This window comes from Hemiscyllium ocellatum, chromosome 13, assembly GCF_020745735.1.
Source record: "Hemiscyllium ocellatum isolate sHemOce1 chromosome 13, sHemOce1.pat.X.cur, whole genome shotgun sequence".
In the NCBI taxonomy this organism is placed as follows: domain Eukaryota; kingdom Metazoa; phylum Chordata; class Chondrichthyes; order Orectolobiformes; family Hemiscylliidae; genus Hemiscyllium; species Hemiscyllium ocellatum.
Window position 1 is genome coordinate 21,630,953 of NC_083413.1, and position 72,089 is coordinate 21,703,041.

At 44.5% G+C, this 72,089-nt stretch overlaps 1 protein-coding gene across 3 annotated transcripts; it reads right to left on the minus strand.

Annotated features, from left to right (window-relative positions):
* Positions 1-10,953: 10,953 nt before the first annotated feature.
* LOC132821802 (interleukin-1 receptor accessory protein) lies at positions 10,954-58,281 on the minus strand. Of its 3 annotated transcripts, none has more exons than XM_060834608.1 (12): positions 57,505-58,281; positions 50,803-50,922; positions 42,898-42,980; positions 35,449-35,725; positions 33,510-33,741; positions 28,795-28,963; positions 28,616-28,687; positions 27,973-28,099; positions 21,759-21,907; positions 20,505-20,648; positions 17,066-17,203; positions 10,954-14,103 (listed from the first exon to the last, which is right to left on the minus strand). In XM_060834608.1, exons 3-12 carry the CDS (start codon positions 42,977-42,979, stop codon positions 13,691-13,693), a joined length of 1,803 nt encoding a protein of 600 aa, XP_060690591.1. In that variant the 5' UTR covers position 42,980; positions 50,803-50,922; positions 57,505-58,281; the 3' UTR covers positions 10,954-13,690. The 3 variants fall into 3 exon arrangements, with proteins under 3 accessions (XP_060690591.1, XP_060690589.1, XP_060690592.1); XM_060834606.1 differs by having other exon boundaries at positions 17,060-17,203; XM_060834609.1 differs by lacking the exons at positions 21,759-21,907; positions 27,973-28,099 and having other exon boundaries at positions 17,060-17,203.
* Positions 58,282-72,089: the final 13,808 nt, after the last annotated feature.

Consider the following 72,089-nt stretch of genomic DNA (forward strand, 5'->3'; position numbering starts at 1 on the left):
TTTGGGTGCTGCAAACTCTGAGGTTTTTGCTCAGCTGGTCATTTTGGATAAAGTTCTGGGATTCAAACCACCCACTCACTCCTACTCTGAGACATGGTCACACAGTCATCCCGGTTGGACCTGTCAAACACTGACAGATTTCCTTATTATTTAAATTTAGTATGGTAAACACTGCATGAGCAATGACAACTCACCTTGATAAAGCACCTTTAATATCCCATGATGCTTTGCAGGTGCACCATCAAGCAATGGTGGACTGGAAGCCATGAATGCAGACATTGTAAGCAGTATCTGGTCAAAATGTTCTTTTTTGTGGGGTGGTGGGGGGTTCCTCATAAGAAGAATGAGAATAAGGAAGAGAAGTATTAAAGGATTGGGGGCAGGAAACATATTTCCGCTGATGGGTGAGTGCCGAACCAGAGGACACAGCTTAAAAATACGGGGTAGACCATTTAGGACAGAGATGAGGAAAAACTTCTTCACCCAGAGAGTGGTGGCTGTGTGGAGTGCTCTGCCTCAGAGGGCAGTGGAGGCCTAGTCTCTGGATTCATTTAAGAAAGAGTTGGATAGAACTCTCAAGGATAGTGGAATCAAGGGTTATGGAGATAAGGCAGGAACAGGATACTGATTAAGGATGATCAGCCATGATCATATTGAATGGTGGTGCAGGCTTGAAGGGCAGAATGGCCTACTCCTGCACCTATTGTCTATTGTCTAAGTGGGGATCTGAAAGGGGATTTCAAATCTCATAGACCAGGCAGCTAAAGATGGAATGAAGAAACTTTAAGACATACAGCTCTGCACATGGGCAGAGAATCCAACATGAAGCTGGGGTAGTGTGTGTGTAGTATGTGTGTGGGGGTGGGGGGTGGGGGTGAAGGGAGGCAGGGAGGATTTAAGAGTGGTTTTATGATTGGGGAAGCTAGTAAGGTGACTTTTTCATGACACAGCAAGGGAGAGAATGTTAAAATCAAGCCATTGCTGGTATAGGAGCCAATACAGATCAGCAAATACAGGAATGAGAGGTACATGGTGTGGCACAATAACATAAGCAAAGGGGCCTCACAACACCAGGTACTCGGGTTTGATTCCTGCCTCAGGTGACTGACTGTGTGGAGTTTGCACATTCTCCCAGTGTCTGAGTGGGTTTCCTCCGGGTGCTTCGGATTCCTTCCACAGTCCAAAGATGTGCAGGTCAGGTGAATTGGCCATGCTAAATTGCCCGTAGTTAGGTGTATTAGTCAGGAGTAAATATAGGGTAGGGGAATGGGTCTGGGTGTGTTTCTCTTCAGGGGTTCGATGTGGACTTGATTGTCTGAATGGCCTGTTTCCACACTGTAGGGAATCTAATCTGATCTAAACATTTATCATCCTATTGCCGTGGCTTAAACACATTCAAATACAATCCAATGCCATAATTTGAAATAGAGGTAGGGCTGTATCATTCAACGTGTTTTACTCAAACAGCCCCCTTTGATGATATTCTTCATCAGTCAAAACATGGCTAGTTGTGGAAAACTGCTGACGAACAACACTGGACCTTTCTCCAGAAAAATATGCAGACCTAATCCTGGGAGGGTTTGATTTGCTCAATGGAGAGGGAGCTGAAAATGTGTTGCTGGAAAAGTGCAGCAGGTCAGGCAGCATCCAAAGAGCAGGAGAGTCGACGTTTCGGGTATGAGCCCTTCTTGCCCGAAACGTTGATTCTCCTGCTCTTTGGATGCTGCCTGACCTGCTGCACTTTTCCAGCAACACATTTTCAGCTCTGATCTCCAGCATCTGCAGTCCTCACTTTCTCCTCAATGGAGAGGGAGCTTTGATTTCAGTTTGAAAAGACCAGAGAGAGCTTTACTCTTTATCTGGTCCTGTGCTGTACCTGTCCTGAGAGTGTTGGATGGGGACAGTGTAGAGAGAGCTTTACTCTTCATCCAGTCCTATGCTGTGTCTGTCCTAGGAGTGTTTGATGGGAACAGTTTGGAACCTTTGGCCTGAATTTGGAGTTTGGGCATATAGCCAAAGGCCTGTCACCATCATTTCGGGTGACTGATGCAAGTTAAAGGCCTCATCCCAATGCCACTCTGATTCAAAAGCCAACACATGCCCTGGCAAATTCAATCAGCCCTGTTCTCCAATGCTCACAGAAGGGTTGGAGATGGGGACAAGAGGCGTGGCCTCCATGAAAGACTGCTGTTTGGTTGGTTCCGTTCATGACATTGTCAGAGTCCACTCAGAGTCATGGAGATTTACAGCATGGAAACAGACCCTTTGGTCCAACCCGTCCATGCCGACCAGATATCCCAACCCAATCTAGTCCCACCTGCCTGCACCCGGCCCATATCCCTCTAAACCCTTCCTATTCATATACCCATCCAAATGCCTTTTAAATCTTGCAATTGTACCAGCCTCCACCACTTCCTCTGGCAGCTCATTCCATACACGTACCACCCTCTGTGTAGAAAAAGTTACCCCTTAGGTCTCTTTTATATCTTTTCTCTCTCACCCTAAACCTATGCCCTCTAGTTCTGGACTCCCCCCACCCCAGGGTAAAGACTTTGTCTATTTATCCTAATCATGCCCCTCATGATTTTATAAACCTTTGTAAGATCGCCTCTCAGTCTCGACGCTCCAGGGAAAACAGCCTGTTCAGCCTTTCCCTACAACTCAAATCCTCCCAAACCAGACAACATCTTTGTAAATCTTTTCTGAGCCCTTTCAAGTTTCACAACACCTTTCCGATAGGAAGGAGACCATAACTGCATGCAATATTCCAACAGTGACCTAACCAATGTCCTGTACAGCCACAACACGACCCCCCAACTCCTGTACTTAATACTCTGACTGAAAAAGGAAAGCGTATCAAATGCCTCACCTGAGGTGTGTGGGGGGGGGGGGAAGGAGGGGGTTGTGGGAGGAGAGGTGGTGCTGGTGGTTTCCATGATTCAGTGAAATCTGCAACAAGTGCCCACCTTAAACCCACTGAGACCTTGAAATGTTCCATCTCCTGAGACAGGTGGAGAATTGAAATGACAACTTTGTTCTTAAACAGCCAGTTGCTGAGTCACTCTCTATGGCCTTCCTACAACAACGAGTTGGAGATAATTACATCTCCCAATGCTTTAAGACACCTCATGTTAAACACTCCGCCGGCTCCCTGCAGAGAACTAACCATTCTGTCACTCATTCAATCACAAAATGAGAAGGTATGGAATGAATCCACATCAACTCCTCTTTCAAAATAGAGAAAGTCAGAATAGAAACAGTTTGATTGTTCAAGGTGCATATGATCCTTTATTCATTAGCCAATGAAGTTATTGTGTCTTTGTGTGTGAGAATCAGGGAGTGGAATAACAGACTTATCAGACACTCCTAGCAGAGGGACAGCACAAGGCTAGATACAGAGTAAAGCACCCCTTACTCTTTCAAACTGGAAGTAAAGCTCCCTCTAATCTTTTGAACTGAAGGTAAAGCTTCAGTCCCCATCAAACACTCCTTGGACAGGAACAGCATAGGACTGGATGCAGAGTAAAGCTCTCTCTACACTGTCACATCTAACACTCCCAGGACAGGTAAAGCACAGGACTAGATACAGAGTACAGCTCTCTCTATCTTTTCAAATCGAAAGTAAAGCTCCCTCTGCCTTGTCCTCATCAACTATCCCTAGGACAGGTACAGCTGAAAATGTGTTGCTGGTTAAAGCACAGCAGGTTAGGCAGCATCCAAGGAACAGGAAATTCGACGTTTCGGGCCAGAGCCCTTCATCAGGAATGAGGAGAGTGTGCCAAGCAGGCTAAGATAAAAGGTAGGGAGGAGGGACTTGGGGGAGGGGCGATGGAGATGTGATAGGTGGAAGGAGGTCAAGTTGAGGCTGAAAGGCCGGAGTGGGGTGGGGGCGGAGAGGTCAGGAAGAGGATTGCAGGTTAGGAGGGCGGTGCTGAGTTCAAGGGAATCGACTGAGACAAGGTGGGGGGAGGGGAAATGAGGAAACTGGAGAAATCCGAGTTCATCCCTTGTGGCTGGAGGGTTCCCAGGCGGAAGATGAGGTGCTCCTCCTCCAACCGTCGTGTTGTTATGTTCTGGCGATGGAGGAGTCCAAGGACCTGCATATCTTCGGTGGAGTGGGAGGGAGAGTTAAAGTGTTGAGCCACGGGGTGGTTTGGGTTGGTTGGTTCGGGCGTCCCAGAGGTGTTCCCTGAAGCGTTCTGCAAGTAGGCGGCCTGTCTCCCCAATATAGAGGAGGCCACATCGGGTGCAGCGGATGCAATAGATGATGTGTGTGGAGGTGCAGGTGAATTTGTGGCGGATATGGAAGGATCCCTTGGGGCCTTGGAGAGAAGCAAGGGAGGAGGTGTGGGTGCAAGTTTTGCATTTCCTGCGGTTGCTGGGAAGGTGCTGGGAGTGGAGGTTGGGTTGGTGGGGGGTGTGGACCTGACGAGAGAGTCACGAAAGGAGTGGTCTTTGCGGAACGCTGATAGGGGAGGGGAGGGAAATATATCCCTGGTGGTGGGGTCCGTTTGGAGTTGGCGGAAATGACGGCGGATGATACGCTGTATACGGAGGTTGGTGGGGTGGTAGGTGAGAACCAGTGGGGTTCTGTCTTGGTGGCGATTGGAGGGGCAGGGCTCAAGGGTGGAGGAGCGGGAAGTGGAGGAGATGTGGTGGATGGCATTGTCGATCACGTCTGGGGGGAATCTGCGGTCCTTGAAGAAGGAGGCCATCTGGGCTGTACGGTACTGGAACTGGTCCTCCTGGGAGCAGATGCGGCGGAGACGAAGGAATTGGGAATATGGGATGTAGTTTTTACAGGGGGCAGGGTGGGAGGAGGTGTAGTCCAGGTAGCTATGGGAGTCAGTCGGTTTATCGTAGATGTCTGTGTTGAGTCGGTCGCCCGAGATAGAAATGGAAAGGTCTAGGAAGGGGAGGGAGGAGTCTGAGACAGTCCAGGTGAATTTGAGGTCGGGATGGAAGGTGCTGGTAAAGTGGATGAACTGTTCAACCTCCTCATGGGAGCACGAGGCAGCGCCGATACAGTCATCGATGTAGCGGAGGAAAAGGTGGGGGGTGGTGCCAGTGTAGTTGCGGAAGATGGACTGTTCCACATATCCTACAAAGAGACAGGCATAGCTGAGGCCCATGCGGGTGCCCATGGCAACTCTATATTGGGGAGACAGGCCGCCTACTTGCAGGAGCTGCACCCGATGTGGCCTCCTCTATATTGGGGAGACAGGCCGCCTACTTGCAGAACGCTTCAGGAAACACCTCTGGGACGCCCGAACCAACCAACCCAAACCACCCCGTGGCTCAACACTTTAACTCTCCCTCCCACTCCACCGAAGATATGCAGGTCCTTGGACTCCTCCATCGCCAGAACATAACAACACGACGGTTGGAGGAGGAGCACCTCATCTTCCGCCTGGGAACCCTCCAGCCACAAGGGATGAACTCGGATTTCTCCAGTTTCCTCATTTCCCCTCCCCCCACCTTGTCTCAGTCGATTCCCTCAACTCAGCACCGCCCTCCTAACCTGCAATCCTCTTCCTGACCTCTCCGCCCCCACCCCACTCCGGCCTTTCAGCCTCAACTTGACCTCCTTCCACCTATCACACCTCCATCGCCCCTCCTCCAAGTCCCTCCTCCCTACCTTTTATCCTTGGATGCTGCCTAACCTGCTATGCTTTAACCAGCAACACATTTTCAGCTCTGATCTCCAGCATCTGCAGACCTCACGTTTTACTCTAGGACAGGTACAGCACAGGGGTAGATGCAGAATAAAGCTCCCACTGTTCTTTTCAAACTGAAAGCAAAGCTCCCTCTTCACTGTCCAAATCAAACCTTCCCAGGGCTGGGACAGCACTGGATTAGGTACAAATTGAGACACTCCAGTACTCTTTTAAACTGAAATTAAAGTACCCTCCAGACAGCCACCAACATACAGCCCCTGGAGGGTGACAGCACGGGGTTAGATAAAGACTATTTCACCCTCCACTTTTTTAACCTGAAAGTAAATCTGGATGGGCATACGAATAGGAAGGATTTGGAGGGATATGGGCTGGGTGCTGGCAGGTGGGACTAGATTGGGTTGGGATATCTGGTTGGCATGGATGGGTTGGACCAAAGGGTATGTTTCCGTGCTGTACGTCTCTATGACTCTAAACAAAGTAAAACTACCTCTGCATTGTCCCTATGAAACAGTCTCAGGACAGGTATAGCACAGGGTTAGAAACAGAGTAAAGCTTTCTCTACACCACTTCCTTCGAAGTCTGCCAGGACAGGTAAAGCATGGGGTTAGTTACAAAGTGAAGCTTCCACCATGTAGCCTAAGCTACACCATTGAAAAACGTCCCCTGTGCTGCAACAGGGTTAACAATTTCTCATGCCAGTCTCTCACACGGTCATCATTGCACGTGGCACCAAATATCTCTGAACATTTAATATTAATGACAAATTAGAAGCACCATATGGCAGTGCCAGGTGTTCACAGCAATTTTAAAAAAACCATCAGAAGTTCTTTGTGTTAAAATGGAAATGTTGCTGCTGTAATCATTCCAGTCACCACTAGGTGTCAGGGACAGTACATCTCTGGCTGATATTTCAGAGTTGTGCTTAGAGTTTTTTAAATCTAAGATTGATAGCCAGCGTTTTCTTGTCCTATCCAGAGGATGGCGATCAGAATTGCTTGCAGTAATGAGATTACCTGGACCAGGAACCTTCTTGTACAAGTTTATCATAACTTCACTCCTTTTGAATGCAATCCCCTAACGATAAATCACAGGCTTTTGTTATTAGTTGACCAAACCAGTGCTGCTGCTATAATGGATTTCGTTACATGTATCATTGGATCCTTTGCTCTTTCACCCCACTCAGTTTCTATTTTCTGAGGCACAGGTGGATAATTTTACATACATTTACCTACTAGACAGCATCACCCAGACATTTATCCATGATGAAATTTAAATAAAAACATGCTGGAGATGTTTGGCCAGCACCCAGAGAGGTAGGACGAATAGTGTTGATAGAGTCAGGAAGGCATACAGCATGGGAACTGACCCTTCAATGTGTCCATGCTGACCAGTCTGATCTTGTCCTATTTGCCAGCACTTGGCCCATATCCCTCTAAACATTTCCTGTCAAATACCCATCCAAATGCCTTTTAAATGTTGTCATTGTACCAGCCTTCACTATTTCCTCTGGCAGCTCATTCACCACCCTCTACGTGGAAAAAAAACCCCTCAGGTCTTTTTTTTAAATCTTTCCTTTCTCATGTTAAACCCATGCCATCTACTTTCGGATTCCCCCACCTCAGAAAAAGAGCTTGGCTAACAATGTTCCTCTTTATTGTCTCATCAAAACAGGCCGTGTTGTGTAAGTCACCTGTTTTGTTTCTGTCAGTTCCTCTTCCCCATCTCTCCTCTCAGGCAAGTGCAACAGAATCCCTGGTATGTATCCAAGGTCACTGCTTCACCTTCACATAATATCATCTATTAATTGTCACATTGTTATTTGTAGGAGCTTGCTGTGGACAAATTGACTGCCATATTTCTGACATTGTAACAATATGTGAACTTCAAATTGTGCCCATTGGCTATAGGATATCCTGTGGATGTCACAGGCTTCATATATAGTCAAGTGTTTATTCATTAACCACAGGCAGACCCTCATTCACTGAACATAGAATCCCTACAGTGTGGAAACATTTGGCCTAACAAACCCAAACTTGACCCTCTGAAAAGCACTCCATCCAAAACAACTCCACTACCCTGTAACCCTGCATTCCCCATGGCTAATCCACCCAACCTGCACATCACTAGACACTATGGGCAAATTAGCATGGCTAATCCACTGAGCCTGCACATCTTTGAACCGTGGGAGGAAACTGACACACCCAGAGGAAACCTATGGGGACAATGTGCAAACTCCACAGACACTCGCCTGAGGCTGGAATCAAACCCAGGTCCCTGAAGCGGTGACGCAGCAGTGCTAACTACTGAGGCACCTTACTGCCCCAATTGAGGCCTTTCTCTCTCTCTCTGAAGGAATGCTATGGATAGTGGAGCCTGAACTAGAAGCTGAATTCATGAATGCAGCAATTGCCAATTTCTTCATGGATGACAGAATCGTTCCCATTCTGTGATCACTTCTACAAAGAGTTCATTCTATTTTACTCCCTTTAGTTGTTGCCAAATTTGCTGAATTTCTTTAGGAAGGGTGACTCAATCCTGAACGTTAACTCGGACTTCTCTCCACGGATGCTGCTAGACCTGCTGAGCTTTTTCCAGCAATACCTGTTTGAGTTTCTCTCGCATTTTGTTTTAAGTAAGAACAGTTAAAGGCCATTCACTGAATCAGATAGGATTTTAAGACAATCCTCTGATTGTACAGTTACCAGTAATGGTACTAGCTTTTTATTTCAGATTTTTTAAAATTCAAAATTTCCCAGCTGCAGAGATTTAAATTCAGGTGTGTTTTTCCTTTTTTGTCTGGTGTTCTAGATTACAAGCCCTGTCACATAACCACTATGCTGCTGTAAATCAAACTGCTGTGGGTTGTGAACTGAACTAGATAGATGGAGAAATGAACTGTCAATTAGGCACAAGCTCACTGCATTTTAAACAATGCATTTGAAGCACATCCCAATGAATATTAGTGCAGTGTTGGTGACGTGTGCCAACCTCAAAGGGGATTCACAACAACAAAAACAGAGAACGTTGGGAAAGTCAGCAAATTTTGAGGCATAACCCCTAACCTAAAGGGGAACAGATTTCAGACTGAGTTGAGGAGGAACATCTTCTCCCAAAGGGTTGTGAACCTGTGGAATTCCCTGCCCAGGGAAGCAATTAAGGATATCATAGAATCCCTATAGTATGGAAACAGGTAATTTGGCCCAACAAGTCCACACCAACCCTCCGAAGAGTAACCCACCCAGATCCATTCCTACATTTACTCCACACCTAACCCACACATCTCTGAACTCTATGGGTAATCTAGCATGGCCAAGTCACCTAACCTGCACATCTTTGGATTGTGGGAGGAAATCGGAGGAAACCCACACAGACACTGGGAGAATGTGCTAACTCCACACAGACAGCCACTGGAGTCAGGAATTGAACCCAGGTCCTGAGAGCTGTGAGGCAGCAGTGCTACCCACTGAGTCACCGTGCTACCTCATTGAGTGTTTTTAAGTCAAAGACAGAGTTTTGAACAGGGAAGGAGTTAAGGGTTATGGTGGGAAGGTAGGTAAGTGGTACTGTGTCCACCAAAAGATCAGCCATGATCTTATTGAATGGCGCAGCAGGCTGGAGTGGCCAGGTGGCCTACTCCTGCTCCTAGTTCTTACGTTTTTGAATTTGGCAGCATCTGTGGATAGAGGATCAGCGTTCACCTTTCGAATCTGGTTCTTCAGGAGAGAAGAGAAAACGTCTTAAGAAGGGGTGCTTGAATAGGAAGGGATTAGAGGAACATTAGCCAAATGCTGGCCAATGGGACAGGATCAGTTTAGGAAACCTGGATGGTGTGGATGAGTTGGACCCAAGTGTCTGTTTCCATTCTGTACAACTCTATGACTCTTATAGGAGAAACATTAACTGTTTCTCTCTCCACGTATACTGCCAGACCCACCGAGGTTCCCCCAATGTTTTCTATGTTTTTAAGACATAATGAAAATACAGCCAGGGAGGGAGGGTTATTGGGGGTCCTCTAATCAAAATGGAGGGCAGTGTTCAGGCTCTCAAGTTGTTCAGTCCTGGAGGCCGTAAAGTACTAATGTTGAAAACGTGTTGTTGATCCTCCAGCCCACATTGTGCTTTTTTTGGAACACTGCAGCAGGCTCAGGACAGAAATGTTAGCATGAGAACAAGATGGTTTACTGAACTGGCAAGTAGCTGGAAGGGCAGGAATCACTCTTACCGGTGGAGCACAGATATTCTGAAAGTGGCCACCCAGTCTGCGCTTGATCTTCCCCGGTGTAAAGGTGACTATATTGTAAGCAATGATTGCAATAGATTAGATCGAAAGAAGCACAAGCGAAATGCTGCTTCCCCCGGAAGGTGCGATAGGGCCTTGGACAATGAGGGAGGAAGGAGGAGAACGGACAAGTGTTACACCTTCTGCAGTTGCACGGGAAGGTGCGTGGGGAAATGAAGAGCTGGTCAGAATGATGGAGGAGTGGAACAAGATTGTTTGGAGGAAATGGTCCCTGTGGAATGCAGTGGGGAGGGAAAGATGTGTTTGGTCACGGCATCCCTCAGGAGCTGCAGAAATAGCGGAGGATGATCCTTTGAATGTAGAGACGAGGAGGGTGGGGAGTGAGATCACAGACAATCTTATTGTTATTCTGGGAAGCAGCGAGTGCAGACATGTGGGAAATGGGTGAGGATCCCAGGCTTTCAACATCTGCAGTATTTCACTTTTATACGGTATTTCACAGTCTTGTTCAAAATGTTAGTCTCAATGCATTTTTGGTTAGTAGACCAAAAAAATTGGAAGTATAGGGAAAAGATCTGTCATCTTACTCTCATACACACAGCATTATGGGAGATGGGGCACAGCAGTAATATCACTCGACGAGTGACCCAGAAATAAAGGTTAACACTCTTGGGATATCAGTTCAAATGACACCAACAGCTGGGGATGTTTAAGTTTGATGCATAAACATGGAATATCAATCTCATCTCAGCAACAACTACTGACAATTATCACAAAACTCATCTGGTTCATTAATGTCCCTTCAGGAAGGAACTCCGCCATTCTCACTCCGTCCTGATAATTTTATTGCTTAAATTATTTGCTTACACAGTGTTAGCCAATTCTCCGATAGTTTATTAATGCTCTGCGGTGAAATGTAAAAATCAAATAATTGGTTTATTTTACAATTGTGAAGTGAACAAGTAGTGAAATATTTATAGCAAGTCTCAAATTCAACATCACATCTTATAACAAGTAAAATAATAACCCACATTATCAGGCTGCTCCTTGTTGAATATTTCTTGCAGTATTTAATTTTGTGAAGGATTGTGTAAAAATGAATTCATTAAGCTTTGTGACAAAACCCAGAGTGAAACCATTTTTGTGGCATTTTTAAAAGAGGTTATGGAAAGTTCACTGTGAACATTAGATTTTTTTTTAAAAAAACAAGGCTTCCTCAAGTTCACATGGCTGATGAGAATAGCTCGCTTTCCTATACACCTTGCTGTTGCTGCTGTTGGATGCAGAGTACCTTGGTAATGGAACTATCTGGGGTAGTGAAGACAGCGAGGAAGGACTGCTCACTGATTGTTCCCATTTCTGAAAAGTAAAAATTCCTGTTGAGTTCAGGGGGAGACCTATTTGCTGTTCGGAAAGAGTAATTGGAAGGATTTTTCCATTCAGTATTTTCTGAGCAGGCTTTATCTGAAGAACTGCAGAGATAGCTGTGTATATGATTAATGACTCAGCTGCATCAACAAGAACAGCACAGCATTAGATTTTGTGACACTACGTTTTATCTATTCTCTTTCAAGAATAATCCATGGGCCAAATCACTTTTCTTTCCAACAGTCAATCTCTGCAAGAGAAAGGCATTTTTTTTTCCTTCCTTTCATGAAGAGTTTGTATTTTGGGGCTATTTAAAGGGATGCGTACTTCTAGATTACTGACTCAGCACCTTTGTTGAATAGCTGTGGGGGAAATCGGTTAGCTCAGGTGGCTGTTTATGATGCAGAGTGATGCAAAGGCATGGGTTCAATTCCTGTAATGGCTGAGGTTACTCTCCACTCCAACCTCTTCTCTCACTTGAGGCATGATGACCCTCAGGTTAAACCACCACCAGTCATCTCTCCATAACATTGGCTTTGGTAGTATAACCAATAATTGTGTCTTATTCATAAGTATCTTCTCTGCCAACTAATCATTTTAATTGTCCATTTTTATAATATGGAAAGGTATTTTTATTTCATACTATAACCCAGAGGAGTGAGACTATAGCAACTGTACTCCTCTATCTTGACTGTATGCCACCCTGTCCCAGTTACTACTGTAAATATTAATCTTATTCATCAATAATTTGAATTTGATCTTGAGCAGCTCAATGATAAAGTGGCCCTACTTAGTCCCACCAGCAGATTGTCTGCCAGAAATAGGCAAAATCTAATGTGTTCACCTGTCTTTTTGATTATTCAATCACTGTAACGCCATCAGTTTGATCTCTAGCAGTTCCTCAAGAAAGCTGCCAATTCAACCAGCTTTATTTTGGGTTCCTTCAACACCATCTCCGGTTTTCTGCCATCAAGTGGAAAGATTCTTACTTGGTGGCCCATTTAAAGTCAAGAAGTTTAATGTCTGTTCCACCATTTCGATTTAAAGCAATTGGCTCACCTGCCTCTAATACACATTTCCCAGCTATAGTCTCACCCACCCCCAACCAAGCTGATGAAGATCACTTCTTGAACTTTAGAACTCATAGAAGCTGCTTGATATTAGAAAATGTTAAAAATCTTCAGTAGATTGGCAATTCAGTCAGAAATTCTGAATCGCCAACCATTTAAAAAAATAATTACACTGTGATGTATTGAAGTCAGAAGTTTGTGATTTCAAATAAACCTGTTTGGACAATAACCTGTTGTCATTATGTGACTTCTGACTTTGTCCACTCCATGTGTCGAGTTAGAGATTCAGGAATGTAACCATAACTGACCTTTGACTAACGAATCCAACTATTGCCATTTGTCCTTCTCGGTATCCATGAAGAAAGGGCACGTATTGATTCTGATCTCTTTCAGCAGCCAATACCAAAATACAGTGAATTGTCCACAGAGACAGACACACACAAACCTGAGGGACAATTCCGGGGGAAAACAGGTCAATAGCTTATGATGAGAAAGCATAATTTGCATCCCTCTGCCTCTGTTCTTTTGCTGGTCTTCAGGTCATGCCTGAACTGGCCTGGAAGCCACACCAGATAGATCAGGAACATCAACTGGAACGCAGGAAGGGGAGGGTTTCTCTGATGCATCCCTCAAGTCTGTACTAGAGCTCCACGCTGTCAAGTCAGGTAAAGGAAAGAACACTCCCGATAGCCACATTTTAGTGGAATGTGAAGGTCATTTCCGTCTGAGATGGTTCCGGAATTGAATTAATTTAATAGTCAGTGTGAAGAGGCATAGTTCGGAAATCAAATTGGCGAGTTGAATTTCCACCAGCCAACTGTGATTGGACAGAAAACAAATGCCAGGGGGTACTGGTCTACCTAGAGACTGGCGAAGGTTGTGGAAGTGAGGACACAGAATTGAAAATTCAGGGAGCATGAGACCAAATGTCCTTTAGAAGTTAAACTTCTTGGATAATGCTGCAAAGGGGCAGTGGTCTTGGCAGTGATTGGTAAGACATAGTTTCACTGAGACAGGAGAAGATTAGAATGAAATATGCACTGGACATTTCCACCTCCTCACTCTACTGCCACCAGTACGTTGTACATCACAAAGGGTATGACGACAGTTTGAAGATTTGATCTGCGACTTTACTCCTTTTACTGCTCCCCTGATTTGAACCTTTTCAGAATCTTTGGAAAGGAGCATTGTCTACAGGAAGAATTTTATTGTTAAACAATAAGTTAATATTTAACATATTGAGGATTTGACTTCTTCCTTTGTAGAGTATTCAACAACTGTTAAGTCATAGTTTGCTCTTTAATCATGAAGACATTTGTTGGCAATTGCAATCGTCAGTTCTCAGAAACAGAATATCTGGGCAATTTTCCATCTTGTAGGAGTGAGTCACAATTGTCATACACTAACCTCCTGCTCTCTCTCTCGGACCTCTGTGTTTTGCTTTTTGTGGGAAGGGCGACCCGGAGCTGCTTCCAAAATCGGCTCCTGGGATCTTGGGACTTCTCCCCTTCCCACTTGATGGTTGCCGTCACCGCCTTCAGCCTCCTCAGCTCTGGCACATGGTGGACTTTCTTCACTGGGCTGAACTCCACCAGTATAACTCGGATCTGCCCAGTGCTGGCCATGCGTTCAGTGCCAGCCTTCAGCTCTAAAAGAGCCTGTGTCCCATTCACTAGGTAATTCGGGCTCAATACCACCAACAGCCTCCTGCTTTTCCAAATACAAGCCAATGTCTCATCTGTAATGACTAAAATACAAAACAAAAGGCATTGTCAGGAGAAAGAAATGAAGAGTAATAGTCAACATTCACAACAAACACTGCCAGATCAACACTATGCTCCTGCTATGTGGCTTGACACAGCTCAAAATAGTGTCCTTGGCCCACAGAATCTGTGCCAAGCGATCTACACTTATCCTATTTTCTAGCACTTGGCCCAGTGTTTCAATGTTATGATGGTGTTATCGGTAACTTATGCTAAATCACTTTGAACTGTCTGCATGGTTCTGGTCTCCGTAATGTAAAAGGAAGATAGGAAAGTTTGATGAGAGTGGTGGAATGGCTTAGAGGGACTGAGCAGCCTATTTCCTGTGTGCCAGGAGTGCCTGATTTAAGAGCGGATGATACTATTTGAACCAATTCCATTTTGATTTAATCCCCTCCCTCTTTTCCTACTTTCACTCCATTACCCAGGTGAGAACACTGCATGGTTTACTTACTGCTCTGTCATCTTCAATGATCTCTGCGCATAAACACCCAACTCCCTCCACTCCTTCATAATGTTCATCCAACTAAAGTGCGTCACGTCACATTCCTCTGCATTGAACCTTTCCAATGACTTTCTGGAGTTCCAAACAGTTTACAATTCTAAGTTTTGTGTCATCAGTAATCTTTGAAATCATTCCCTGCACACCAAGATCTAGATCATGTATACATTAGGAAAAACCATGAGTCCCAAAAACGTAGGGATTCCTAGGGAACTCCTCCACAAGTCTCCAGCCTGTATCATATCGATCACTCTCTGTTTCCTATCACTTCGCCAATTTTATATCCACCCTTGAAGTAAAACATAGAATATTACAGCGCAGTATAGACCCTTCGGCCCTTGATGGTGCGTCAATCTGTGGAACCAATCTGAAGCCCATCTAACCTACACCATTCCATTTTCATCCATATGTCTATCTGATGACCATTTAAATGCCCTTCAAGTTGGCGAGTCTACCACTGTTGCAGGCAATGCATTGAGCACCCCTGCTATTCTCGGAGTAAAGAAATTACCTCTGACATCTGTCCCATATCTATCACCCCTCAGTATAAAGCAATGTCTCCTCAAGCTAGCCATCCGAGGGAAAAGGCACTCACCTGTCTACCAACATACATTCTAACATACCAAACTTTGACAATGTTAGAAATGCCAAGTGTCAAAGTTTGGTTTGCTGGAATGTAAGTCATACCTACCTTTGCACAGTTTAAACCTTTTTGATGATAATCTCTGCATTTTTAAACAATAAAACAATGGGGTGGTGGTCAGCACTGCTGCCTCACAGCACCAGGGTCCCAGGTTCGATTCCAGCCTTGGGTGACTGTGTGTGTGGAGTCTGCACATTTTCCCTGTGTCTCCGTGAGTTTGCTCCACTTTCCTCCCATCGTCCAAAGATGTGCAGCTCAGGTGAATTGGCCATGCTAAATTGCCAACAGTGTTCGGTGCATTAGTCAGATAGAAATGGGTCTGGGTGGGTTACTCTTTGGAGGGTCAGTGTGGACTGGTTGGGCTGAAGGGCCTGTTTCCACACTGTAGGGAATCTAATCTGAAAAAAAAAATTCACAACTAAAGATGCCAGAGATCTGAAACAAAAACAGAAATTGCAGGCAAAACTCAGCAGGTCTGGCAGCATCTATGGGAAGAAAGCAGAGTTAATGTTGTGAATCCAGTGGCTCTTTTATCAGAACCAATCTGCTTTCTTCTCACAGACACTGCCAGACTTGCTGAGTTTCTCTAGCAATTTCTGCTTTCATTTCAGATCTTTGTGTATTTGTTGGAGTAAGTTTCATATGAAATGAACTTGTTTTTCTTTGTTGACGAAAGATACCTGTCTGTGAACAGTTTCCTGTATCAAATACAGATTGAGACTCACACAATTGGGCTTATCATCAGAAGTTGCTGGAAAAGCTCAGCAGCTCTGGCAGTGTCTGTGAAGAGAAAACAGAGTTAACGTACCGGGTCCAGTGGCCTTTCCTCATTTAGCAGCTGAATGTTTACCAGGTTAATGTTGGAAGCTGATGTTTACACTGAACTGATATAGTTGCAGCCCAGATGAGTAAAACAGCACTGACAAGGGAACAATTGGGTGTTTTCTGGAAGTGTGTGAATGGTTTAGATGGCAACACGTTGAGTGGTTAGGGAAATGGAACTGATATTCAACAGGCCTCTTTGTATCAAGACCAGAAGCTGCCAGTCACAACCACTGGAGATTTCTGGGCAGAAGTCAACATGTTTGCCTTTATTGGTCAGTGTATTGAGTAAAGGATTTGGAAGGTCAGGTAATGGCTGTATAGGATATTGGTTCAACCACTTTTGAAATACTGCATGCAATTCTGATCTCCCTGCGGTAGTAAAGATGTTACTAGCTTGAAAGGGTGCAGAAAGGATTTGCGAAGATGTTGCTGAGTTTGGAGTTTTTGACCGATAGACACAGGCTGAGTAGGCTGGGGCTATTTTCCCTGGAGCATCAGAGGCTGAGGGGTGACTTTATAGAGGCTTATAAAATCATGAGGGGTATAGATTGAGTGAGTAACCAGGACATTTTTCCTCAAGTCAGGGAGTCCAAAAGTAGAGGGCATAGGTTTAAGGTGAGAGGGAAGAGATTTAAAAGGGACAACTTTCATGCAGAGGGTGGTGCATGTACGGAACGAGCGGATAGAGAAAGTAGTAGAGGCTGGTACAAACACAGCATTTAAAAAGGCATCTGGATGGGTATATGCATAGGAAGGGCTTAGAGGGATATGGGCCAAATGCTGGCATACAGGAGTAGATCAGTTTAGAATATCTGGTCAGCATGGATGAGTTGGACTGAAAGATCTGTTTCTGTGCTGTACAACTCTGATTCTAGTCACCTTCGAGATGTAGAGAATAGAGGGAAAAGGCTAGGGGAGTATAGGAGCTCCGGTAAAAAGACCAGGTGACATTGAAAGATTCTATACATACTCCCACCAGGTAAACTATCCCGGTCATAGATGCAGATTTTATATCCGTATTCGTTTTCCAAGACGGATTGCAGCGTGGTGAGCACAAACTCCTCCTCTTTGGAATTCCTCGCGTATGACATGTAGACATCGAACTCCTTCCCGTCTGTAATATCACAACAGAAAAGAGGCAGAGAGAACCACTTCAATGTGAATGCCTTGTGACGGTCTCACTTCCATCTCCCAGTCAGTTACATTCACAGCGTATAAACAACAGACTGGGCGGGGTCGCGGAATCTAGTAATCCACAACCACGAAGCATTAACCCCGAGGAGATCTAAGAACAAAGGACCCCCTGAGGTTTTAATATTGTAAAAGGTTAACTGAGGGAATACAGCAGCCCAGGCAAAAGTGAGGACTGCAGATGCTGGAAACCAGAGTCTAGATTAGGTGGTGCTGGAAAAGCACAGCAGGTCAGGCAGCATCCGAGGAGCAGGAAAATCAACATCGTGATGAGGGACTGTCCTATCCCCCCCCCCCGCCCAGGAACTCGCCACATACATTCGAGACACCACCCGTGCCCTCCACCTCCTCCAAGACTTCCGTTTCTCCGGCCCCCAACGCCTCATCTTCACCATGGACATTCAATCCCTCCACATTGTGACATCGAACACTTCTGCCGCCACCTCCAATTTTACTTTTACCATCAGGACACCCGCTCGCCTTCTGAGGACCCCTTCGCCCAACTCCAACACACCCCATCCACCTGGACACCCCGCACTGGCCTATTACCTGCCCTCGATTTCTTCATTTCCAACTGCCGCCAAGACATTAACCGCCTCAACCTGTCTACCCCCTCCCCTTCTCCAATCTCACACCCTCACAATGTGCATCCCTTCACTCCCTCTGCTCCAATCCCAACCTCACTACCAAACCAGCGGACAAGGGGGCACAGTGGTAGTTTGGCGCACTGACCTCTACATTGCTGAAGCCAGACATCAATTCTAAGACACCACCTCCTACCATCCCCTCAACCATGACCCCACCCCCCACCAACACCAAACCATCATCTCTCAGACCATACAAAACCTCATCACCTCAAGAGATCTCCCATCCACAGCTTCCAACCTCAGTTTGGGAACCCCGCTCCTTCCCAAGATCCACAAGCCTGACCATTCTGGCCGACCCATTGTCTAACCCTGCTCCTGCCCCACCGAACTCATCTCCACCTACCTTGATACTGTCCTATCCCCCCTAGTCGAGGAACTCCCTACATATGTTCAACACACCACCCACGCCCTCCACCTCCTCCAAGACTTCCATTTCCCTGGCCCCCAACGCCTCATCTTCATCGTGGACATCCAATTCCACTACACCTCCATCTGCAATGACCAGGGCATCCAAGCCCTCCGTTTCTTCCTCTCCCACTCTCCCGACGTCCCCAACAGTACCCTTTCACTGACACACACATTCGTTTGGCTGAACTCATCTTCACCCTCAACAATTTCTCCTTTGAATTCTCCCACTTCCTCTAGACCAAAGGGGTAGCCATGTGCACCCATATGGGCCCCAGCTATGCCAGTCTCTTTGTTGGCTATGTAGAACAGTCCATCTTCCACAGTTACACTAGCACTACTCCCTACCTCTTCCTCTGCTACACTGATGACTGCATCGGCGTCACCTCGTGCTCCCGCGAGGAGGTTGAGCAATTCATCAACTTCAACACATTCCATCCCAACCTTAAATTTACCTGGACCATCTCCGACACCTCCCTCCCCTTCCTGGACCTCTCCATCTATGACGACCGACTTGACACCAACATTTTTTACAAACCCACCGACTCCCACAGCTGCCTGGATTACTCCTCTTCCCACCCAACCCCCTGCAAAAATGCCATCCCCTATTCCCAATTCCTCCGCCGTATCTGCTCCCAGGAGGACCAGTTCCACCACAGAACATACCAGATGGCCTTCTTTATAGACCACAATTTCCCTTCCCATGTGTTGAAGGTGCCCTCTAATGCATCTCATCCACATCCCGCACCTCCGCCCTCAGACCCCACCCCTCCAACTGTAACAAGGACAGAACGCCCCTGGTGCTCACCTTCCACGTTACCAACCTTTGCATAAACCAAATCATCCACTGACATTTCCACCACCTCCAAACGGACCCCACCACCAGGGATATATTTCCCTCCCTACCCCTTTCCACCTTCTGCAAAGACCGTTCCCTCTGTGACTACCTGGTCAGGTCCACGCCCCCCTAAACCCACCCTTCCATCCTGGCACCTTCCCCTGCTACCACAGGAATTGTAAAACCTGTGCCTGCATCTCCCCCTTCACCTCCATCCAAGGTCCCAAAGGAGCCTACCATATCCAAAATTTCACCTGCACTTCCACCAATATCATTTATTGTATCAGTTGCTCCCGATGCGGTCTCCTCTACATTGGAGAGACTGGGCACCTCCTAGCAGAGCATTTCAGAGAACACCTCCAGGACACCCGCACCAATCAACCCCACTGCCCTGTGGCCCAACATTTCAATACCTCCTCCCGCTCAGCTGAGGACATGCATGTCTTGGGCCTCCTCCACCGCCGCTCCCTCATCACCTGACACCTGGAGGAAGAACGTCTCATCTTCCACCTCAGAACACTTCAACCCCAGGGCATCAATGTGGACTTCACCAGTTTCCTCATTTCCCCTCCCCCCACCTTACCTCCGTTCCAACCTGCCAGGTCAGCACTGTCCCCATGACTTGTCCTACCTGCCAATCTCCCTTCCCATCTATCCGCTCCACCCTCCCTTCTGACCTATTATCTTCATTCCCACCCCCATTCATCTACTGTATTCTTTACTACCTTCCCACCCTCCCCGCCCCCCCTCAGCATCTCTCCACCCTGGAGGCTTCCTGCCTCTATTCCTGATTGAAGGGCTTTTGCCCGAATCATCGATTTTCCTGCTCCTCGGATGCTGCCTGACCTGCTGTACTTTTCCAGCACCACTCTAATCTAAAATACAGCAGCCCATACAGTTCTGAAGAAGAGTCATTCAAGACTCGAAACATTAACTATTTCTCTCTCCATAGATACTGCCAGACCTGCTGAGTTCCTCCAACACTTTGTGTGTTTGTTTCAGGTTTCCGGCATCCACAGTATTTTGCCCTTATTACTGCACAGAGGTTAGGCAGCAGGGAATATGATGGACATTAACAGTCCTTTACGAGGATGAGGAAAGAGCGAACATGCTGGCTAAAGTACCCACACTTGGTGACAGGCTCTGGGTAACTTTGATCTGTCAAATGTCAGCTGAAAAGCCATCACTTTTGGGGAAAATGTTGGAGGTCAGTGGGAATAAAGTTTGCACACCCCCCCAGTTTCCTGAATTCACTGAGAATTCTGAGCTTGACACATGGATCCATCATGCCCCTCACACAGCTTGACAATTACCCTACTACCGGCTTCCCTCACCTCCCACTGTCTCATCGGCACCAAAGTACAGTCGGTAAAGCAACACGATCTCAATCCACCAGAAGTGGTAGACAATGATGGAAGTGACCAGGATCGATAGTGTAACTCCAAAGGCACATCCAAGTTCAGTTGCATAACTAGGAGCTGGGAGCAGGTGAAAAACAAAAGAAAGAAAAATCCTGTTAGAAGGAAAACAAAACTACAAACATAGCACCTTTAATATCCCCAGAACATCCAAAATATTTTTGAAACTCATACAATTCAACTAAACCTAATGCCAAAAGCAGTAAAAAGACAAGTCCAAGCTTTTATTCATTCACTATGCGGTCTTGGCTCTCTGGGTAAAAATTTATTGCCTTTCCCTCATGGTCCAGGGGTAGTTATGGGTTAACCATATTGTGGTGTGCCTGGAGTCACATGTAAGCCAGACCAGGTACAGACAACATCATTTTCCCTTCTACCTTCTTAACTGTCCTCTGAATAAATTTTATAAATGGTGCTGCACATATCAGATCCCATTGTCTAGGACCTTCATCTCTCAATCCTCCAAACTTCAAATTCTGTCCTTCATCTCACAGTCCTCCAGCCTCCACTCAATCCTCCCAAAACATCTCATTGTGTTCAGATTGATCATTCGTCAAACGGAAACGTTGTTATCTCTGTTTCCTCTCCCCAGAGAGCTGTGGGACCTTTTACCTCAACCGGAGGGGGCAGACAGGGTGACAGTTTATCTTTCTGCCTGAAAGATGACAGTGCAGCACTCCATCACTGCTGATCTGTGGACAATATGGTGGCTCAGTGGTTAGCACTCAGAGTCCCAGGGACCTGGGTTCGATTCCAGCCTAAGGTAAATGTTCTGTGTCTGCATGGGTTTCCTCCAGGTGCTCTGGTTTCCCCCCACAGTCCAAAGATGCGCAGATTAGGTGGATTGGTCATGCTAAATTGCCCATAGTGTCTAGGGACACGCAGGCTAGGTAGACTAACCATGGGAACTGCAAGGTTACAGGGATAAGTGGTTGGAATGCTCTTTGGAGGGTCTCACAGACTCAATGGGCCAAATGACCTCTTTCCACACTGTAAGAATTCTATGATTTTAACGATGTGCTTATGTTCTTGGAATGGAACTTGAACCATAATCGTTTCTCATGTGGGAAGGGCCTAAGAAGACTTCACTAGAAATAGTTCAGGCAATGAATCAGACTAAATCCAGTAGAGGGCCAAGATCCCTAGCATGTTTGAATAAAGTTTGAATACCTTTCCAGGCTAAAGTCACTTGTACACTGGTCAGGCCTTTGCGGTTTTGCCCAAAGCAGGTGTAGTTCCTCTGGAGGTCACTCGAGGTCACAGTTTTGAAGCTTATTGTTTTTGTAATGATTTTGTCCTCAAGTTGCAACAACTCTTCACTGCAACAAAAAGTGAGAATTGAGTTTCCTGGTATTTACCAAGTCAAGGCTTCAAACCTGTATCTTTTTCCTCTGCATCATGTAAAATATAAACAACTCATGATGCATTTGGGGTTTTGAACAAGTGGCATGTGTGTTTGATCTGTGAGCATGAGAAGGTTTAATCACTAACTGGTCAGTATTACTGGGGCTACAATTTTAAAATCAGTATGTGTCAAAGAACACAAATGATGGAAGCCCTCCCAGAGTGATTATGCAAATTTATCTTTATTTTAATCTAATTTTAGCTGCATTTCTTTTCTGTAATAAAATGCTCTTTTATTGTTAAAACCAAATCTGTGTATATGTTTCAGGGAAAGAGCATCATGTGAAATAAAAAACATAAAAAACAAAAATTGATGAGGCCAGATTTCAGCCTGTGATCTGACTTGTTCAGTAATAACCATCAGCTGGGATCATAGCAAAGGGTAGTTGGAGAGATGAGAAGATAAATTACCAGAAACCTATTATCTGGTTATGTTGGTAGCAAGATAATTACATAAAAGTTAGAGTTAACAAGTTACTTCTTTCTTTATACTAATTTTTGATAAGCCTCCTGTTACCTTGAGATTAGATTAGATTAGATTAGATTAGACTTACAGTGTGGAAACAGGCCCTTCGGCCCAACAAGTCCACACCGACCCGCCGAAGCGCAACCCACCCATACCCCTACATTTACCCCTTACCTAACACTACGGGCAATTTGGCTTGGCCAATTCACCTGACCCGCACATCTTTGGACTGTGGGAGGAAACCGGAGCACCCAGAGGAAACCCACGCAGACACGGGGAGAACGTGCAAACTCCACATAGTCAGTCGCCTGAGTCGGGAATTGAACCCGGGTCTACAGGCGCTGTGAGGCAGCAGTGCTAACCACTGTGCCACCGTGCCGCCCATAAATGTCTTGTAGAAGTATCTTATATCCAGTTAACTTCCTTTAGTCACCATTACATAGGTAGTGAATTTGTGAATGAAATTTTACAAATAGAATTAAACTCAGACAAACACAGATCCTTTACATCCACCTGAACAAGACGGTGCTGCTTCAATTTAATGTCTCATTGAAACAAGTACTTCTCAGCATTACATTCCTGCATTGATGTAGCTATTTTTATTATCTATTTAAGGCTTGAAATAAAACATTGATCCATGATATTCTGACACAGAAAACACAGCCACCAAATAAACAGCATTATCTTTGCAGACATTTTATAGAACACGTGCTTTGAGTAATATAGACACACAGCACGGAACCAGACCCTTTGATCCAACCAGTCCATGCCAACCATAATCCCAAAGTAAATTAGTCCCACTTGCTTGTGCTTGGCTCATATCCCTCTAAACATGTTTTACTATGTACTTGTTTAAATATCATTTAAACATTGTAACTGTACCTGCATCAACCACTTCATCTGGAAGTTCATTCCACACATACACCACTCAAAAACAATGCCCCTCTTGTCTTTTTAAAATCTTTCTCATCTCATCTAATGTATATGCCATCTAATCTTGAAATCCCCCACCCTAGCAAAAAGACACCTGCCATTCACCTTATCTTTGTCCCTCATGATTTTATAAACTTCCAGAAAAGGTCACCTCTCAACCTCCTCGGCTAAAGTGAAGAGTGTCCCAGCCTATCCAGCTTCTCCTTATCAATCAAACTCTCCATTCCCAGCAACATCCTGGTAAATCTCTTCTGAATTCTCTCCACCTTAATAATATCCTTCCTATAGCAGGAAGACCAACCCTGTACTCCACAAGAGGCCTCACTGTGGGCGGAACAGTGGCACAGTGGTTAGCACTGCTGCCTCACAGCACCTGAGACCCGGGTTCAATTCCCGACTCAGGCGACTGACTGTGTGGAGTTTGCATGTTCTCCCCGTGTCTGCGTGGAGAACAGTCCAAAGATGTGTGGGTCAGGTGAATTGGCCACGCTAAATTGCCCGTAGTGTTAGGTAGGGGTAAATGTAGGGGTATGGGTGGGTTGCGCTTCGGCGGGTCGGTGTGGACTTGTTGGGCCGAAGGGCCTGTTTCCACACTAAGTCTAATCTAATCTAACAACATCACCACCAATTGCTTTGAACACTGAAGCAATTGTTTGTTTTTATTGTTTTGCGAGGATTATGAACTTTTTTTTTAAGACAGCTTGTTCTATCAAAGCCATAAAAACATTTGACTTTGGGGCAACCTAACTAGAAGGCAATCACGACACCACAGGCTTTTGCACATATCAGTCTTCAGTAGAACTGAAAGTATTGCTGAAAAAAGGACCCATTTTGTCCAAGACTTCTATCTTGTATCCATCAAGAAAATTCACTAGAAATTGCAATGTTAAGGAGAACAACATTTTTATGAAAAAAGAACTATACTTTGTGATGTTTATTCTACGATCACCAAAGGTAAACAAAGGTAATTTTTGGATTTGTGGTCAAAACGTGACATTTCAGTGTATCACACCCTCACTAAGATTACTTGCAGGACTTTTTATCACAAGGTAACACAGTGCAATTAGAAGTTCTGTTTAGGCCACGCACCTTCCATCCACAAACAAACTTTCTTCTGACGCAGTCTTGCTTAAGCTTTCCTTTAATTTGCTGTAAAAAGTGAGGACTGCAGATGCTGGAGATCAGAGCTGAAAACATGTTGCTGGTTAAAGCACAGCAAGTCAGGCAGCATCCAAGGAACAGGAAATTCGACGTTTCGGGCCAGAGCCCTTCATCAGGAATGAGGAGAATGTGTCAGAAATTGCTGTGTCAGCAGACAAGGTTGTTCCAGTCTGACCACTAGGAGGAGGTGTGGAGCAAGTTGCTGACAGTTCTCTGACAAACCACGCACCATCTCGTATTCATTGATTTGATCACTGGCTATCACGTTTTTATTCAAAACGCAAGCTGAAAATGCTGCTGCTTTTTCATTTTGGTCTAATTTTGACACTTCCACCCAAATGTACTTGCATAAAGATTCAACTAAATATTTCCAATTAGACAGCGCAGAATGGTGTCAATAATCTTTAGTAGCCAGGAATCTGAAGAGGTGTCTTGAGTATAAATAAAATCACTACGTAGATGCAGCATGGTGGCTCAGTGGTTAGCACTGTTACCTCACAGCACCAGGGACCTGGGTTCAATTCCAGCCTCGGGTGACTGTCTGTGTGCAGTTTGCACATTTTTCTCTGTCTGCGTGGGTTTCTTCCAGGTTCTCCGGTTTCCTCTCACACTCCAAAAGGTGTGTAGGTTAGGTGGATTAGCCATGGGAAATGCAAGGTTACGGGGATAGGGTGGTGGGAGGCGAGTCTGGATTGGATGAGTTGGTGTGGATTTGTTGGGCCGAATGGTTTGTATCCACATCGGAGGTATTCCATGGACAGAGTCTTTCCTTGAAAGAATCAGGACAATTTCTCTCCCTACAAATATACTACAGCCATGTACCCAATATAAAGCCATAAGAATTAAGAACAGCAGTAAACCATTCAGCCCTTCCAGACTGCTCCTTTGCTCTTTTGGGGGGGGGCGGGGGAGGGGGGAAGGAAGGGCGAGGGGGGGGGGGGGGGGGGGGGGAGGAGGGCGGGAAGGGCAGGGCGAGGGGGGGGGGTGGCGGGGGCAGTGAGGGGGTCGGGGGGCACGAGGGGGGAGGGAGGGCGAGAGGAGGGGGGGGGAGGGAAGGCGAGAGGAGGGGGGGAGGGAAGGCGAGAGGAGGGGGAGCGTGAGGGGGAGGAAGGGGGTGAGCGATGCAGGGGCGAGGGGGTGGAGGGTGAGGGGGTGGGGGGAGGGCGAGCGAGCGAGGGGGGGAACGCGAGGGGGGGTGGAAGCGAGGGGGAGGGCGAGCGAGGGAGGATGGGGGAAGCGAGGGGGAGAAAGAAAGACTGACTGTCAGACACACAGACAGACATAGACTTAAGACATCACACACACAAACCCGTGTATTGCAGCTTTCTGCTGTTAGGATTGAGCCCCCCCACTATCACCTGATGAAGGAGCGTCGCTCCGAAAGCTAGTGTTCTTCCAATTAAACCTGTTGGACGATAACCTGGTGTTGTGTGATTTTTATCTCTAAACTGTTTGTATCCCTTTCACATCTTGCCTTTCCATCTATTTTTGTCTTGTCTATAAACTTGGCTGCAGTATAAATGCTTCCTTCTTCAAGACATTACGTATATATTGTACATAGGTGCAGTCCCATTATTGATCCCTGTGGAATGCTACTGTTTACAGGTAAGTCACCAACCTGGAAAAAACCCTTAACCTCACTTATAGCTTGATGAGGTGTTGATCTAATTAATAACTGCAGCAAAGGTTTTAACGCACACATAGATCAGCCTCGGAGATAAAAGGGGAGATATACTGGTTACCTCAGTAGTCTGCGCTAATACTCTGCTAGGAGATTGCAATCTGTTCAGCTCACAGCTTGCTGTCTTGTAGCCTTACCATCACATACAATCCGGACGAGTCTTAGAGATGTACAGCACAGATACAGACCCTTCGGTCCAACTCATCCATGCTAATCCGATATTCTAAATTTATCTCGTCCCATCTGCCAACATTTGGCCTAAATCCCTCTAAACCCTTCCTATTCATGTACCCATCCAGGTGCCTTTTAAATGTTGTAATTGGACCAGCCTCCATCACTTCCTCTTGCAGATCATTCCAAACATGTACCACCCGAGTGAAAACATTGCCCCCTTAGGTCCATTTTAATTTTTCTGCCTCTCACCTTAAACCCATGGCTTCTCGCTTTGGACCTCCCCACACTGGGAAAATGACCTTGGCTCTTCATCCTATCCATGCCCGTCATGATTTTATAAATCTGTAAGGTCACTCCTCAGCCTCCAACGCTTCAAGGAAAATAGCCCCAGCATATTCAGCCTCCCCCTGTAGCTCAAACCCACCAACCTTTGCAACATCCTTGCAAATCCTCTCTGCACCCTCTCCTATCGCAGGGAGACCAGAATTCAATGCAGAATTTCAAAAATGGCCTAACCAATGTCCTGTACAGCCTCAGTACAACATCTCAACTCCTATACTCAATGTACTGACCAATAAAGGCAAGCTTCGTCACTACCCTGTCTACCTGTGAAACCATCTTCAAGGAACTGTGAACCTGAACCCCATAGTTTGTTTTGTTCAGCAACTCTGCCCAAGACTCTACCATTAACTGTAAGAGTCCTATCCTAATTTGCCTTACCAAAATCAACATCTCACATTTATCCAAATTAAATTCCATCTGCCACTCCCAGTGGCCCATCTGATCAAAATCCCATTGTACTGAAGTAACCTTCGTCGCTGCCCACTATACCTCCAATTTTGGTGTCATTTGCAAACTTACGAGCCATTGCTCCTATATTCACATCCAAATCATGTATATAAATGACAAAAAAAAAAGCAGTGGACCCAGCGCCAATTATTACAACACACCATTGGTCAAGACCTCCAGTCTGAAAAAAAACAACAACACTCTCTCACCACTCTGTCTCTACCTTCAAGCCAATTTTGTATCCAAATGTGTAGCTCACCCTGGATTCCATGTGACCTAACCTTGCTCACCAGTTTACCAGACGGAACTTTGTCGAATGCCTGGATGAAGAGGAATGTTGTTCAAAGGTCACCTGGAATTCTGGCCTGAACTTATGTAAGGATTGAAGAATCATTCCAGAGCATAGCTTCAAACAATGAAAATCAGTATACAAGCTTTGAAGGGCAGTGATCAATTTTAAATCAATGCATCCCAAAATATATGCCTCATCAAACACACACACAAATTTCTGGAAACTCACTATTTCCAACTGTGTCAAACACAGGGCAGTGCCGTCTTTGGTTTGAAGGCCTGATTAGGTAAACCGACTTTTGAATCAGAGTAAATATCAAAGCAAATGGATACGGTTGCAACACAGATTTTAAAAATTCCCAAATCTCTGGCATGACCTTGCCCAATTCCACCCAGATCGCATCAATATAACTTCCAGAAGTTTGACCTCATTATTTCTAAAAAGTAGAAAGCCATCTTTAGGGTAGCTGGTGGTTCAAAAGTACCTCTGAAATAATTTTATTGCAGGAGCTAGATCCTCTGCATGTTGCCCAGCGACAGTCCACCAGAGAGTTGTGGGTGAATTTTGGATACAATGGAAATACATCCTACAGGTTAAATTTACTTCCTGACCTAGACAGAAATTGAAAATCACATTTAATACTTGCCATATCATAATCTGCTAAACATACCAATCTCTCCCAACGAAACAAAGGTAACGCTACTTTCCTATGTTTATTCTGTGATCTCTATTTGCAAGAGAAGGCCAATATTGTGGCCAAAATGTGACATTTGAGCAGGTCATAATTTCAATAAAATTACTTGCAGCACTTTTTAAATCAAAAGATGATAATGTTATTAAAAGTTCTGTATGGACCACACACTAGACATGAGCTGTCTTTTGACACAGTCATGCTTGTGCTTTCCTGACCACCGTTCAACCTAGTAATTTACAAAGGTCAACAGACACTGACCACTGGGAGGAGATGTGGAGTAAGTTGCTGAATTTTTTCTTACAATCGCTTGTCATCTCGTACAAGATCTTGCATTGATCAACTTGGTCAATCTCACCGACAGATGCACTATTTAAATTTCCTCATACTACCAAATTTGGCAAAATCAAACACTAATTGGCAAAATCGCACTCACCGTGTTCAACTATAACTTGTTGATTGACTTTTGGCAAAACTAAAACCGGTGCCTTCAATTCCTGTTGGCTAGCTGTGGGCAAACAAAATCGCAAATTAAAACAAGAATTGTCAGCCTACCAATTACCCTGAGGCTCTGGGATGAAGAGACAAATTGTGCTCTAGGTTAAAAAGACTTACCACAAATCGAGATGCTGACTGTTCTGGTCAGAGTGTAAGGCTGTTCTCTTTGTTTCATTGTTACGACACACGTGTATTCTGCTCTGTGGTATTCTCGTACAACGTGGAATACCAATTTACCTTCAATCTCTGATACAATCTCCACCACTTCCTCAACTCTACAACACCCCTAAGTGTAAAAGAGAGAAAGAAATCAAAACAAATAACATTAGCTTGGCTTTCCCTTACACCCTTTCAAAATACAAAACTGAAACCATCTAATCACATACTGGTCAGAAATTCAGTCATTTTGAATGACCCAAATTCACCAATCTTGAAAAGGGACCTCGCCAATTAAGTGAGGCAAAAACAGCAGGGACAAAGTCCCCCAAGTCAGGTCTTGATTTAAAATTAGAATTCTTGGCACCTTCCCTGTAACTGGGCTATAATCTGAGAACTCCTTTCCCAACTGCACTGTGGGATTTACCTGTACTTCACAGGCTGCAGTGACTTAAGACCACCTTCACACAGGATGCCCAACAAAACAATGGCCTCACCACCAAATGTCACAGACAAATTAATTTTTAAAAAAATTATGAGCAACAATGTTTAAAGGAATACCCCAAGTACTCAAGACCAAATAAATGGAATAAGATGGTTGAGGACAGGAGTGAAATCTGGTCCCACAAAGCTGCATTCAAGAATAAGCACATTAACTGGGAGGCAGTAGCCTCATGATATTATCGCTGGACTGTTAATCCAGAGGTCCCAATAATGTTCTGGTGACCCAAGTTCAAATCCCGCCACAGCAGGGTAGAATGCAAATTCAATAAATGCCTGCAATTAAGAAACTAATGATGGCCATGAATCCATTGTTGATTGTCAAAACACCCATTTAGTTCACTAATGTGCTTTAAGGAAGGAAACTGCCATCTTTATCTGGTCTGGCCTGCATGGGATTCCAGACCAACAGCAACATGGGCCATCTGGGCAATCAGGGATGGGCAATAAGTGCTACCTAGCCAGCAACACCCTCATCCAGTGAATGAAAAAAGAAATGTGCATAGGATTGAATCAGTCTCAAATAACAGCCAAGAGGAGGGGCTGAGTCAGTGTCTCAGAAACAGGGTTCGTAGATGGCACTGAAGACGTTGGGCTTTAAATCTTGCAGCAGGAAATTTCTATTCCTTGAGGAAATTGATGACTCATGTAACAATCACAGATAGCAGAGCTGGCTGAGAGAGGCAGTGATGAGTCAGAACAGGGCATATCTGTGGAACCAGTGATGATTGAAGGTTTAACCATTTAAACGTTAAAACACAGTTGAGCAATCAGGTTTATACCAGTGCAGGAGCCTTCCTAAAGTTCGACTTCAGCCTGAAGGAGTCATTTCAACTAACCTTTCCACAAGATGCTTAATGCAGCAGTAAATTTAAACCTGAAACAACTTTCAAAGATGAGTTACATCTTTCTTTAAAGTAAACATAACAATCAGACATGAGGATTGGTGAAATACTAACATGGATTCTTAGTTTGAAGACTACATACAGATAATATTCACTTGATCATGTTATGAACCAGACCAAACCCCTTCAAATACATCAAGGAGATAGCTTAGACCCCAAGTGTTCCAGTTATAATTCGGTTGGGCATGCTACTTGGTTTTAACCAAAACACACTTACTCTTACCTCTCATTAAAATACAAACCAAAAAAAAAAATTGGTCTAACTTTATCTCTATTAGAAAGCTTAACAGAATAATAGATTATATAACTACTCATTAACAACTGTCACAATATAGTAACACACCACAAACACACCTTTGGCAAAGGCAAATTCAGTAAGACAGATTGTCTCACATCCGATTCTGGCAGTAGAAAGAACCCAAACTTTTAGCTGTAACAAAGTGAGAGATCAATGTCCACAAATAGTGTTTAAACCTTGATAACTATTGAATGGTAAACTAAAACCCAGAGGCCGACTCCACCCATTCATGCTGCTTCTATTGGTAAAGTTTTAAAAAAAAAACAAGCCTCACAAGCTGTTTATTGGCTTGGAAGAGAGCACTTATCACCTCTGGTCTTAACCTCTCAAACAAAAAAGTCAAAATACTCTTCTTAAAGTCAAAGTATCGTCAATCATTGCACCTGATCTCTATCATAGCTACTTACATAGCCTGATACATCGCAGGACTAAATCCTACCTTGTTGAGGTGTGTAGTTGCTGTATGAGCTAATAGCTCTGAAGGGGTTAATATTCCTGCGACATTAGCTCATTCTACCAATGTTGCACAGTTTCTGGGTGGACATAAGAAGTTCTACAGTAGCTTTTGGAGGAGTGTCTGTACTAGTTCCCCAAGGTCCTAGGAAATGTGCCTGACCTAATATAATTGTACATATTGCTATCATGCAATACACTTTCTTGTCATCTAAGAATAGTGTCTCTGCTATAAAAACTCTACATGGTGAATCCTCTAGCCCTAGTCACAAAATAGGCCTAAGACAAAGCAAAAATAAAAGAGGATTGGTTGCAGTAAAATGTCTCAGACAACTGTAAACCAGTAACATATACTGGTTGAATTAGCAAATACTATACACTACTGGAGTGGTCACTGGGAAAATACTATTGTAGGTATCGACTGTGTCTAACTCTCACTCCCTTAAAAGGTCCATACAAATACCTTTTTCATTCTGACCAAAGGTTTACTCTTAAAGAACTAAGCCATTTACATGACAACAAACAAAAATAACCCTACTTCTGAATATACTTTAGACAGGTAGCAATACAACAGTTTACAAGCTCCTGAAACATATCTGTTATTTGCTGATCTATCCAGCTTTAGTGATATTTGCTGGAGGCTGTTGTGTTTTCAGAATGCTGGCTAAGGTCACTTTTATTTTCGTGCTGCATCTTTTATTATATTCTAGTTGCATTACTGTTACTATGTGTTTCTTATTATGCATTGGATTAATCATACAGTCATGCCATTCGGTATTCAGATGTGAAACCATTATGGTTGACGGCATATGCTGAAACTTTCTGCTGGATTCCAGCTGCCAGCAGTTGGATAATGTATTCAAACATTTGTCCAATATGCAGATTGGGTAATTCATGACCTGAATGCAGTCATGGGCTTCTTTCACCTTGGCTGTTTTTCAGAGTGATGCATCTTGCACTCCTGGAAGCATTGGCGAGTGTTGACTGGGGACGTTTGTCTGTACCCATCTACCATAAAGCAGTTCTGCATTTAACAGATCAATGAAGTGACCATGTTTGGATTATGTTGTTGTAAATTTGGTGCCAAATAATATATTGGCCAATGATCAGCTTTACAGAGTGACGTGATCACTTTTCAATGTAATATTAGATTAATGTTAGATTTCCTACAGTGTGGAAACAGGCCCTTCGGCCCAATAAGTCCACACTGACCCTCTGAAGAATAAACCACCCCCCTCTGACTAGTGTATCTAACACTATGGATAATTTAGCATGGCCAATTCACCTGACCTGCACATCTTTGGAATGTGGGAGGAAACCGGAGCACCCAGAGGAAACCCACACAGACACGGAGAGAATGTGCAAACTCCACACAGACAGTCGCCCAGGGCTGGAATCGAACCTGGGACCCTGGAGGTGTGAAGCAGCAGTGCTAATCATCTATTTCCAGGACAATTGCTTGAATGATCACAGCTCAGTTCTCTTGACTGCTTATGTTAAAGGGAGAGTAGCCATCAGAACGTTAGTCTTTAACAGGATGAGGACATTGCTGGCTAGGCAGCATTTATTACCCATCCCTAATTACCCAGAGAGTAGTTGAGAGTCAATCGCTTTGTTGTAAGTCTGGAATCACATGCAGGCCAGACTTCCTTCCTAAAGGACGTTAATGAATTAGATGGATTTTTGACAATTGGCAATGGATTTATAGTAGTCATTATATTCTTAATTCCAGATATTTATTGAATTCAAATTGCACCACCTGCCGTGGTGGGATTCAAACCTGACTGCCCGGAACATGACTTGGGCCTCTGAATTAAAAGTCCAGTGATAATATCACTAGGCCATCACCTCCACGTTAACTAACTGACCAATAGTAAAATCCATGGCGGTTTTCTGGAGGAGTGAGTCGTGCCCCTGCCTCCGAACCATGGTCTCCATGTTGGAGACCCTCTCCAGGACTGGTTGGACAAGGAATGTACATTCATAATACAATCAAGCTACAAATCTTTCCACAACACAAAGCAATGGCAGGCAACATGAGTGGGAGAGATTCCTGGACAGTCATTAGATTAGATTAAATTAGATTACTTACAGTGTGGAAACAGGCTCTTCGGCCCAACAAGTCCACACCGACCCGCCGAAGCGCAACCCACCCATGCCTCTACATTTACCCCTTACCTAACACTACGGGCAATTTAGCATGGCCAATTCACCTGACCCGCACATCTTTGGACTGTGGGAGGAAACCGGAGCACCCAGAGGAAACCCACGCAGACACGGGGAGAACGTGCAAACTCCACACAGTCAGTCGCCTGAGCCGGGAATTGAACCCGGGTCTCAGGCGCTGTGAGGCAGCAGTGCTAGCCACTGTGCCGCCCACCATACAGTGGAATACAGATTGGATCTTCTACCCTCACTATCTATAACTCTAGATTCCATTGTGTGCCATATAAAAGTACAAATAATCACGATAGCCTGGAATCCCTGAGTGAACTGCAATACACCAGAATGTTCCACACCTGACACTGATCCTCTTCGTAGTGCTCCGAAGGGGCCTTATAAGTATACCAGGCAACTGTTGAGTTGGTTGAAGACTTGGAGAATTCAGTAGTGTCTGGACAGCTCAAGTATTTTGTTTCTCCGAGAGCGAACTGCACAGGGAAAATCATTTCCTTACTGCTGTTGCAATCATTCCGTCCTTTCTGAATGACCAGAAGGGGTACAGTCACCTTGAGACAATAAGTAGTGTTCCTAGTATGGAATTAACAAGACAGAAGATTCAATGTTTGAGGTCAAAATGTACTCTTCGCCCCTTTTTGTTGTCAAGGAGCTTTACGTTCTCATATAGTCAAATCCTTCTTACCCATGCACTATGTTTACAGCATTTACTAGTTTTCTTAAAGACATGACCTCCTAGACATTTCGAGTAAAAAGTGAGGTCTGCAGATGCTGGAGATCAGAGCTGAAAATGTGTTGGTGGTTAAAGCACAGCAGGTCAGGCAGCATCCAAGGAACAGGAAATTCGATGTTTCGGGCTTGATGAAGGGCTCTGGCCCGAAACGTCGAATTTCCTGTTCCTTGGATGCTGCCTGACCTGCTGTGCTTTAACCAGCAACACATTTTCAGCTCCCAGACATTTCCCCTATTTTATACTTGAAAATAGCCATGCCCCAGTCTGAGAAGGCAGTGGTGAGAGTTGGGTAGGTAAACATGTGATAGGCAAGGGACTGGGCGGGGGGGGCTAGTAAAGTGGGTGGGAGACACGCGAGACAGAGTGGAAGGGACTGTTCAGTCTACAGAGCTTTAAAGGTAGAATACACCTACTATCAGACTGACTTTTTCAGGACAGGATTCAGGTTTCGAGGCTCAGCCAATTAGGCCATGCCTGTTATTTCAAAAAGAAACCAAGGTTTAAAAGGGACCATGCATCTGTTAACACTCAGATGGAGCTCCATGGTTACCTTTGTTATCTTGGAAATTACAGCCTCAGAATTGTGGCTGTTAACTGCAGGGGGTGGGGGCTTGTGACCCACAGTTTAGGAAGCCCTGATTGAAGATTTCCCCACTGTTTGTTCATATGAGTTGTACATTTATTGATACAAACTCACCCTAACATGTTGACAACTGTTAATGTAGGTTTCTCGATACACACCACCTGATGGTAAACTGCGGAGCAGCATGCTACCAGCTAAACAGGTTAGTGTGGCTGTGTGTGTCAGCCTCTGCGTGTGTCTGCGTCTGCCTCTGCGCGTGTCTGTATGTGTGTGAGACAGAGAGATTTACCTCATTCAAAAACCAGGTTAATACACTGCATGGAGATAAATCTGATGGTACATTCCAACAGATTACCATTAATGGGAAAGTTGCTTGCCCCAGGCCTCAAGAAGAGGATTCCACCTCCTGATTAACAATATAGATCACGCTCATGATTTTGTCCAACAGACCACAGAATCCCACAGGAAGTGAACAAAACAGTACAAGACCAGAGTAGTCCAGCTCCTTTTCAACATTTCCCCAAAATTCTGACCCACTTTCCTTTCCAAGCTCCATGTGCACAAGACGAGAATCAATAAAGAGAAACCGGGTTCCCTCTGTCAGAAGACCCAGGAATCAGAGGAAACTGTGTCAATGTAATTGGTAAAAAAAGGAAGTGAGAAATGTTTCCTTTTACAAAATCAGATGACGAGTTACGCTGCTCAGTATCGTGCTGGAAGTGAATGCACGAGTGACTGTCAAAAAGTTATTAATTAGATCAGTGCCCAAAAAACCCCCCAAAAATGCAGTGGGTGTGGGACTAGACAGATTTCTCTTTCCAACAAAAAAAAAGGTAACAATCAGAATGACTGACGGCCATCCTTCTGTAACGTGTACTTCGGTCATGTCACAGCCATCAGTTCCAGAGCAAAAATCTTGATAAGGGGCAAAAGCCCATAAATCAAACAGTTTCAAGTCAAATACCTGAACATGCAGGTGTAGTTCCCAGAATCATTAGCAAACACTGGCCAAAACCACAGCACTTCCTGCTCCTTGGTGATGCGATTTCCTGCTTGATCAAAGTCAATCAACTCTTCAGTTTGTCTGTTTTTATACCACGTTAGTGTCAGTCCTGAACCACGGGCCGTGCTGTAGTTTAACTTGACGTGGGTCGAGAAGAGGGGGCAGCTAACCCTTGCTGGCTCCCCGTCGTAGGCCCTCACTTCAGGGACATTGCTCACATCCCAGTCCATGCATTGTCCTGAAGCGGAAAAAGACACAGACAGAAGAGGGATAGTCTTTAATTTGAGAAGCTAATAGAAGAGAAGGCAGATGATTTCAGCAACTGGCGCTGATACGAGGTAGGTAAAATATTCCAAGTCATGGGAGATGCTGGGAGAGATGACTAAAAGCTTAACCACAAAGAGTTAGTTTTGAGAAGATACACCTGATGCATTAAATTCACGGATGGGTGTGTGAAGGGGAGGATAATGGTGCTGGAGGAGCACATGTATATAGGCAGGGATTAAAGTCAATGATTGATTTAAACACATGGACAGACAGAGAGAGAATGACTCTTCTTTGAATTGGAAAAGGGATCACACCCTGACATTCTTAAGCTGTGGAGAGGAGGAGGGGGAGCAAGTGGAACAAATGGAAAAAGGTGCCCAGAACAAAAGGCAATGGAAGTGTTCATGGTAGTAAGGAAGAAGCAAAAAGACCATAAAATGTAGGAGCAGTCCGGTATCACTCAAACAAGGAGTTAGGAGAGCTAAAAAGGGGCTAGGAAATGTCTTAAATAAACAGGAAAATCCAATGCATTTTATACATATATAAAAGGAACAAGGAGGGTAGCTAGGGAAAGCGTAGGTCCATTCAAAGACAAAGAGGGAATTTACATGTGGAGCTGGAAGAAGTGGGTGAGGTCCTTAATAAATACTTTGTATTGGTATTCACGCAGGAGGACGACAGGGTGGATGGTGTGGTGTTGGGTGGTTTGAAAAGACAGCTAACTCTTTCAGAATTCTCGGGTGCAATCCCTCTGGTTTGGATGATTTATCCTTCTTCAGACCTTTTCAGCTTCCCCAGCAACTTCTCCTTAGTGATGGCCATTACACTAACCTCTGACCCCTGAGTCTCCACACATTCTGGTATGCTACTAGCATCTTCCACCATGAAGACTGATGCAAAGTACTTGTTCAGTTCTTCCGCCATTTCTTTGCTCCCCATTACTACATCTACAGCCACATTTTTTCAGTGGTTCAATGCCCACTCAGCCTCTCTCTTACCTTTTATATATCTGAAAACACTGCCAATCTTCTATATTACAAGCTTATTTTCACATTCGTTTTCTCCCTCTCATTGCTTTAGTCATCCTCTGTTGGTCTTTAAAGACTTCTCAATCCTCTGACTTCCCATTAATCTTCACCACATTGTAGGTTTTCTTTTTTTTGTAGTGCTGACCCTGACTTCCCTGGTCAGTCACAGTTGTCTTGTATACCCCTTAGTATGTTTCTTCCTCCTTAGGTTGAATTTCTGCTGTGCCTCCTGAATTATTCCCAGAAACCCTTGCCATTGCTGCTCCACCATCTTCCCTGCTAGGCTTCCATTCCAATCAACTCTGGCCAGCTCCTCCCTCTGGTCTTTGAAGTTACCCTTACTCAAACGTACTTACTGTTATGTCGGATTCCAGCTTCTCCCTCTCAAACCATCATATTTTGGTCCCTGCCTCCGAGGTTCCTTCACCTTAAGCTTCTCATCAAGTCTGCCTCTTCACACATCAGCAAGTCTAAAATTTCCCTAGTGGTTCTATCACAAGCTGCTCTTAAAAAATCACTTGTAGACATTCCGCAAATTCCTATTTTGGAATCCTCCATCAAAGTGATTTTCCCAGTCCACCTGCATATTGAAATCCATCACGATTATTGTAATTGTGCCTTTTCTACCTAATTTATTTTCTGCCTCGCATTCTGACTACAGCTAGGAGACTTGTACACAATTCCCGTGTCTTTTTTTTGTAGTTTCTTAACTCTACCCACACAAATTCTACACCTTCTACAGTCATAGAATCATACAGCATGGAAACAGACCCTTCGGTCCAACTAGTCAATGCTGACCATAATCCCAAAGTAAACTAGTCTCACCTGCTTGGCCCATATCCCTCTAAATATTTCTTATTCATGTACTTACCCAAATGTCTTTGAATTATTGTAACTGTATCTTCTTCCACTCTTGCTCTGAAGTTCATTCCACACACAAACCCCCTGCTATGTAAAAAAAGATTGCCCCTCGTGTCTTTGTCAAATTGTTCTCCTCTTACTTAAAAGATATGTCCCCTGGTCTTGAAATCCCTCCATCCTAAGGAAAGGACACATGCCATTAACCTTATCTGTATGCCTCATGCTTTATAAAATTTCTATAAAAGATCACCCTTCACTTCCTACATTCCAGTGATAAAAGTCAGAGATTATCCAGCCTCTCCTTATAATTCAAATCCTTTGTTTCCATATCACTTCTTGCCATCGATTTAATTTCATTTCTCACTAAAAAGACACCCCTGGCCCCTCTTCCCATCTTTCTCATAGGACTTTATCCTTGGATATTTCGTTCCCAGCCCTGATTCACTTGCAGCCATATCTCAACAACATCATACCTGACAATTGCAAAGCTCATTTACCTTGTCTTATAAACTGCCCACATGTAAGTGCAACACCCTCAGTTCCTGCATTAACCACACACCCCACCCCCTTCTGATATTTATCTGCCGTGCCTGAAGTTAGATTGCTGACTCTTTCCATACTCTGCCCTCTTATTTGTTCTGGAAACTTTAATAACCTTTGCTAAGCTCTCTCTCCCTTTACAAATTTGAAGTCTCTGTGACCTTGATTTGAGGTTTATCTACCTTATTCTGAACACTTCATGGATTCAGCTACAAATTCCTTAAGTTTGTTCTGTTATCAAGTTTCCTTCCACTCTATGGTTCCTTGGTACAATGTGATATTTACACATTCCGTGTGATTTAATATTCCTATTTCATGTACATAAATTCTAATTTATTGCAATGTTACAGATGGTGCAGTGAGCACATCATTGCCACTGGAATTTGGCATTTATTTTTCACTGAGCACCAGACTGTGCCTGTTTTCTCTCAGAATGAGAGACCCAGGGGTGATCTGGTGGAAATTTGTAAAGGTGTTTGATAGGTTAAGTTTGGAAAGATGTTCCCTCATTTAAAGGTTTTCAGAAGCATGGTCTGTAAAATAAAAGACAGACAGTCACGAATAAGTTTCAGAGAATTTGGGGAAAATATCTCTATCCAGAGGGGTGAGACTAGAGGGTTTTTTTTTGTTTTGACATAGTGAAGAACAACAGGTGTTTAAATCTTTATTTGTAATCACCCAGCAGGAAGAAAGGAAATACCCGAGTGGCCAGTGACAAGCAGGGCCCCTCACATCAAAGGGCAATGCTGCATGATCAAAACAGTGAAGGGGAAGGCAGGGATCATATCAAAATAGAGTTGGAGGGGGAAATTAAACATTCCACTCCCTGCGGTGCCCACCTCTCCCTGAACAGCTCAAGGGTGTTGGTGGACATCGCATGCTCCTTCTCTAGAGATGCCTGGGCTCGGACGTAGCCGCGGAAGAGGAGCAGGCAATTGGCCCTAACGACCCCCTCCATGACCCGCTGCCTGGGCTTGTTTATGGCCAGTTTGGCCAAGCCCAGGAGCAGACCCACGAGGAGATCCCCTGACCTACCCTCCCCCCTCTGCACCAGGTGCCCAAAGATCAAGAGCGTGGGACTGAAATGCAACCAAAAGCAGAGGAGAATGCTCTCTAGAAAACTAAAAAGGGAGTGCATACGCCCACACCCAATGTATACATGGTCCACGGAGTCCACAGCACCACAGAACAAGCAGTTGGGCTGGGAGTCTGTGAACCACCGCAATCTGCGGTTGCAGGGGACCACCATGTGCAACACTCTCCACCCAGATCTCGGAGAGAAAAGGGGGAGGACTCCCTTGTAGGTGGTTGGTGAGGGAGAAGAGGTGGATGGTGTGCAGCAGTCTGTACAGGGCCCGCTGTGTTACATCTCTGAGGGGACAAAGCTAAAATTCTGGAGGTGACTCAGGTTGTAGGGCACAGGCTCCAGTGGGAAGTACGGGATCTTGGGACCATGTGAAATGCCATCTGGGCAGGGGTAACTGCAGACGGGATTCCACCACATACCTGAAAATCCTCCAACTGGTATGCACAATGTCGGGTCTGTTAGGACGGTTCTACCGTCCCCGTGTTCATTTCGGAGGAATGAGACACCGGGTCAGATTCTAAGAAACAGACTGCTTTATTCGAGAGAGAATCGAGTTACAGCAAGGTATCAGGCTTGCTGGAGAAGGCGTTCTGACTATTTTTTAAATTTGTCTATCCTTTTGTTCTCTCACATTCCAGAGTTACATCCTTATTTGGTAAAAAGCAGAATTTTCGTATGTGATTGGGTCTCACCTGATAACGTTCTATTACCTCAGTTTGAGCTACGTGCATCTAGACACGGCTCTAATGTCCTGTTATCTCTCACCCTCCCTGGGGCCTCTTCAGGCTATGCCATCAGCTTTTCAGTCTGTTCTTAGTGTAACATAATGGCTTACTGTTGTCTAGTGAAGCTAACAAGTTCCAGACTTGCTAATACTACCTTACGTGAGCACCACCTAACAATAAAGTTTCTTACACTACCTAACCTTAATAATGGATCCCAACAGGTCTGAGCTACGCCGTTTTAAGGCATCATATGGCAGTGGCCACAAACTGGAGTCTACCGCTGCCCTGCTCACTGCAGGGTTTATATGTGAGAGAGTAGTTAGACACATCTAAGGGAAACCTAGATACACACTTAAATGGAGAATGGAATGGAAGGATAGGTTGATGGAGTGAAATGGAGATGGGTTGAGAGGAGGCTGTTATGAAGCATCAATATCAGCATGAAACAGATGGCCCAAGTGGCCTGTTTCAGTGATATAAGTTTTATCTAATTCATAAGCAGTTCTTGATGATAATGATTGGATGTTTACAGTCCATTGCTATAATCTGCTTAGGGACTTCACACCATTAAAGCAGTTTAAAATCTTTTATCCCCTACTTTCCACTACAATGCTAAAAGTATCATTGTTCTGGGTTCTGCCAGCTCTTCTTCAGTCCCTCAAAAGCATGGATGATTGATGAGCCTCCACTCCAGAGTGTGGGTCCTGAGATAACTGATGCTCAATGCTGGTCCACACCCCCCTGGCAGAGTTGAAGGAAGTGGTGTCTAAATAGGCAAGTGGGTGGGACGCAAAGGTTTTCGCATGTTCCTTCCACTTGGGTCTGTCAGGGGTATTTGAGATGGTTGGCACCTTTCCAGATACTTTTCCTCTAATTTAGGCAGTCTTAGACAAATGATTCCCACAAATCAGTGGGAATATTGCATTTTCCCAGCATTAAACTTATCGTGATGGAGTTTTCTCTGTTGGCTGTTTGATGGCAACTCTGAAATCTGGCACAATGGTCACTAATGGATTAAAGCTGAAAATGTGTTGCTGGAAAAGCGCAGCAGGTCAGACAGCATCCAAGGAACAGGAGATTCGATGTTTTGGGCATAAGCCCTTCTTCAGGAATCATGATTAAACCATTGATTTAAGTTGGCACAGGACTTTAGGTTCTTCAAGCAAATTTTGGTGTGATGTAACAGACCTGCTCATCACTGGGCTTAAATAGCACAGTGTGGGTGAAGTTAACAGGAGAAAGTGCATGGATCCACATGGAGAGTGACACAGCAGCCTGAAGTCTGAATCATCTTTTTAAGATGTAACAACAATGTTGAAGCCTGGTAGATCTATGACAACAATGTCTAAATAGCATTACAAGGAAAAACAAGCCTAAAGATCTCGGTTTTGCCTTCTCAACCAGTCTAGCTCGAACCCAAACTTTTAGACTTGGGCATAAAACTATAACTTTGATGAGAATTAAATCTGTTGGGACTGGATTAGCCTTGAGAGTCAATTTGTACCCAGGAGGCAAGACAGGGCTCAGTGAATCAGACTATTGCCTCTGAAGCAGCAGGCCCCGTGTTCAAGTCTCACTCCAGAAACCTCAGCTCAACATTCAAATTGGCATTGAAACACAGTATTGAGGGGGTCCAGCACTATTTTTGGTGTAAAGGACTTTGGGATATTGCTGAGGTCGTGAAAGGGACAGCATTAGCAATTAGACAAGAGTGTAGTGCTGGAAAAGCACAGCAGCTCAGGCAGCATCCAAGGAGCAGCCTGACCTGCTGTGCTTTTCCAGCACTCCACTCTCGACTCTGATCTCCAGCATCCGCAGTCCTCACTTTCTCCTAGCACTAGCTATTAGTAACACTTCAGTGGTCTGTCAATCACTAGCCAGTTGTAGAGACAAGAGATAAAGAATCACCTACAGGATGATCACGCAGCATTGTGAAAAATGTTGGACTCGCTTTCAACAATCTGTTTATTAATTAGGCAGGGGCTGTCTTCTATGGTGCAGTCATGGAAAAGCAAAAATTGGTTTTCATTTCAATTTGCTTTGTATAAATGTCCAATGTGCACTTAAATGCTATCCATTCATCTTACTGTCCTATCTAATCCATTGTTTGTGTCATAGAATCAAGCAGCATAAAGGCTGCCAATATTTGTCCCATGCGCACAGTAATCCACTAATTCCTCACCACTACAGCCATTATCACTGTCATACTGGTTTGAAAAGAAGTTGGGGCCCCAGAAAGACTGACAAATTAATTATTAAATCACCTCATACACTTAAACCAAAACTCACATGCCACTAATTCAAACTCCAAGCCATAAAATAAATGATGCTAATATATATTCACATACCTACATTGCAACAGTAAGCTCCTATAAGCAATGCCAGAATATCCAGATCACTGATTTTAATGAATGCTGGTTGAAGGATAATTGACATCTTTTTATACACACGAGGCTGACAGGGACTCGATTAAAGTCTTACTTTTTAAAAAAAAGCCATCTCAGACAGTGCAGTGCCTATTCAACACTGCATTGGAATGGCAGCTTGGAGTATCTGTTTAAATCTCTGAGTGAAGTTTGAACCTAAGACTGTCAGATGCAAAAAAGCTGATGATATACAGTTTAAACAAACAAACAGCACTCCAAACCATGGATAGGAACAGAGCAGTTTCTTACACGATATTGGTTCACAGAAAAGGGTGTGAGAGCAACTTCGAAGGAAAAGCAGCAGAGTGAACCAAATTGCGATAATTCTTTCAAAGAGTTGGCAGATGTGTGTGATGGGGCTCAATGATCTTCTTTCTGTACAATGATATCATTCCATAATAATTGACTGAAAACAGAGGATGGATACTGTAAACACATTTCTTTATTCAGGAGTTAAATAACTACTATATACTCACCAGACGCATTGAGCCAATAGGTTTGTGTTGGATCAATGCAGGTCAATACATACAGGGCAAAGATTGAATGGGACCAAGGCATTCTAGAACAAAGCAGAAATAACCTTCAATTTTCTAAGAAAAAAAATGATGGCAAGACAAATTTCACACCTATCCACGGCTCAGGTAGTTTAATACAGAACTGTTTCTCACCTGTAACAATGATTGGGATGGTTCCCCATTTTAAAACCTCTCAATTCACTGCAGATAACACATTTTAAATAAGAAAAAGTGATTTAACTTAACTTTTTAAAAATATCAGGAACAGGTTACCTCAAATTTCGTAAGAAATATGGCTACTTTTCAACACCAAAATATATCTCTTGAGTACACAATTTGACAACTTCAAATCACACTGAAAGTTAGATATAATTCTTCAAATTTAGAATACAAGTTTCCAAATAACCATGATAGATCAAGAATCTTGATTACTTATAGCACATTTGACAGTTGTACTGATTGAAACAAGGGGAAAGGTGGATCTCACTGACTATACAGGATTGTTAACCTGGAACAATCAGGGAGCCCTAGCTGACAGATACAAACAGGAGTATCCCCCTCCAATTCTATTTTGATTTAATCCCTGCCCTCCCCTTCACTGTTTGATCACGCAACATTGCCCTTTGATGTGAAGGGTACTGCTTGTCACTGGCCACTTGGGTATTTCCTTTCTTCCTGGTGGTGGAAATTTGAATAAAGATTCATGCACCTTGTGTCTTTCACTAAAAAAAAACAAACAGGAGTAGCTCCCTCCAACCCTATTTTGATTTAATCCCTGCCCTTCCCTGTTTAATCATGCAGCATTACCCTTTGAGGAGGCACTGATTCTCACTGCCACTCGGGTATTTCCTTTCCTCCTGATGGTGGAATATAAATAAAGACTTACACACACACACACACACACACACACAGTGCTGGGGAAAAATTACTGCCCGACAGTGGTAGTGGTTGCGTAAGGAAAAGAAAACAGAAAAAAATAAATAGGAGGGTCAGTGTTTCTGTTTACTGAGAGCTGGCTCTCCAGAGAGAAAAAGAAACAGGAGATTTCCCCCCTCCAACTCTATTTTGATTTAATCCCTGCTCTCCCCTTCACTGTCTGATCATGCAGCCTTTGTTGCGAAGGACACTGCTTGTCACTGGCCACTCTGGTGATTCCTCTCTTCCTGGTGGTGGAATATAAATAAAGATTTACATACTTGTGGGTTTTCACTGTGATTAAAAAAGATTTAGGATCTCCTCAGTTTAGGTGATTGACTCTGTGCTAGCTAGGCCACAGTAGGTGTGTTCCTACTACTGTTGGCTTCTGCTTTTTGGGGAACTTGATTCCTGAACTGGCTGAGTTATGTAGCCAGTTTGTTTCTGGTATTCCTTTTTTTTTAAATTGAGGACTGATTTCTAAACTGCCTGATCTACACAATGTGTTTCTGATATAGCTCAGTTCTCATTAGCGTTGTTTCACTGGCTGGTTACAGTCAGAGTGTTACCCTCTTTTTTACTTTGAGAGAAATACAATGTTGATCTTGTGGCAGAGCTTAGCCCTTGCACTCTTGTTTTCTCTCTTTTGAATGGGTTTTCACTTTTTTGGTGTTTAGACTAAGCCCTTGTAACAAAGTACATCTTTCCAGATGAGCTGTTCCTGTGGGTAGGCCTGGCCCTGGTCGATGGATTAGGCCTCTTTAAAGACTGAACACCTGTGTGTGCGCTGGAAGGTGAGCAATTGCTGCATCCTTGAGTCTGGAAGTGGACTCTTCCTTTGGAAGTGGACCAAACCCCTGAGAGTTAACTGCGCCTTCACAATGTACTGGGTTCCTGTGAGTGGGACTGGTTCTCTGTGGATAGGTCAGGCCTCTATGGAGACTGACCACCTGTGTGCATGCTGTTGGATGTGTATTTGCTGCCTTCAGAGGTGGGCTCTGTATACCGGAGTAGACTCCATTTCTGACAATGCATTCTGCATATTGGAGTCGACTCTGTTCCTGGGAATTGACTCTAAATTTTGAAGAGAATGGTAATGTTTATGGTAATGGACTCTGTACCAGAAAGGACTCCATTTGTTGGTAATTGACTGTGCACGCCTTACTATGAGCTTGGAGGCTCATCAGTCATTCTGAAAGCTGTCATGCCAAGAGCCAGAGGGTGGGTAAGTCATCCTGTGCACCAGAAAAAGGGTAGGTGTCCTTGAGAGCTGCAAGGTGGGTAGGCCACCCCAATGCCAGTCTCCCTGAGAGCCGGAAGGTGGGTAGGCCGTTCTGAGTGCTGTCATCCTGAGAAGGGGTGATCGGGACAGGCTGTCCTAGAGTTGGTCGGAAGGTGTCAGAGCATCCAACAGCCAGAAGGTGTATAGAGTCAGGCCGAGATCCAGGGTGCTTGTGGGCTGCCCTGCATGTCGTCATCCCAGGGAAGGGAGATAGGCTGTCTTAGAGGTGGCGGAAAGGGGTGAACGACAGCCAGATGGTACATAGGGGCAGACCAAGAGCCAGAAGCCAGGTAGGCCGTCATCAGCACTGTCACCCTGGGAAGGTAACAGGGTGGGCTGTCCTAGAGATGGCCGGAGGTTGCGAAGGGCGGTGAGGGAAGTGGGAAATTGGGTCGGCCATGCTGACGGCTGTCATCATGGTGGGGTGGGGTTGGGGAAACAGGACGGGCAGTTCTAGAGGTGATTGGAAGTGTGCCACGGCAGATCAAGAACTGGAAGGGAAGGGGCATGGGGCAGGCTGCCTTAGAGTGGCCACTGGCTTGCCGGGATGGGGGGGGGGGGGGGGGGGCGGGGGGGGAGGTAGAGAGAATGTTAGAGGTCTGTATTCTATGCACTGTTATCTAATTGGACTCTTGTAATGTATTTGTTGCTGTTTTATGATGACAAAGTGGGGCTTTGGGACTTGTCCTACTTCCCTGAAGGTAGGGTTTGGGGCCTGGCTTTGCTGCTCCTCTCCCTTATAGATTGCTGTTTCTCAGTATACAACTGTTAACTGTATTGTTTAATAAAGTAAAAATATACAGGAGATTCATGCACATGACATGGGTGCTTGTGAAAAAATAAGCAATACCACTGTTAGAAGTTAGTGCGGAGGAAAATTAAGAAAAAAATAAACAGGAGATTCAGAGAATAGTTTCATTCTAGGGACTGACTGGTCAGAGACAATCTACTGTGCACATAAAGGGTGATTTGGTGACAGGATACTAGCCTCTGTGTAATTATTTCACTAGTCAACAGTAGATATTGGACAGTTAAGAAGAGAAATTATTCCTGACTTTGATTAAATAATTATTCCATTGTGCTGATTACATCAAATTTTAAACATTGGGAGGATGACATTCAGCTCAATAAGCCTCTGCTGGCTCGTTGTATTAAGATAATTTGATTTGTTTATTTCAGCTACAACACTGGCATCAACCTGACAAGGTGAAAATTTGCCCAGGTATGTCCTGTATATATAAAGCACGATAAATCCAACCCAGCCAATTACCACCCTGCCTACTCTTGATCGTCAGTAAAGTGATGGGAGGGGTCATCAATAGTGTTATTAAGCAGCACCTGGTCAGCAATAACTTGCTCAGTGACACCCAGTTTGGGTTCTGCCAAGGCCACTCAGCTCCTGATCCCATTACGGGTTCAAACACAGATAAAAAATAATCTACATCTAGGTGAAGAGGTGAGAGAGTGATAGCCCTCAACAAAGTAAAAAAAAACGACAGTGGCAAAGAGCCTGAGCAAGACTAGAATCCTTTGGAAAATGCCAGTTGGATTCATATCTATCTCAAACGGAGTCATCATAGCTCTAGGATATCTCTGCAAGAGTTCTACATGGTAGATATCTTCCAATCAATCTATTCAGAGATGTTAGTACAGATCTCTGGCACAGCTAAGACTTGAAACTAGGCCTCCTGGCTCAGAGATAGCAACATTACCATTGTGCCACCAGAACCCTAATTCTCAGAGTGGTGTCCTAGGCCCATTTACCTTCAGTTCCTTCACCAATGATTTTTTTCTCCATCACAAGGTCATCAAGTTCACTGATGATTGCAAAATGTTCAATATTGAATCTCCAGATAGAGATGATTCAAAATGCAATAGAACCTGGACAATATCCAGCCTGGCTGTTAACTAGAAGATATTATTTGCACCATACAATAACCAACTGCAGTGAGAGAGAATCTAACCATCACCCTTTGGCACTTAGAGACATTATCATAATTGAATCTTCCACAATCAATATTATTGAAGTTACCATTGACCAGAAACTGACCTGGACTGTCCTTATAAATACTGCAGTGTAAGAGTAGGTCAGAATCAGAGGCTGGGAATCCCGCAGATAGTAACTCACCTCTTGCTTCCCCAAAGTCTGTTTATCATCTACAAGACACAAGTCAGACATATGACAAAATACTATCCACTTACCTGAATGGATGCAGCTCCAACAACACTCAAGAAGGTTGAAACCATCAAGACAAAGCAGTCTGCTTCATTGACACCCCATCAACTACTTTTCAACATTCACTCTCTCCAACAATGATACACATTTACAGAGTCAACCACCTATAAGATGTGCTGCGACAACTCACCAAGGCTCCCTCAACAGGACCTTCCAAGCCTGCAAACTCTACCACTGAGAAAGGACATGACCATCAGATCCAGGGAACAACATCACATGCAAATTCCTCTCCAAGCCACACATCATCCAAATTTGGAAATATGTTTCCATTCCTTTAGTGTTGCTGAATCCAAAATCCAGGAACTCCCATCCTAACAGCGATATGAGTGTTCCTATATGCAGGACTGTAGTGATTCACAGTGCAGCTCACCACTTTCTCAATGGAAAACAAGAGTACACAACAAACGCTGATCTAGCCAGCTATGTTCAAATACTGCAATGATATAGATTTTGAAAACCTGATGCATCTTGATCAACAAGCTGTGATATTCTGAGTGTTGGTAACAAGTTCCTCCCAGTCATTAATGTCCATGTGGCCACGTGTTCAGGAGAGCTTGAGACTGTCTTTAAAGCATTTTCATTATCCCACCCTTTAGTGACAACAATTTGAGAGTTGAGAAAACAGGGCATGGCAGGAGGTGGGTAGTAGGGGGCGGTAGTTTTCCACTGTCCAGACACTATTTCCAGTCCAAAATAGGTTTGGCAGGAGCTTTGCCTGAATGCTCATAGAGCATGTTTGTTCAAATGGTCCTCTCATTGAATCTGGAGGTTGTGGCAGAAGCAATGCAGATGGAATTTCTTTAGCCCTCTGAGATGGCACTCATAGCACACATGTCACAGTGGTAGTCTCCCTACCTCTGAATCAAGAGGCCTGGATTTGAGTCCAGAGATGTGAGGTAACATCCCTGGACAGGGTGATTAAAAATATTTGCCACTAATATATTATCCAGATCCCAATGAGGCTCAGGAGTGTGGTGACAACAATAACCTGGTCCCTATCTTGACTTGTGGAGGTCACTGTCAAAAATGCACTGGCATCATTTGTGCAAGGTTGGCTTGGTGTAGCTGATCAAGTGTTGGGTCTCCTTGTCAATGGTGGCTTTTTGAGAGATGTGGCTGACAATGTTGGAGATGTGCTTAGGAGTCACTCCAACACACATGGGAGGAGAAATATCTGACAAAGTTTGGATTGATATAGAAGGCTCTGTCCCAACATAACTAACCACTCTAGTCACACATGGTCTGCAGTATGTGGATGACTGACGTGTTGATGCTTATTCTGCACCAGACATGCTTGGAAACTTTCATTCTCTCCAATTCTATATCAGAGAGATTTGGCCTGTCCATGAGTGCTGTCAAAACAAATTCAAAATTTTTAAATATCAAGAGAACATTGACAGTTTAATTAAAGTCTCAATCAGTAAGGTCCAAATCTGACAGAAGAGAGATGATTGACTTCTTCTCATCTCGAGCAAGTTTAATTCCATTAAAATAGAATCTGCCTGAGATAAGAGTCATAGAGATGTACAGCACGGAAACAGACCCTTCGGTCCAACCCATCCACATCAACCAGATATCCCAACCTAATCTAGTCCCACCTGCCAGCACCCGGCCCATATCCCTCCAAACCCTTCCTATTCATATACCCATCCAAATGCCTCTTAAGTGTTGCAATTGTACCAGCCTCCACTTCCTCTGGCAGCTCATTCCAGACCCGTACCACTCTCTGCGTGAAAAAGTTGCCCTTTAGGTCTCATATCTTTCCCCTCTCACCCTAAACCTATGCCCTCTAGTTCTGGACTCCCCAACCCCAGGGAAAAGACTGCCTATTTATCCTACCCATGCCCCTCAATTTTGTAAACCTCTATAAGGTCACCCCTCAGCCTCTGATGCTCCAGGGAAAACAGCCCCAGCCTGTTCAGCCTCTCCCTATAGCTCAAATCATCCAAACCCTGGCAACATCCTTGTAAATCTTTTCTGAACCCTTTCAATTTCACAACATCTTTCTGATAGGAAGGAGACCAGAATTGCACGCAATATTCCAAAAGTGGCCTAACCAGTGTCCTGTACAGCTGCAACATGACCTCCCAACTCCTGTACTCAATACTCTGACCAATAAAGGAAAGCATACCAAACGCCTTCTTCACTATCCTATCTACATGCGACTCCACTTTCAAAGACCTATGAACCTGCACTCCAAGGTCTCTTTGTTCAGTAACACTCCCTAGGACCTTACCATTAAGTGTATAAGTTCTGCTAAGATTTGCTTTCCCAAAATGCAGCACCTCACAGTTATCCAAATTAAACTCCATCTGCCACTTGCCAAAAGCAAGACATGACTGATATTTCCAGTCAGCTTTGAGAACACCCTATCCTGAATTTTGTTGCAATTCGAGGTTTCTAATTTTTACACCTTCATTGCTCAGACCTTTGAATATAGGAGTTGGGACATTATATTGAAGTTGTCCAGGATATAGGTGAGGTCTCTTCTGGAGTATTGTGTGCAACTCTGGTTGCCCTGTTGTTGGAAGAATGTCATTAAGCTGGGGACGGTTTGGAAAATATTTACCAGGATATTTTTGGGAATGCAGGGCTTGAGCTATAGAGAAAGGCTGGATAGGTTAGGACATTTTTCAGGCAAAAGTGAAGAATGCAGATGCTGGAGATTAGAGTCAAGATATAGTGGTGCTGGAAAAGCACAGCAGGTCAGGCAGCATTCAAGGAGTTTGGGGGGGTGGGGGGTTAAAGGAAAAAAATCAACGTTACAGGCAAAAGCCCTTCATCAGGAATCTATTCTCCTGCTTCTCGGACGCTGTCTGACCTGCTGTGCTTTTCCAGCACCACTCTAATCTTGACTAGGACTTTTTTGACTCGAGCATAGGAAGTTGAGGGATGACCTTACAGAGGTTTATAAAATCATGAGGGGTATAGATTAGGTGAATAGCAAAGGCCTTGTCTCTAAGGTGAGGGATTTCAGGACGAGGAGTATATATTTTTAAGGAGAGCGGAGAAAGATTAAAAAAGACGTGAGAGGACTTTTCTTTACAGAGAGTGGTTGTGTGCCAAATGAACTTCCAGAGAAAGTAGTTGATGTGGGTACAGTTACAACACTTAAAAGACATTGGGAATAAATACGTAAATAAGAAATGTTTGGAGGGCTAAGGCCAAGCGCAAACAAGTGGGAACTAGTTTAATTTGGGATTATGGTCTACGTGGACTATTCAGAGCAAGGGGCCTTTTTCCATGCTGTATGACTGTGACAATGATCTAAGCTAATTTTATGTACACTGTAACAATTTTAAACAAGACATATTCGTTCCTTTGATTAATGCCTTTCACACTAAACCAAATCTGAAGGGGATGCAACATTGGAACAAGGATACACATCAACAACTGATAGCCCAGGAACAAGCAGCGTCTTCGCCCCACTCACCTGAAATCAATTTAATTTTCAATCTTTTCAGCTCAAACTGATGGAGCTCAATGCTGAGGGCTGCATACTCTCCAGCTTCTGAACAAAGTGTGAAAATGGAGCACTTCCAGGTCAGTCACTCTGGAAACAGTTTAAGAGAAAAGCCAACAGGTATCAGCATGTAATCCTTCACAATGTGAGCCAGGCAAACTGATTCAGCAATTATCAATTCATAGCTCACAAGCAGTGGAGCTATTTCAAAACAAGGAGTCAAACAGAGGTTGCCTGTAGGAATGCTTTCGCAAGTTTGGGATAACCATCAGCAATTTACAACCAGTTAAGGGCTTGTCAATATGTAATAACTGTTGTAAGACAGAAAATGTGGCAGCCAATTTGTATATTGTGAACTCGCTTGGAAAGCAATAAGATATGATCATAGAATCACAGAGACCTACAGCATAGAAAAAGGCCCTATGGTTCATTACATCTGCACTGGCCAAAAACAACTATTCTAATCCCACTTTCTAGCACTTGGCCCATAGCCTTGTATACCTTGGCAGTAAGGAGAGATGACGTCTGAGAAGGGTTCACAAACAAAGTCATATGGGTAGAACCTAAAAACCAAAAGAGAGCAATCTCTTTGCTGGAAGTTTCCTATAGACTCTCCAGCAGTCTGAGAGAAACAGAAGAAAAGATATGCAGGCAAATTTCAGGGAAGTGTCAAAGTAATAGGTAGTGATAGTCAGGGATTTCAACCTCTCCAACTGGGTTGGTCATAGTGTGAAAGATCTAGAGGGAGCAGAATTCTTTAAAAAAGTACCCAGAAAAGCCTTTTAAACCAGTACATAGAAGGTCTTGCAAGAGGGGGATGGTCCTGGAATTAAGTTTAGATAACAAAGCTGAACAAATGGTTGAAATATCAATGTGGGGGCATTTTGTAGGCAGCAATCATAACTCTGTTAGATTCTAGGATTGTTATGAAAAAGGACAAGGATGGGCCTGATATCAAAGTTCTCAACTGGGGGATAGGCTGATGTTAATAAGGTCAGGTATGATTTGGCCAGAATGGACTGGAAGCAGATATTTGCAGGTAAATCTGTCTCGGAGCAGTGGGATATATACAAGAAGAACATGGGTAGAATGTAGGACCAACGTTTTCCAATAAAGAAAAAGGCTGGACCATCCAATCCTGTGAACACTAGATATTGAGGGACAATGAGCTTTAGGTGAAAAGGAGAAGGAGGCTTATGACAGGTAATGAAGATTCAAAACACCAAAATGCCCACAGGAGTGTAGAATGTGGAAGAGGGAGTTTAAAAAGGAGATTAGGAGAGTTAAAAAAAAAGGGGGGACATGGAAGGATTCTAGCGGGTAAAACGAAGGAAAATCCCAAATTGTTTTAACGATACATTAAGAGCAAAAGGATAACAAGGGAAAGAGAAGTGCCAATTTAGGACCACAGTGGTGAGTCAGAGGATGTAGTTAGTGTTCTAATTGAATACTTTCTCATGCTCACGGGTGAGAGGGATGATGTTGGGGTAGAAATCAGGAAGAAAGCCTATGATACAATTTTTAAAATTGGCATAGACAGAGAGGAGTAAAAAGTGAGGTCTGCAGATGCTGAAGATCAGAGCTGAAAATGTGTTGCTGGTTAAAGCACAGCAGGTCAGGCAGCATCCAAGGAACAGGAAATTTGACGTTTCTGGCGAAAGCCCTTCATCAGGAAGAGAGGAGATTGAGTGGTCTGGCGGGCTTAAAAGATGTTAAATCTCCAGGACAAATGAAATGTATCCCAGGTTGTTGGGTTAGACAAGGGAGGAAATAGCAGGGATGCTTGCGAAAATGTTCAATTCCTCCTTCCACAGAGGTGAGGTGCCTGAGGGTTGGAAGACAGCTAATGTCAAACCTTAATTCAGAAGGGAGCAAGGGATAAAACCGGCAAATCTACAGGCCAGTCAGTCTAATCTCGCTGGTGGAAGCAATTCTGAGGAACAGAATGAAACTCTATTTAGAAGAGCTGGGATCAATCAAGAACAAATCAGCATTGGTTTTGTGAAGGGAGGTCATATCTGCCCAACTTGATTGCATTTTTTGAAGGGGTGACCAGGTGTGTGGATGAGGGCAATAGACTTCAGCAAGGCTTTTGATAAGGTTTCACTTGGGAGACTGATAGTGAAGGTAAAAGCCTTAGGATTCCAAGGACATTTGGGAAATTGGATCCTCAATTGACTGAGTGACAGGAAGGAGATGTTGATTGTTGTGGGATGTTTTTCCAATTGGAAATCTGTGTCCACTGGTTTCCCACAGAAGCTGGATTTGGGGATCATGCTGTTCGTGGTTTATATAAAAAGATTTAGACTTGAATGTAGGAGGGTTGATCAGCCAGTTCACAGATGATACAAAAATTGGTGAGGTGGTAAATAGTGAGGAGGATAGTCTTAGATTACAGGAGGATACGGTGAGTTGGTCACATGGGCTGATCAGTGGCAAACGAAACTCATTCTGAAAAGATGTGAGGTGATGCACTTGCGACAGGAGAAACAAGGCAAGGGAATACTTGATGAATAGGAGGACCTTGGACGCATCTTGGATCACCTTGCTGATCTGTGGGGCCCTATTCTCTCCCTAGTTGCCCTTTTGTCCTTAATGCATTTGTAAAAACCCTTTGGATTCCCCTTAACACTATTTGCCAAAGCTATCTCATGTCCCCTTTTCGCCCTCCTGATTTCCCACTTAAGTGTACTCCGAATGCCTTTATACTCTTCGAAGGATTCACGCGATCTAGCCTGTCTATACCTGACATATGATTTCTTCTTTTTCTTAACCAAACACTCAATTTCTCTAGTCATCCAGCATTCCCTCCAGTTGCCAGGTTTCCTTTCATCCAAACAGGAATATACTGTCTCTGGACTCGCGTTATCTCATTTCTGAAGGTTTCCCATTTTCCAGTTGTCCCTTTACCGGTGAACATCTGCCCCCTGTCAGCTTTTGAAAGTGTTTGCCTAAAACCATCATAATTAGCCTTCCTCCAGTTTAGAACTTCAACTTTCAGATCTTGTCTATCATTTTCCATCACTTTTAAAACTAATAGAATTATGGCTGCTGGCCCCAATGTGCTCCCCCACTGACACCTCAGTCACCTGTCTTGCCTTATTTCCCAAGAATAGGTGCAAATCTTGACCACCTCCAGTAGGTATATCCACATATTGACTCAGAAAATTCTCTTAAACAGACTTAAATTCCTGTCCATCTAAACCCTTAATACTATGGCAGTCCCAGTCTATGTTTGTAAAGTTAAAATCCCCTACCATAATCACCCTATTATTCTTACAGATAACAGATCTCCTTACAAATTTGTTTCTCAATTTCCTGCTGACTATTTGGGGGTCTATAAATACAATCCCAATATGGATTGACACGCTAGTGGGTTCAATAAAATCTTCAGTTAGCCCTGAGTTGTACAGGCAGTGAATTATCCCTAGATCTGCTGACGCAGGAGCTGTGACAAATCCTCAATCAGCAACGGTGCACCAACATTTCCCAGAGTCACTGAAGAGTGCATTGCAAGAAATCCTGAGGAAACCTTCACTGACAATTTAAGATATTAACTTTTTTATTCATGAGAAACTCATTTCAAATGAATTTATGGAGTTGGCCTGGAGAAGCTGTCCCCATTAGAGCAGAAAAGATTGAGAGATGCTTTGAAAGAGAGCTGTATTACCCTGAAGGATTTTGAAAGAGTAAATAAGGAGAAAATGATTGCTACTGGTGAGTGTCACAAGGGCCAGACTTAAGATCCCAACGCCCAAAGTCTCTCAACCAACTCAAACTCTCACCCAATCCCAACTTGTGGGACCTCTTTCACCAACATCATTAGGGATTTCTTCCTCCCCAGTCTCAGTCAATCATTGTGCCCTCTCCCACTCACAGACCACTCTCCAGACATCTCCTCTTCCAACCCAGTCCCAGTCCACATAAGACCTGTTCTCTCAGTTCCAGAAGCACTTTAGGAAAAAGTTAAAAAGATAGAATTAAAGTCATTTACAACCTTTTAAAAAGAATGTGTTCATGGGATGCAGTTTCATTGACTGGCCAATGTTTATTGCATTCTAAGCAGTTGCACATGCTCAGTCATTTCAGAGGGCATTAGGAGTCAGCCACTTTGCCGTGGGTCTGGAGTCACGTGTAGGTAAGAACAGCAGATTTCCTGACCTGAAGGTCATTAGTGAACCAGATGGATTTTTACACGTTTCAACAGTGGTTGTGTAGTTGCCATTAGACTAGCTTCTAATTCCAGAATGTTTGTTATTCCTGATTGAATCCCACCATTGCCAAACCCGTGATCCCAAAACATTAGCCTGGTCCCTGGGGATTACTAATCCACTGTCATCACCACAATGCCACCATCTACTTTCTTCATCAGAAGTCCTTACACAAAACAGCTTAATATGCTTCACAAAATTTAATACAGAATGAAAGGAGCTAACAAAACGCTTAGATGAAGTAGATTTAAGTGGTTCTTAAAAAGGAGAGAGGTAGAGAATTGGAGAGGTTTAAAACCTTGAGATGTAGAAACAGAAGTAGGTGATTTGATCCATTGACCACACTCGTGACTCTAATCTCCAGCATCTGCAGTCCTCACTTTTGTCCCTTTGATCCATTGAGACTATTCCATCATTCATTGAGATCATTGCTGACCTGATAATCCTCTACTTCACTTTCCTGTCTTATCCTCATAGCCCTCGATTCCCTTACTGATTAAAATCCTGCCTCGAGTGCACTTGAATTTCCGTAACAATCCGGCCTCCTCAACCACCTGCGGTTAAAGAAAATCCACAGACTTGACGAGACACAGAAAGAAATCCTCTCCATGGCTGTCTTAAATAGGAGAGGAGATTGTGATTGGAGGTGGAGGTTATGCCCTCTTGTCTTAGTGCAAACAGTTTTTCCATATCTACCTTGTCAAACCCCCCCCAAGAATCTTGTATGTTTCAACAAGTCTCCTCTCATCAGCTAAACTCTAATGAATGCAGACCCAACCTACTCGACTCCTCCTCATAAGACAATCTCTCCATATTCGGAATCAATCTAGTGACCCTTCTCTAGTCTGACACACACACACACTTCCACATCAGAAGTCTAAAACCATTCAGAGTATTCCAGAGGTGTCTGATGAGTGACTTGCATATTTTAATAAGACCTCCCTATTTTTATAATCCATTCTCTTTGAGATAGGGTGGGATATTTCCTAGCTTTGGATCTTGGGAACTGAGGAGATGGCAGGAGATTACCAAAGAGGATGTGCATAAACCCAGACTGGGAGGAGTGCAGAGATCTCAATGGGATACCTTATGGAGCAGATAGAGGTGACCCAGGGAGGGAGGAGTAAAGCCAGGGAGAGATTTGAAATCATGGATGAGGATTGTGAAAAAAAAACCAAAAAGATATTGTCATGGCAGTAGCCACAGTAAACATAAGGGTGATGGGTGATTGGGATTTGGTGTGAGTTAGGATGTAGACAGTTTTAAATGAATTGCTAACTTATGGATTGGGGAAAAAGAACATTTGAACACTGCCTCTCATTTAAGCAGCATCCTGACTTTTTCCCCCCCACAATTCACCCATGGGATGTGGGCATACCTAGCTCTGCCTAAAAGACACCCAATGACATGGACTCCACAGCCTTCTGCAGCATTCCACATACAGTTCCTCCTGGTTTAATTGTTCAGGAGACAAAATGTCAACTTCCACCAGCAGCATGAAGTTGAGAAACAATTTGGTGGATGATGGAGTGAGGCTTGTGATTCCTGATGATGTAACAACCTATTTTAAATACATGAATATGCCATGCATAGAGCAGCAGCTGCAAGGTAGGTTAGTGGGGTATTCAGATTGAGAGATCAGGACTGTAGAGGGGAGATCAGTCTCAACGTGAGCAGAACAGGCACAAAGAAGGAAGTCAAGTGGGTCTTAAAGGCTGCTTGCAGGTAATAAAGGGAGATTGGAGGAAGAAGAGTGATGGAGTGAAAGTGCCAGGGGAAGGTCCAGGGTTGTGGGTCAGGGTGGGGAAGAACATAATGGTGATAAAGGTGTTTTAGGTAAACTCAGACATGTACAGCACAGAAACAGACCCCTTCAGTGTGTGTGTATATAACATGGACAAGTTGGACTGAAGGGGTCTGTTTCCATGCTCTATATAAAAAAGGGACATATGCACCCATCCAAATGCCCTTTAAAATGTTGTAAATGTACCAACCTCCATCACTTCCTCTGGCAGCTCTTTCCATACACACACAACCCTCTGCGTGAAAAAGTTGTCCCTTAGGTCTCTTTTATATCTTTCCCCTCTCACCTTAAACCTATGACCTCTAATTCTGAACTCCCCCACCCTCAAGAAAAGACTTTGTCTATTTATCCTATCCATGCCCCTCATACTTTTGCAAGCCTCCGATACTCCAGAGAAAATTGCGCCCGCCTATTCAACCTCTCCCTATAACTCAAATCCTCCAACCCTGGCAACATCCTTGTAAATCCTTTCCAAATCCTTTTGAGTTTCACAACATCCTCCCTGTGGGGTGGAGACCAGAATTGCACACAATATTCCAAAAGTGGCCACACCAATGTCCTATACAGCCACAACATGACCTCCCTCAGGCTTGACTGATTCAGGATGGTACTGGAGAGATTGTGATTTGAGCTGTCACTGACAGAGTAGTCACATACCTGATTAGATTCCCTACAGTGTGGAAACAGGCCCTTCAGCCCAACGAGTCCACACCGACCCGACTGGTCTCAGTTTGAAGTCGCATCCCAGGTTCTGCACCAGAACACTCCCTTTCCAATCCGACTCCGCCCTCAGTCCAGGCTCCGGCTCTCCCCGTCCCGGACTGAGAAGTGAAGCAGGGGCAATCTCCTCTTCCCACCTACCTCCCCAACATTTATCTCCTTTTTTTACATCCAAGGTTCGTCCATCTGTTTGCCTGTTTCAAACGCTCCCTCGCCCCCACCCTTTATTTGCCCGTCTGTCTTTGTGTCATTAACTTACTTTGTCTGTCGCTGTCTCTCTCCGCCTCTCTTTAACTGTCACTGTCCCTCTCTCTACTTCTCCCAGTCTATCGCTGTTTCTCTCTCAACGCCCCTGTCTGTATCTTTCACTTTTACTGTCTCTCTCTATCACTCTTATCCTCTCTCTCGTACTGTCTCTCTCAATGACTCTCTCCCTTTCTCTGCTTTGCCTTGGAAGTCGCTTGTCGCTCTCATACATTGACGCTGCCTCTTCCTTTCCTCTGCCTCTTCCTGTCCCCCTGTTCACCAGTTACTGTATCTCGCACACTGTCTATTCTGTCACGTTCACCCTCTGTGTGTGTGTGACTCACTCTCCCTCAGGATCTGTCTACCTCAGATGCCCCGTACTCAGGAAATTGACCAACGCCCCCTGCCCCCGCGCTTCTGTGAAACTGACCTGGCTTACCCCGGGCCACTGAAGATGAACGGACAGTGTGGGAGGGTTACAGGAATCTAGTTACATTTTGAAAGCCTAGAATCTCGGAGGCAGTCTCAGATCCGCCGGGACCACGCCTATTTAAAGGAGCCATGCCTTCCGGAGAGAACAATTTGACCCACTTTTTTTTTGCCGGACTCGCTGTTAAAAGTAAGCAACAAACCTGAGATTCGCTTGATAGTATTAACGTATGTTTCCTCAATGTCTATCTCTCACGCTCCTTCTCATGTCAGTGTCTCAATTTGTTTATGTCTCTCGCCCTCATTTAAAAACAAATAAACTATTTTTCTAATTCTTTGTGAGATTTGGACTCTCACTTTATAAGCCGATAGAGGCTAGAGACGCTACCACTGCGCCACATGAGGGACAGGAATTACTCTCCTCTGCTGAGTTAAAATCACATCACATCAAGTTGTAGTCTACCAGGTTTATTTGGAAGTACAGGTTTTCAGAGCGCTGCTCCTTCATCAGGTAGCTAGTGGAGCAAGATTATAGGACACAGAATTTATAGCACAAGATCACAGTGCTGTAATTGATGCAATAGATTGATCAAACCGAGATTGCTGTTAAGCCTTTCATTTTTAGAATGGGTTGCTGGTTTTGATTCATTAAATGTAAATCCTAGAACTTCCTTCAAGTCATATTGCTGAGGTAACAAGGTTTTATTTTTAAAAAGTGACAGCTCAGAGAATGCATTAAAGGTGTGAGGGTAGAGTCTGTATGTATTCCAATCTTGAGGCAGACTGGTCCTATTTCCAAAGTAGGAATTTATAAAATAGTTATAAAAAATATTGACTGCCTACAGACTGTGTGCTTTTGAACAAAATAGAGTGTATCTGCAAATATAGTTCTGCAAATGCAAATTTACCCCATAGACTTTCATGTGTGTGTGCATGCATGTGAGGGAGTGAGTGTGTGTGTGTGTGTGTGTGGGAGAGAGGGAGAGAGTGTGTTTGTGTGCTTGATAGAGTATGTGTGTGAGTCTGATAGAGTACCTGCCTGTGAGAGGGTCTGCACATGGGTGCGAGTGTGGGGTGTGTGTGTGTGTGTGTGTGTGTCTGAGAGAGAGCATGTGAATGAGAGAGGGTATGAGAATGTGTAGTATAGCAGGGTCACCTGCAATGTGACATACACCCAAGGTCCCGGTTGAGGCTATTCCCATGGGTACTGAACTTGGCTATCAGCCTCTGCATTGTTGCGTAACCCCAAGTCTGCCTTGGAGGATGGTCACCCAAAGATCCGAGGCTGAATGCCACTCACCGCTGAAGTGTTCCCTGTCTGGGACGGAACACTCCTGTCCAGTGATTGGTATGCAGTGTTCATTCATCTGTTGCTATAGCGTCTGCTTGGTCTCGCCAATATAACATGCGTCAAGGGCATCCTCGCCTATCGATCATTTAGGGGGAGAAAGTGAGGTCTGCAGATGCTGGAGATCAGAGCTGAAAATGTGTTGCTGGAAAAGCACAGCAGGTCAGGCAGCATCCAAGGAACAGGAAATTCAATGTTTCGGGCATAAGCCTGATGAAGGGCTTATCATCGAAACGCCAAACTTCCTGTTCCTTGGATGCTGCCTGACCTGCTGCGCTTTTCCAGCAACACATTTTCAGTGCTATTGGTCATTTCCCATGTCTGTCCAACACATTTTCAGCTCTGATCTCCAGCATCTGCAGACCTCACTTTCTGTCCATGTCCCCATGTGTAATGATGGTATCTGTGTTGACACTCTGACATGCCGTGACAGGCTTGTTTGGTGTGGTGGTCAATGTTGTCCTGAAGGCTGGGCAGTTCGCTGCGAACAATGATTTGTTTGAGGTTTGGCGGTTGTTTAAAGGTGAGAAGTGGAAGTGTAGGCAAGGTCTTGATTAGGTGCTCATCCCCATCAATAATGTGCTGCAGGCTGCGAAGAACATGGCGTCGTTTCTCTGCTCCTGGGAAGTGCTGAATGATAAAAGGTACCCTATCGGTCATTTCCCATGTCTGTCCAACACATTTCCAGCTCTGATCTCCAGTATCTGCCGTCCTCACTTTCTGTCCCCTGAGGAGGTCACTATGGTTTCTCGCTGTGTCATTCTCGAAGGGTGATCGATGAGTTGAGCATCGTACCCTGTTCTTTTGAGGGTATCCTTCAGCACTTTCAGGTGTTCATCACGTTCCTCCTGATCTGAACAGATCCTGTGTATGTGTAGGGCTTGGCCATGGGAGATAGCTGTTTTAATATGTTTAGGGTAGAAGCTAGAGAAATGCAGCATCGTGAGGTTATCTGTGGGTTTGTGGTAGAGTGAGGCACTGAGGTGCCCATCCTTTATAGACCCGGGATTGAATCAGGGATCTTTAGATCCTCAGTCTTCACTCTCCCAATGTGAGCTATCTCAGCCCTCCTAATAGTATTCAATAGATTCTTTTCTCTGTCTGCCTCCTTCTCTCTCACACATGGTGCTTATCCCTATCTGTCTCTTCCTCCTCTTAGTATCTCAGTCTACCTGTCTGTGTCTCTTATCTATCAGCCTGTCTCTCTATCTTTTCCTCAGTCTTTCTGTCACTCCCAAACTACCTCATTAATTTCTCTCTCTCTCTGTCTCTCTCTTTACTCTCTCTGTCTCTCTCCCTCTCTTCATCCCTCAGTCAGTTTCCCTCTTCATCCTATCTGCCTCTCTCTCTTCCTCATTTCCTCAGTCTGTCTCTCTCTTTGTTCTCTGTCTCTATCTCTCTCTCTTTCAGCCCTCTCTGTCTCCATCTCTCCCTCGGTTCTTCAATTTACCTCTCTGTGTCTCTGTCTGCCTCATCTCCTGTCTATCTCTCTCTTTGCGCTCTAGCTGTCTCTCTCACTCTCAGTCTGTTTTTCTCTTCATCCTCTCTGTCTCCATCTCCATTAATTCTTCAGTCTGTCACTCTCTTCACTCTCTCTACCCCTCTGTCTCTCTCCCTCAGTTCCTCACTCTATTTCTCCCCTCATCTAATCTGTCCCTCAGTCGGTCTCGCTCTTTGCTGTCTCCATCTCTCTTTCTGTCCCACCAACCCCCCCCACCCCATCCTCAATTCCTCAGTCTGTCTCTCTATTCACTCTCAATCTGTCTGTCTATCTGCCTGTCTGTCTATCTCTCTCTCAGTTCACTCTCTGTTTGTTTCTGCCTTTCAGGCTCTTGACGACAGGAGGCTGTTCAGCCCTTCATGTCTCTCTTTTTTTTTCCTTAACCCCCACACTACCGCCTAACTGCGGAAATGCTTATTTTTTTCTCCAGCACCCATGGTGTGTGTGTGCAGGTGTGAGACACAGTGAAAGATATAAAGTGTACAAATCTTTATTCAATTTCCACCACCAGGAAGATAGGAAAACACTCGAGTGGCCAGTGACAAGCAGTGCCCTTCACATCAAAGGGCAATGCTCTGTGATCAAAACAGTGAAGGGAAGGGCAGGGACTAAACCAAAATAGAGTTGGAGGGGGAAATGATGCACTCCACTCCCTGCGGCGCCCACCTCTCTCTGAACAACTCCAGGGTGCTGGTGGACACCGCGTGCTCCTTCTCCAAGGACACCCGGGCTCTAACGTAACCGCGGAAGAGGGGCAGGCAGTCAGTCCTCACGACCCCCTCCACGGCCCGCTGCCTGGATCTGTTTATGGCCAGTTTGGCCAGGCCCAGGAGCAGACCCACGAGGAGGTCTTCAGACCTGCCCTCCCTCCTCCGCACCGGGTGCCCATGGATCAGGAGCGTGGGACTGAAGTGCAACCAAAAGCAGAGAAGAAGGTTTTTGAGAAAATCAAAAAGGGAGTGCAAACGCCCACACCCAATATACACGTGGTCCACAGACTCCACGGCGCCACAGAACAAACAGCTGGGCTGGGAGTCTGTGAACCATCGCAATCTGCGGTTGCAGGGGACTGCTGCGTGCAGTACCCTCCACCCCAGATCCCCGAGAGAAAGGGGGAGGACTCCTGTGTAGAGGGCCCTCCACTGGGGACCCTTCATGTCTCTCAGTCACAATTCCATTAGATTGAATATTCATCACAGAAACAGCCCATGCCAGTGATCATGTGCCACAGGAGACTCCTCATTCAATCTAATTCTAGCAACAGTTGATTTTTTTGTTTTATCTCAATTACTATTCAGTTCCCTTTGAACATATCTCTTTTAGTCACTTCACCACACCCTGTGGTAGCATTCCACAATCCCACTCCTCTCTGGGTAAAGATGTTGCTCCACTCAATTAAAATCTGATGGTAGGGTTCATGGGTGAGTAATTCAATAGGTCAGGCCAATGCTCTGGGGTGTAGGTTCAAAGCCTCCAGTGGAGATTGTTAAACTTAAATTCATTGAGTAAATGTGGAGTATGAAGCTTGTATCATTCATGGTAACTATGAAATTATCTACTTTGTCATAAAACTTCATCTAGCTTGTTAATATTGAAACTATGACAACTTTTGTTTTACTTTATTTTTGATTGTGGACTAAATTAGGAAAAGGACTGTTTCGCAACAAGCTGCGAAGGAAGGACTTGCTGCAATCTTACAAAGCAAGTTATTGGAACCTGTTGTAGATTGTGATTATGCTGGTGCTTTGCAAGGAATGGGAAAAGGCACAGCACCAGGTTATTTGTACAAAGTGAGTTTTGGCAGGTGAAAGGTTGCTGATTGGTTTATGGAATTGTGACCTGTTAAGGTCACCTCCATTTACCGCACCTTCACCCTTGAACCCCACCCCTCTCAATGCAACAAGGACAGCACCCCCCCGGTCATCACCTTCCACCCTACCAATCTCTGCGTACATCACATCATCCTCCGCCCCCTACAAATGGACCTCACCATCAGAGATGTATTTCCCTCCCCACCCCCATCAGTATTCCAGAAAGATCATTCCCTCCAAGACTCCCTCATCAGATCAACCCCCCCACTAGCCCACGTCCAACTCTCGGCACCTTTCCCTGCCACCACTGGAAGTGTAAAACCTGTGCCCACACCTCTCCCTTCACCTCTGCCCAAGGCCCCAAAGGATCCTTCCATATCTGACAGAAATTCACCTGTACCTCCACCAATGTCCTCTACTGCATTCGTTGCACCCGATATGGTCTCCTCTACATCGAAGAGACAGGACCCCTACATGCGGATGTTTTCAGAGAACATCTCTGGGACACCCACACCAACCAACCCCACCGCCTTGTGGCTGAACTCTTCAACTCCCCCTCCCACTCTGTCAAGGACATGCAGATCCTGGGCCTCCTCCATCGTCAAACCATTACCACCCGATGCCTGGGGAAAGAGCATCTCATATTCCACCTTGGGACCCTGCAACCACACAGGATCAATGTGGATTTCAACAGTTTTCGCATTTCCCCTCTCCCTCACATTATCACCATCCCAAACCTCAAAATCGGCACACCCTCCTGACCTGTCTATTGTCTTTCCCATCTATCCACTCCACCCTCCTTTCTGATCTATCACCTTCTTCCTCACCTTCATCTACCTATTGCACTCTCAGCTACCTTCCCCCCAGCCCCATCCCCCTCCCATTTATCTCTCGGCCTCATGGCCCACAAGCCCCATTCCTAATGAAGATCTTATGCCTGAAACGTTGATTTTCCTGCTCCTCAGATGTCGCCTGACCTGTTGTGCTTTTCCAGCACCACACTCTCGACTCTGATCTCCAGCATCTTTATCCTCACTTTCTACTAATGACAAAGCTCATCAGCTTGATGACAATTGTCAGATTGGTTTCTGGAAATCAGAGCAGGCTGTGAGTGTGTGTTATACATACAGAAGTCCTTCTGAATGAGGAAGTGGTCTCTCTCTCTCTCTCTCTCTGTTTCTCTCCAAAACTTTCTGTTTTTATTTCAGAAATCCAGCATTGACAGTATTTTACTTTTATTCCTGTAGATGGTTGACATTTTTTACCCCAAAACTATTTCCCTAAGCTATAGAAAGTCAATTATGCTCTCCTCAATTCGTGCAAGCTATTGTTATTAACCATAGAGTCAGAGACTTTGTAATTTGTGTACAAGTCATTCTGTGCCTCCAGTGAATTGATGAAAGAATCTGAAAGAAAAGATCAAATAAATGAAGGACTTGGGAAACAAAAGGAACATCCAATCAAATCTTGATGGCTTTTGCTATTAAACTATCTATCCAGTATTTTTTTTTCTCCATCCATAACACCAATGTTTTTATATTTGTCTGTGGTTCACTGTGAGTATTAATTTAGAAGAGGGTTCGTATTTTCAGTCTGTATAGAGTTACACGCTGACACTTCATTGTTGTTTATCTGTAGCTAAAATCTATTTATTTGTAATAAATAGTAATTGGTGTTAAGTGCAAGAAATTGGCCAACATTTTACTGGTGATATGTAGTTTATTACATGAGTTTATATGAGATGAGTCTCAATCATCTGCTCTTTCCCCATTGACAATCTCTTCAAGTATTTCCCTTTTGGATTAATCTACTGTTCTTGAACCTGTCCCCTCAGGCAGTGAATTCCAGTCCAGGTAAATCAGGTATTATATAATCTTAGGAGATATCACCTTTCAGTTGAAATTCAGATCAAATAGAGATACTGTGCCATTCTGCTTGGATATAAGGATCCTATGGCTAATATTTGAATGAAGAGCAGCAGTGTCTCCCCATTGTCCCTCTTAACATTCAACACTCGACATTAGAAAAACAACGCTTCTGGTCAAGATTGCATTACGGTTATGGGTATAATGCTGTGTGCAATTTGGCTGCCAACATTTTCATATTACAACAGCGACTACATTGCACTGTCTGGATTTTCAGAGAATCACAGACTGATCACATTCAATAAAAGGCCATTCATTGTATAATGTTTGTGCTGGCCTGCTGCAAGAACAACGGAGCCAGTCCCAATCACCTCCGAGCCATGGTAATAATGTCCATCCAGGTAACAATCCAATTCCTTTTTAGAAGCTATGACTGACTCTGCCCTCACCACACTCTTGGGCAGTGCATTGCAGATCCTAATCATTTGCTGCAAAATATGTTTTCTTTCATGTCATCTTTGATCCTTTGGTATTTATGGTAAATCACTGTTCCTTTCTTCTCAACCTTCCAACCAAGGGGAACGGTATCCCTTGATCTTCTTTGTACAGACCCATCAATCAAATGTCCCTTCAAACTTCTCTTCTCCAAGGAGAAAATGCTAACCTTTCCATGTAGCTGAAGTTCCTCATCCCCACAATTGTTCCTGTAAGATTTAGTGCTACTCAGGGATTTACCAGGAGCCATGTGGCTTTCCTGCTGCTTGAATTTACCAACAACCTTCTGAGGGTTGTCTGATCTCTCTTAAGTGGGGGAACAGACTTTCTGAACTGAATGGCCTTGTTCAGTCCCTTTACCTGACAGTTTTAAGGGTGGGGCCTAAAGATGGCCTCAAGGGCCCCTTGACTCTGTCAGACCTCCCACATTGAACCAATGGGGTTAGTGATGGGAGCATGTCCCAGTCATCCTCCAAACAGGGAGTGAGACCTCCGACAACTTGAACAAAACCCAGTGCAATATTTCCATTTGATGAAGCAAGACGGAAATATGGACAAGTGAAGGGAAAAGGAAGAATAAAAGTTAAGTTTTGTGAAAGGGCTGAAGATGGGAGAGATTAAACGACAAACGCTTTTGAGCTTCAAGAGGCAGAGGAAGTGGTTACGACAAAGTCAAGAATCGGAAGACGTGTCCCAATCAGGGTGAGTGCTAAGACTGCAGCCATCTGAAAACAAAGTCAAGGGAGGCATTTTGTAAGTGTGAACTAGTGAAACCCAAAATATAGAAGCAACTGGAGGTAGAGTTTATGATATTAGATGCAAGAGGATAATGTTCTGTTGTTGTAAGGGGTAAGTTAGTCCCACCCTCTTGGACTCTGGTTGGACCCTTTGATCAAAGAAAAATGTATAAGGTCCAGATTCAATGTCTCCTTGTTTGGAGTTCAAAAGAATCTCACCAGCTGTGGGAGCGATTCCAGAGTAGAGGACACCTTCGACGCTGAGACGCCAAGGTTGCAAATAGTTCAAGCAGTGAGTGAGAATAATGGAGTCAAAAGGTCAAAAATGGAGCTGGGGTATGATCTGAACACAATGGCATTGGTCTTCCCCAATATTGCGTTGCAGTGCACTTTTACAGGGCAGTCCCTGTTGCAATGTAGGAAATATGACAATCAGTTTGTAAGCCCCCCCAATAGCAATGAGATAATGGCCAGATAGTCTACTTCAGTGATATTATTTGGGAGATAAATCGTTCTAGATCAGAGAGAACTGAGGCCTATGGTTTCTGATACATGCATCTCAAATAGCAGATGGGGCTTATTGTTTCATTTGGAAGGTGGAGCCTCCAACAGTGCAGCATCCCATTGGTGGGTACACCTTGATGATAGGTTGAAGCCTCCAGAGCAGGGCTGGAACTGATGCCTTTCCCACCTCTGAAGCAAGGTTATGGTGCATTGAATGACACAAGGAGAGGGGAAGGTCAGCCAGTGTTCCAGTTTTATCTCCTCAGGGTGTGTAAATGTTTGCAGGACCAGGCTTGTCTTGATACCTTCCTCAGATGAACGGCCCTCTGACTCTCGGATTGAAGCTCGCTGACAAAGATGGGCAGCAGATGAGACTATTTGAAGGAAGCCTCCGTCATAAACGAGGTGTGTGGATGGTGGCAGGAGATACTCGATAGTAGTGGAAACAACATGTAGCAATTTTAAGTCCAGTTTCCTCACTACTGGAGAATCCAGGTATCCAGGCCTATTCCACCATGGAATAGCTACTTGTTGCTGGGTTAAGGGTTGGGCAGAGGTTGGTAGGTGTGGGAGACTAGGCGGCAAAGGGGGTTGTGGAGGGGTTGGTTTGTCATGTGTGTTCTTGTGGTGAGGAATGGGGATGAGTTAGGTGTCTAGTAGCCCACATGTAAACCATTGAACATTAATTGTGGTAGCCCTGTTACAGCAGGAACTGCCCAGAGCTTCCTTGGTACAAAGTAGGAAGCATCCATTGCACCAAGAAGTAAGACTAGAAAATAACACATTGATATTTGGAAATGAATATACAGGTGATACTGGAGCACCATTTTGAGATGCACAAGACAAGTCAGACTACTATGTGTCATTTACCAGTTTAACTGACTTGCAATGCAGACACCACTATTTAAATGCTGACTCCCTCAGTTTACTTGAGTAAGGACTGGACTCCTGTGGTGCAGTGGTCAAGTCCTTACCTCAAGACTAGAAGGTCTGCGTTCCAAGCCCACCTGTCCCAGACGTACCTTATTAGAGATTGTTTAAATGTAACTACCAGAGTGAGAATCTAGTTGGCACATTGACAGCCAATAGGAATACCAGCAGAGAGCATTGAGTCTACTAGTGAGTGTTTTGTTGCCATTTTAACTCTCACTGCCCCTTTCCGCGCCCCCCCCCCCCCCCATTGCCACCAGCAGGAAGACACCTGTAAAAACAAACTGTACCACTGTTAACATCAACCTTAAAGTAATTCTCCACATGGGCCTCATTTAACTGAGCATGCAAGCCATCGGGAAAATTTGCTCTTAACTGGATGTAAAAACAGGAAATGTTGGGAAGTTCAGCAAGGCGTCAGATTATTGAACTCGATATTGTGTCCCAAGCAGAAAATGAGGGGCTGTTCTTCCAGCTTGTGCTGAACCTCACTGGAGCACTGCAGCAAGCCTGAGGCAGAGATATGCCCGGGGAACAGGGTGGTGTGTTGCAGTGGCAGACAACCAGGGTCTTTTTTGCAGACAGAAGGTAGGTGTTCTGCAAAGTGATTTCCCAGTCTGTGTTTTCTCTTCTTAGTGTACAGGAGTCCACATTGTGAGTAGCAAATACAATAGACTGGCTATCACCAACGATGTATTCCTTCCCCTCCCTTGTCAGCATATCGCAGCGAAGGTTCGCCTCTGAGATAACTTGGTTTATTACTCCTCCACTCCCAACACCTTCCCATGCAATCCCAGAAGGTGTAATAGCTGCCTGTTTACTTCCTTCCTCTTCACTATCCAAGGCTTCAACACACCTTCCAGGTGAAGGAGTGATTTACCTGCACTTCACTCTATCTAGCCTACAGAATTGGTTGCTCCCAATGTGGTCCACTCTACATTGGAGCGGCGAATGAGAACCTGAACAACTTCTTCCATGTCTTTTACACACCCCCACACCCCAGGCCATGTCATGTCACGGGCTGATTTAGCAGATGAAAACATATTGTTGTTCCTACAGCGTCGCTAGGTCAAAATCCTGGAGCCTCCTGTCTAACAGCACCATGGCTATATCTCCACTGCAATGACTACAACAGTTTAAGAAGGCAGCTTACCATCACCTTTCCCAGGCTCAATTAGGGAAGGGCAATAAGTGTTGACCCAGCCAGTAACACTATTTCTTCGGTTTCTTAAGGACAGAATTTACTCACATTTGTAACAATATAGACTTATCAGCAACATGCAGCACGCTTTAATACTGGGGACGTCATGTCTCTCATACTTGATTGAATTTTTTGAGGTAATGACAAAGATGATCAAGGAGGGCAGGGTGGTGGATGTTATCTACATGGACATTAGCAAGGCTTTTGACTAGCACCCTCTTGGCAGATTGTTGCAAAAGTTGAAGTCACATGGGATCCATGGCGAGCTAGTAAGATGGATGCAGAACTAGCTTAGTCATGGGAGACAGAGAGTAGCAGTGGTAGGGTATTCTTCTGACTGAGAGATCTGTGACCAGGGTGTTCCACAAGGATTAGTGCTAGGACCCTACTGTTTGTAATATATACCACAAATGGAAGTCAAACTGGACAATGTGACATGATGCATTTGGAAAGCCTAATGGGGAAGTATACAGTCAATGACAGAACCTTAGAAGTACTAACATATCCCTATATCTCCACAGTTCCCTGAAAGTGGCACCACTTGTGGATAAGGTGTTGAAGAGGGCATATAGCATGCTTGCCTTAATCTGTCAGAGTGTAGAGTGTAAAAATTGACAAGTCATGTTGCAGCTGTATAGAACTTTAGTTAGACCACATTTGAAAAATTGTGTACAGTTCTGGTTGCCACATTACTAGAAGGATGTGGAGTCTTTGAAGTGGGTATAGAAACAGTTTACCAGGATGTCGCTTGGTTTGGAGGATATTAGTTACGAGGAGAGACTAGAAATATTTGGTCTGTTTCTACTTGAACATTAGAGGCTGAGGAGCAACCTGATAGAAGTTTGCAAAATTATGAGAGACATTGATAGAATGGATAGCTGGAGTCGTTTACCCAGAGTAGATATGTCGATTAATAGAAGACATAGGTTTAAGACAAAAGGGGGAAAGTTTAAAGGACATATGGAAGGCAATTTTTAATACAGAGGATGGTAAGAATGTCCTGTCAACAGAGATGACAGAAGCAGATGTAACAGCAATACTTAAGAAGCATTTTGATGAGATCCAAGATGGCGGTGACCTAGTAGGTCCGAGTCTGCAGTGCTCTGCCTAAGACTCGGGCAAAGTGGGGCACCAACCTTCACCTCACCTGTTAAACCATTCAAGATAGCTTTTGCCCAGCACTCTTAGTCATTTTACATCAAGCTTTAACAGTTTGTTGCTTTTTTAAAAATGACTAAGGACAAAAATTTCCGCAGCTCACAACAGGCAGAGACTCCTCCCCCACCCCCGCAGGGACATCCGTGGCCGCCTCTGGGCACTCACCTGCGGAGGCAGGCCTGATCTCCGAGATCATCAAACCCCAGGAGAAGATTGACACGTCCATCGAGGAGGCCCGATCCAGGTGGGATTCAATCTCAGTCATGCTGTAGAAGCATGACCGAGAGATCAAAAAACTCGGGCAGTGTGTTGGAGGGGCGGAGCAACGAGCTGTAGTCTTGGAGACTGCTGCTGAGTCATCCATGGGTCAGGGCCGGGCTCTGGAATGGGGAAAATAGAGGTAATCGGAAAAATATTCGGTTGCTGGGCCTTCTCGAATGGGACGAGGAAGGCCAGCTTGTGGATTTCTTGGAGCAATGGCTCCCACAAAAATTAAAGTGTGAGTCGGGACCAGGCCAGGTGTGGATGGAGCGTCCCCGCCCAGTTTTAGTCCGACTTCAATGTTATAAGGAAAAACAAATGCTCCTAGAAGTCTCCAGAGTCCAGGGAAAGATCCCCATGCCATGATGTACAATGGCTCCAAGATAATGCTGTTTCAGGACTTCTCGCCAGTCATGGTCCGTAAGAGGAGGGCATTCAACGACACAAAGAAGCACCTGAGAGACTTAAATATTTAATACTCAAGCGATATCCGGCAACGCTGCGCTTCAGCCATAGAGGATCTGTACATAACTTTGGATCACCGGAGAAAGTCAAAGAATTCTTGGATGTTCTCCAATGGACTGTGAGACTTGAACTGAATGGATAACGACTTTATCTTTCCCCCTTTGTTTACCCTTCTTTCTTTCTCCATCTCTCTGTTACCCATCTTTCCCTGGGGATTGGGGGCGGGGGGTGCTTGTTCTTTATTCTACGTAAAAACAATGACTGCAGATGCTGGAAACCAGATTCTGGATTAGTGGTGTTGGAAAAACATAGCAGTTCAGGCAGCTTCCGAGGAGCAGGAAAATTGACATTTCGGGCAAAAGCCCTTCATCAGGAATACAGGCAAGTGCCTGAAGGGTGGAGAGATAAGTGAGAGCAGGGTGGGGGTGGGGAGAAAGTAGCATAGAGTACAATAGGTGAGTGGGGGAGGGGATGAAGGTGATAGATTGGAGAGGAAGGTGGAGTGGATAGATGGAAAAGGAGATAGGCAGGTAGGACAAGCCATGGGGACAGTGCTGAGCGGGAAGTTTGGAACTAGGGTGAGGTGGGGGAAGGGAAAATGAGGAAACTGTTGAAGTCCACATTGATGCCCTGGGGTTGAAGTGTTCCGAGGCGGAAGATGAGGCATTCTTCTTCCAGACGTCTGGTGGTGAGGGAGCGGCGGACAAAGAGGCCCAGCACCTCCATGTCCTCGGCAGAGTGGGAGGGGGAGTTGAAATGTTGGGCCACAGGGTGGTGTGGTTGATTGGTGCGGGTGTCCCAGAGATGTTCCCTAAAGCGCTCTGCTAGGAGGCGTCCAGTCTGCCCAATGTAGAGGAGACCACATCGGGAGCAACGGATACATTAAATGATATTGGTGGATGTCCAGGTAAAACTTTGATGCTTTATTCTTTCTTTGGTCTCCTTTTTATAGCTCGTGCGGCATATCTGATTTGTGGGGGAGTTTTTTTTTAGTGGTGTTTTTTTTCTTAGTTGCCTAATACTTGCTGGGATTGTAATTTTGTGACTTGATATATTTCTATTTTGTATTGTTTTATTAAACGTATCTAGGTGATAGCGTGGGAGGGTGGGAGGGGGGGGTCACTAACTTTTAACTCCTGTTTTATAAAACGCTTTTAATTTATTTACTCCATTTTGTAATGCCTGGACCGAGGGCAGGGAATTAGCTGGGAGAGATCATGGTGGGGTTATTAGTAGGTAGTAGTGCCCCCTTGGAGCAAGGGGGAAAGTCTCCTTTCAAATACATTTTGTGTTATTTTTACTTAGGAGTAGTTCTTAATTGTGTTGATTTGTGTTGTTTTGAAGAGTTTTTTTTATATGTGAATTTTCTATGGTCTTTAGTCAATGTCTTTTGGGTGGGGCTCTTCTTCCTGGGGGTCTCGGGCCTGCCTGGACGATGATGGCTCGCCATTTGCTTAGGTGGTGCACCTGGAATGTCAAGGGGAGCCGCTCACCAATCAAAAGGAAAAAGATATTATCAAGTCTAAAAAAAAGGGTTGATGTAGCTCTTTTACAGGGGACACATCTACTTG

Excerpts from the sequence above, each read along its gene's own strand:
- LOC132821802 (XM_060834606.1), bottom strand. The coding sequence starts at position 42,979 with ATGCCTTGGTCCCATTCAATCTTTGCCCTGTATGTATTGACCTGCATT. Across the intron at positions 33,742-35,448 it reads AACTACACCTGCATGTTCAG|GAACACTACTTATTGTCTCA; the intron begins GTATTTGACTTG and ends ATTCCATACTAG. Across the intron at positions 28,100-28,615 it reads ACAAGTTATAGTTGAACACG|GTCAGGAAGTAAATTTAACC; the intron begins GTGAGTGCGATT and ends ATTTCTGTCTAG.